The sequence below is a fragment of the Phaethon aethereus genome (genome assembly GCF_964289735.1).
Source record: "Phaethon aethereus genome assembly, chromosome: Z".
Taxonomy (NCBI): domain Eukaryota; kingdom Metazoa; phylum Chordata; class Aves; order Phaethontiformes; family Phaethontidae; genus Phaethon; species Phaethon aethereus.
Genome location: NC_138577.1, coordinates 25,834,042 through 25,891,641, shown reverse-complemented (window position 1 = coordinate 25,891,641; position 57,600 = coordinate 25,834,042). Strand labels below are relative to the sequence as shown.

Here is a 57,600-nt window from a genome sequence, read left to right as displayed (position 1 = left end):
TCAGTACAACAGCTATGGGGCTCTGGATGTTGAAGGACAGTCCATGGGTGATGTGGATGATGGCCCAGCTACACCAGAGGTGTTGGCAAGGTCAGAAAGGGCTACCCCCCGCAACACAGCCACCCCCACGAGGAAGAAAAGATGGGTTATAGTTGTAGATGACTCCTTTCTGAGGGGAACTGAAGGTCCAATAAGCCGGGCAGATCCTTCTCTTAGGGCAGTCTGCTGCCTCCCTGGGGCCCAGGTTAAGGACATCACTAGGAACCTCCCTAGCCTGGTGCAGCCCTTGGACTGTTACCCACTACTGGTCTTCCACGCGGCTGGTGATGAAGCCACAATTCATAGTCCAAGCGGGATCAAAAGAGACTTCAGGGCCTTCAGATGGTTGGTAAGGGAATCTGGAGCAGAGGGTATTTTTCCTTCCTCCTTCCAGCTGCAGGCAGCAACACAGGAAGAAATGGTCAGGCCCAGTTTATTAATACATGGTTCCATGATTGGTATCACCACCACAAATTTGGGTTTTTGCTAATGGAATGGCCTACTCAGCACTTGGCTTACTAATGTTGGATTGGATTCACCTTTCTCAAAGTGGGGAGAAAGTCATTGCTCACAAGCTAGTGGGGCTTATTGACAGGGTTTTTAACTAGACTAGAAGGAGGTGGTTTACAGTATCAGGCTTGCCTGTGACAAGTTGTGGGATGACACGTCAAGGTTAGAAGGATGAGGTGCTAGCAAAGGCCCTCAGCCTATAACTCTGGCCTATAACTCTGGCTGCACTGCAGCACGCTTGAAGTCTTACAGAGATGAGCCAGGAGCTCCTGAAGTAATAGCAGCCAACGGGGAAACATGAGTGAAATACCTCAAAGGAATAAAGGGCTGTTCCTCTAAGAGGGTGACCTGGTCAACAGCCCAGCTGAAGTGCCTCTACAGCAATGTACGCAGCATGAGCAACAAACAAGAGGATTTGGAAGCCACCATGCTGCTAGAGAGCTATGACCTGGACGCCATTACTGAAACTTGGTGGGATTAATCCTACAACTGGACTACAGCTATTGATGGCTACAGGCTGTTCAGAAGGGACAGGTGAGGAAGGAGGGGCAGAGGCATTGCCCTCTATGTCAAGAAATGGATAGAGTGTGAAGAGCTGTCTCTGAAGAATATCCACAAGCAGGTTGAAAGCTTCTGGGTAAGAATCAGAAACTGAGGCAACAAAGGGAACCTTGTGGTTGGCGTCTACTACAGGCCACCCGATTAAGGAAGCCTTGATGAAGCCTTCTCATTCCAGCTACATGAGGCATCGTGCTCACAGGGTCTCGTTGTGCTGGGAGACTTCAACCACCTCGATGTCTGCTGGAAAAGTAGCAGGGCAAGATGCAGGCAATCCGTGAGACTCCTGGAGTGCATGCAGGATAACTTCCTGTGACAGGTATTAGACAGTGCTACCAGAGGGGATGCCACACTGGACCTGTTGGTCACCAACGCATGTGAGCTAATTGGTGGCGTCAAGATTGGAAGCAGCCTGGGCTGCACTGATCATGCACTGGTGGAGTTCGCAGTCCTGAGGGACATGGGGCAGGCAAAGAGTAAAGTCAGGACTCTGAAGTTTAGGAAAACAAACTCCAGATCTTCAGGGAACTGGTCAATAGGTCCCTGTGGGAAACTGCCCTCAGGGACAAGGGAGCAGAACAGAGCTGGCAGATCTTTAAGGACGCTTTCCAGAGAGCACAACAGCTCTTGATCCCCAGGTATAAGAAATCATGAAAGGAAGGCAAGAGGCCAGCATGGCTGAGTGGAGACCTGCTGGTCAAACTAAAGAGCAAGAAGGAAATGCACAGGCAGTGGAAGCAGGGACAGGCATCCTGGGAAGAGTACAGGGTTGTTGCCCAGTTGTGTGGGGATGGGGTCAGGAAGGCCAAGATTTGGCTGGAGTTGAACTTGGCGAGGGATGCAAAGAATACTAAGAAGGGCTTCTACATGTATATCATCCAGAAACGGAGCATCAAAGAAAGCATACCTCCCTTGATGAGCGAAACTGGCAGATGGTAATAACAGATCAGGAGAAGGCTGAGGTATTCAATGACTTCTTTGCCTCAGTCTTCACACACTTCTCAAATATATGGACAGCAAGAAGGTGACTGGAGTCCCTCCCACTGGAAGAGAAGATCAGGTTTGAATCCACCTGAGGAACCTGAACATGCACAAGTCTATGGGACCTGATGAGATGCATCCCAGAGTCCTGAGGAAATTGGCTGATGTAGTTGCCAAGCCACTCTCCAGGGTATTGGAAAAGTCCTGGCAGTCAGGTGAAGTTGCTGGTGACTGGAAAAAGGGAAACAGTGCACCCTTTTTTAAAAAGGGTAGCAAGGAGGACCCTGTGAACTATGAACCTGTCAGCCTCACCTCTGTGCCTGGGAAGAACTTGGGGGTACTGCTGGATGAAAAGCTGGACAGGCGCCGGCAATGTGCGCCTGCAGCCCAGAAGGCTAACTGTGTCCTGGGCTGCATCCAAAGAAATGTGGCCAGCAGTTCAAGGGAGGGGATTCTGCCCTTCTTCTCCACTCTCATGAGAGCCCACCTGGAGTCTTGCATCTAGCTCTGCAGCCCTCAGCACAGAATAGACATGGACCTGTTGAACTGGGTCCAGAGGAGGACCACCAGAATGATCCAAGGGATGGAACACTTCTCCTGTGAGGATAGGCTGGGAGAGCTGGGGTTGTTCAGCCTGGTGAGAGAAGGCTCTGGGGAGACCTTATTCAGCACTTGCCAAGAGGGCACCAATTTAATAAGAGGAAGGATTTCCTCCTTCTCCTAGCATTTGACAATATCAGCCACCAAATTGTTTCTAGCTCTGTGGGAAATGCAGTCCTGAAGACTTTTAATCATTTTAAATGACAAAATTGGATTGTGACAATTTGTTCTTCTGTCCATGACCCTCTGCCTTAAGAATATGAAGCTCTTATACCGAATGTAGCTATGAAAACTCACTCTTCCTCTTCTCCTCTTGCTTTCTGAAATTCAGCTATTTCACTCTCCGTGCTCCTCTGCATTGAATTGCAAAATGCAGCTGTGATTTAGGAGGGTCCTTAGCTATTCCGAAGGGTTTTTCTGAAATTGCAATCCTATGGTATTCTGTATTTCCAGATTACACAAACTCTCTGGGGACTGCAATATTTTCAAGGCTGTCACGGTATTTTATACATTAAATATGATAAAATATATTCACCATACAGTCACTTATCAATCTTGCTATCTCTTAGTCACCTCCAGCTCTTGTTGCAGACCATCCATGATATTAATACCATAGAAGACAGATTTAGTAGAACACATACAAAGTCCTTCTCAGACAACTTGTGTCAGCATTAGGAACAGGTTGCCCAGAGAGGTGGTAGAAGCCTTATCCCGAGAAACATTCCAGGTCAAGTTGGACAGGGCTCTGAGGAACCTGATCTAGTTGAAGATGTCCCTGCTAATTGCAGGGAGGGTTGGACTAGATGACCTCTAAAGGTCTCTTCCAACCCAAACTATTCTATGATTCTATGATTAGCAGTTCCTGCTGTGCCAATTACACATATGCTTAAACACCTTTGTTCACCTTATGCCTCTCTGCTGCAGTTTCCTCTCCATCTGACAGTCTTTCCCTAATGCTCTCAAGACTATACTTTCATCTTTCTTTAATGCAAAACAGGTCATTACCTTGGAAAACCTTGCAGGTTGCTTGAACACATTGCACAACTGACTGCATATGGGTAAAGAATGCTGGCAAATTACAGGGGTAAAAAATAGTTGTGAGACTATGCTACACAGCCACGAGCAAAAAGTTCAGCAGCATAGCACTATTCACAAATGGAAGAGAGATTTTTACCTGGAGGTAATGTCCCTTCTGCTACCCCTGAGATAGTTCACATTAGTTAGCCATCATTTGTTTTGTTTGGGGCGTTTATATTCCACACTCCTGGGATCATGAGTATTTGGATACTTGAACACTGCTCTGCACAAAACACTATTCACAGAAGTTCTGATGCACAAATTCTGATGCTCACAGTTCGTGAGCACTTTACACAGTTATTTATCCTGTATTGGGATTCAGACAGAAAACTGGTTTTTGGATAGGAAGGCTTGAGCTGTTGGCTATTTTTCTCTTAGCAGAGGAGGGTCAGATAGCCAACTGCCAGGTGAACAATCTCTTTTAAAGTGCATTTGTGTGTATCAGACATGGAGAACACTATTGCAAGTGTCGTGTTATCCTTGTCTGGTCACGGAAAACACAGCTGTAGTGAGTCTTGGCAAGAACACAGAACTCCACTGCTTGGAAAGGAAATGTAAAACTGCATTTGGTGGGTTTGAATAAGCAACACAGACCTACAAAGCTCCCACAATTGCTGCTTCAGTTTCACGTTGGAAATGACTAGTATGGCAGAAGCACAGAGGAGCCCAAGTGAAGCACTAGACCCTACTACCTGGAAGGCTGTGGAAGTAGCAACTAAGAACAGAAGCAGTCACTACCTTATTACCACCTTTGTGAAAAGTAAAGATCACAGTGAAAACAAGGGGATGTTGATTCAAACATGTGCACAGCAATAACATTTGCAATGAATGGCCTTTTTTTAAACAGATCTAAGAGAGGCATGGATTCCTTTGTTAAAAACAACCAAACTAAAACTATGTTTTTACAAAACCTATCCTTGAAAATATATGTACAATGGGTTTGTCTTTTTCCACAGTGAGTCATATACAAGCTATTCTACCTCATTGGTATGTGATTTCCTACTTTAACCCTTTTTCAAAATTAACTAACATAACAAGCTCCAAGATAAGTGCTGGAACACGAGGTTTTATTTTTCCAGCTGAAGACTAATACGTAATAATATGTACAGAATCTGCACCAGCTCACACGGCATGGCCCTGGAAAATAGAATCTTCCAAACAGAAATGCTAGCATAGTGCAGCTCTCAATATGTTATAACTTGCATTGTGATTCTAAGTGGGAAATCCCTATGGCTCACTGGAAGAATGTATGTAATGAATTCAACACATTATTTATGTAAAAATCTACCCTGTTGAATATTCTGCTCTTAGAAGACATGGCTTTCAAAATTAGATTTACCAATAAAACTCCTTTCCTTCATTGGTAATCAGCAGAGTATCCCAGTTATTCCCTTCAATTTATTCATGACAATGGTGGAGAAGGAGGGGTCATCTATGGAGTAATCTTTGCTCCACAGGATCAGTTAGGGAAATCCATTCAAGGGAAAGAAAGAAGAAGGGATTATGCCATGTACACATAAATCAGAGATAAGACAAATACTACTTACATTTGAGAATTTGCTAAACAGAATAATCATTGTTTGAAAGTTAAAGAAAGGCTGGTAGCAATGAACAGGCAGCCTTGGGCATCTTTGAGCATCACTACCAGTAGTGTTAAAGCATGGTTTTCAGGTAATCTTCCTCACCTAGAATCCCTTCTGATGAGATCAAACTGGATACCATCACACTGGCAGATGCTCATGCAGTGACCTCTCTTCCTTCTCCAGAAGGGCAGATATTAGCCTGGTTACATAGAGTAAATATTACGAAGTCCACCAGTATTTTTATCTTTTGAGATGTAAGCTAGGGGACATGCCACTAGAAGAATCTTCTAGTTTCATTTAGAAGAATGTTGTGGGTTGACCTTGGCTGGACACCAGGCACCACCAAGCCACCTTATCACTCTCCTCAGCAGAACAGGGGGGCAGAAATTAAGGTAGAAAAAACCACCAAACACGTCTTTTAGCTTTCATTGCTGAGCTGATATCATATGATACGGAATATACCTTTGGCCAGTTTGGGTCAGCTGTCCTGGCTATGTCCTCTCCCAAGATCTTGCCCACCCCAAGGCTACTGGTGGGGGGGGCGGGGGAATGTTGGAGAGACATGCTGTGCAAGCGCTGCTTAGCAGCAGCCAAAACACTGGTGCGTTATCAACACCTTTCCAGCTACCGATACAAAGCACAGCACTGTAAGGACTGCTGTGGGGAAAATTAACTCCATCTCAGCCAGACGCAATACACAGTAGCCAGGAATTATTTAATACAGTTGTACCTATCGTTGCAGAGCTTTCCTATCTTGTTATTGGTCTTGAGACCGGTACTGTTTAATATCTTCATCAACGACATAGACAGTGGGATCAAGTGCATCCTCAGCAAGTTTGCAGATGACACCAAGCTGAGTGGTGCGGTTGACATGCCTGAGGGATGGGATGCCATCCAGAGAGGCTTAGACAAGCTCAAGGAATGGGCCCATGTGAACCTCATGAGGTTCAACGTGGCCAAGTGCAGGGTCTTGCACCTGGGTCAGGGCAACCCCCAGTATCAATACAGGCTCAGGGATCAAGGGATTGAGAGCAGCCCTGCTGAGAAGGGCTTGGAGGTACTGGTGGATGAAAAGCCGGACATGACCCGGCAATGTGCGCTTGCAGCCCAGAAGGCCAGCTGTATCCTGGGCTGCATCTAAAGAAGTGTGGCCAGCAGGTCAAGGGAGGTGATTCTTCTCTTCTACCCTGCTCTAGTGAGACCCCACCTGGAGTCTTGCGTCCAGCTCTGGAGCTGTCAGCACAGGAAAGGATCTGTTGGAGTGGGTCTAGAGGAGGTCCACAACAATGATCAGAGGGATGGAACACCTCTCCTGTGAGGACAGGCTGAGAGAGTTGGGGTTGTTCAGCCTGGAGAAGAGCAGGTTCAGGAGAGACCTTCTTGCAGCCTTCCAGTCCTTAAAGAGGGCTTATAAGAAAGATGAAGATAGACTTTTTAGCAGGGCCTGTTGCTACAGTATATTGGGTTTGCATGGCAAGGTTTTGGTAGCTCGGGGGATTGCAGGGGTGGCTTCTGTGAGAAACTGCTAAAAGCTTCTCCTGTGTCCTACAGAGCCAGTGGTAGCCGGCTCCAAGATGGACCTGCCGCTAGCCAAGTCTGAGCCCGTCAGCACCCCTATGGATAACATATTTAAGAAGGGGAAAAAAAGCCAGCACGCAGTATTTGCAGCTGGAGAAGAGAGGAGTGAGAATGTGAGAGAGAAAACAGCTCTGCAGACACCAAGGCCAGTGCAGAAGGAGAGGCAGGAGGGGCTCCAGGAGCTGAAGCAAAGATTCCCCTGCAGCCTGGGGTGAAGACCACGGTGAGGCCGGCTGTGCCGCTGCAGCCCATGGAGCTCCACAGTGGAGCAGATCTTCACCTGCAGCCTGGGAACTTTGGGTGGATGCCCAAAGGAGGCTGTGACCCTGTGGGAAGCCCACACTGGAAGAGACTCCTGGCAGGACCTGTGGCCCCATGGAGAGAGGAGCCCAGGCTGGAGCAGGTGTGCTTGCAGGACTTGTGACACCGTTGGGGACACACTGGAGCAGTCTGTCCCTGAAGGACCGCACCTTGTGGAAGGGACCCATGCTGGAGCAGTTTGTGAAGAACTGCAGCCTGTGGGAAGGACTCACGTTGGAGAAGTTCATGGAGAACTGTCTCCTATGGGAGGGACCCCACCCTGGAGCAGGGCAGAGTGTGAGGAGTCCTTCCCTTGAGGAGGAAGGAGCAGCAGAAAACAACATGTGATGATCTGACCACAACCCCCATTCCCCATCCCCCTGCACTGCTCAGTGGGAGGAGGAGGTGGAGAAATTGAGACTGAGTTGAGCCCGGGAAGAAGGTAGGGGTGGGGGAAAGGTGTTTTAAGATTTGGTCTTATTTCTCATTATCCTATTCTGATTTTGATTGGCAATAAATTAAACTAATTTCCCCAAGTTGAGTCTGTTTTGCCCATGATGATAACTGATGACTGATGTCTCCCTGTCCTTATCTTGACCCACAAGCTTCTCATTATATTTTCCTCTCCCCTGTCCAGATGAGGTGGGGGAGTGATAGAGTGGCTTTGGTGGGCACCTGGCATCTAGCCAAGGTCAACCCACCACAGATAGGACAAGAGATAATAGTTTAAAACCAAAAGAGGGTAGATTCAGACTAGATATAAGCACAAAATCTTTTACGATCAGGGTGGTGAACCACTGGAACAGGTTGTCCAGGGAGGTGGTAGATGCCCCATCCCTGGAAACATTCCAGCCCATGGAATGGGGCTCTGAGCAACCTGATCTAGTTGCAGATGTCCCTGCACATTGCAGGGGAGTTGGACTAGATGACCTTTAAAGGTCCCTTCCAATCCAAACCATTCTATGAATCTATGATTCTATGGTTATGAATCTGTTTCTCTTCAGTCAAAGGTGTGATGGCAGCTGCTGCAGGTACCAAAATCAACTGACCTGCAGTTGCACAGAGCTCAGCTTTGGTGCCATGTGGATCATTAGCAGAATCATTCCTATGCAAGTTTTGCTGTCAAGGCTACCTCAGCTTCCACTTACAGTAAATAGCCTGCTTACAAGAGGCTCCTTTTAATAATTTGGTAATTAACTTTAAGTGCAGAACTAATTCCCTACCTCTTCTACAGAGCACTTTAACCACACATCGTGACTCTACTGACTTCAGAAGGACCCTGAGCCCATGCTTATGTGGTCTCCTGAGCTGTGGCCAGCCCTCTTGGTTCTGATGACATCAAGTCCAACATCTCAGAGCTGCTAGCAGTGTGAAATCTCCAAAGGCAGAATGTAGCAGAGGAAGGACAGCAAGCCCAGCTGGTGACACTTGCTTACCTGAGGAAATCTCGCCCGTGAGATACTGCCACAAGATTAAAGCTGCAGGACTGTGTCTCCCTGGAAGGGTGGCTCAGCAGAGCTAAACCTTTTCTAAGATGGCAAGTGCAGTGTGTTTCAGCATTTAAAATTATCAGCATTGCTGGTGCACTCATTTGCTCATGCAATTTATTTAATTAAAACTCGTATGTTAGACTGCAGGTTTACTGAAACTTTACAAAAATCTGATTTTTTTCCCCAGGCAGCACTTAAGAATTCCTGAATGAAGCCTACCTGTTATGTTCTTTATGAAGTGTTTCTAATATGTGTCTCTACTAATATTGCAGTGATTCCTTATTACAAATTGCTTTGCTCTGTTGCCAAATATTACCCTGTGAAAGGTACATGAATCATCAATAGCTATCAAAAATATAGTTTAAAATTTCCAAAGCAGGTGTAGCAGTTTACCAGGATAATCTATAGTATAGTGGTATTTTACAAAGACATGGGGGTTTTCAAAGACATGGGGGGTTTTAAAAGCAAATGCAGCCAGAGAGGTCTAACATAATTTATTTATTTTTGCAAGTTTTGTCAAATTACAACTGAAGTTACATAAGACAAAGTGACCCTCCAGGACTGTCTGCACTACAAAAAATACTCATGGTCTTTACAGAATATAAAGCAGTTAGACAGTAAGTTGTTAATCTGATTAATCTGATTCAAAGTATAGATCTGACTGTTAACGATATTCCTCTGAATGGCTGAAAGTCAGGCAAAAAAAACCTATGACCCCAAAGGATTAAGATGAAGACATTTGTTTGTCTTCCACAAAAGAAAGCAAAATGTTCTGTACCATGAGATATGCATTAGCCTAAGCATCACTCAGGTAACCAGCACTGGGTGCACACAAGGGACTTACTCATTCCCTGTCTCAGCTATTATTTCTGAGCAAGATGTTGATTTAATACTACATGACGAAGGCAAGACTAATATTCGGTAACTGTGATGCAAATTAGCTGCATCTTTCTGAAAGTCTAATGATTGCAGAATCTCTTTTGTTTTATTCAAGCAATTCTCAATATCCTGGCTGCATTACAAAGTTGAGTTTTCAGTCTATTTGCTTGTGTCAGCTGGATCAGCTTGCAGGAGCAAGCAGAGCTGATCCGTTCAAATCAGTGTGTCAGGGTACTCCTTTGACAGTGTTTTTCAGAATGCGGATTTTGCACAATAACTTTGTACACAGAGAAAAACTGTCAATAACAGTAATACATGAAGGCTCCTTTACTTATGTGCAACACCTTCTTTTCCTCTGTATTTGCTAAGGTCCAGGTGCTTGCTGACATGCAAATATGCAAAGGTACAAAAGACACTGGTCACATCCACAGCAACAGTCCACAGGCTGCAACAAGATAATGAAAACTGAGACCATCATGACTACAAATTCAAAATATTCCAGCTATTCATACAAGTGAAAGAGTCACGGAGCACAGAATGCACACAGACTTAGCAGTTTCTCAACATCACATCACTCTGAGCTGTGTCATTCTCTGCACTGCTCAGCCCACAGCCCGCGAACTGCTCCTGCTCCTGCAGCGGGTCAGGGTATGCACAGCTGCACACTTTGGGTAGATAAAAAGTGCAAAACGTACACATTCCCAAGAAGTTATCTGCTTTTCAACAGTCTGCTGGTAAACATAGTGAAGAACCGATTCCTGAATTCTGCCACTGCCTCATCAAGATGTTTGCAATTAAAATAGTGAAATCACTATGGTTTTGTAACTAGTGTCCTTTCATTTACCTTTCTTTACAGTTAGGTATCTACTACCTCTTTCTCATCTACCAAATGCAACACAAGATAGTCTTTGAGGGCTAGGGGATTTCCCCAGAAAATGTTTCTTTTTTGCAGAGCAAGGCAAGGGCAGACATTCATCTCTTTCACTGGTGCACAGAAATCACTCTGCCAGCCCTGCATTTTGTTTGCAATAGGCCATTTTGTTCAGGAAGGTAGGATGTGTATAGGATGGATGCAGGGGAAAGAGCACAAGCAACATCTGAGGCACAAAGAGGTAGAAAGACTTGCAGCAGGGGACACACATGAATTTCCTTTTTTAGAATAAATCAGGATCTCACCCATATTGTACGTAGCCTTGGAATTTGCACAGTTCAGGCATACAGCAGTCTAATGGGTCAGGTTTGTCAGGCAGATGTGTCACCTGTCAGGAATGGAGCGCTACAGCAGAGATGTCTTTGTTACAGTGTGGGAAGGTACCACGTGAGCCACAAAAGGCATCAATGCTGATATGGAATATCCCTCTGGATAAACGGGGAATAAATCGCAGGCAGAAGCAGAAACATGTCAGTCTGAGACAGCTCATCTGGTTGCTGGGATCTGCTTTCTGCTCTAACATCAATGGGAGAAGCTTGTCAGATGTTCTGTTCATGAATCGGGAGGTGGCAGTTTGCTCTGAGGGCAACTTCAAAAGGAGCAAAAATGTTGGTCGTCTTTTTTTCTCTGAGTAAAAGAAACTGGTTAGAACAGAAAACAGGCTGAGTTTTTGACTGGAGAAAGAACACTGACAACCAAGCGATGCTTAGAAAAACAAAGAATTCTATTGGAAAACTATGTTTCTCTGGGTTTGGCAAGATGTGACTGTGCCTGGCTCTGAGAGCAGGAGCGCGTGCACAAGCTGGTCTGTTCAAACAGAGTGGGGCAGGGAGTGGTAGAGAGAGCAGGGGAATTCCTTCTGAAATAAACTCCACAGCCTGCCTGCAGCTCAGCAGTAGCTCTTTCTGGGTCTCATTTTAGTTCAATGCATGATAACATTCATCGAATGTCACCTAACAGACATGTGCATCATTTAAGACAAACAAATAAACTAAAAAATATTTTTCAATATCCCACTGTTCTGACCCCTGGTGATACCTAAGAAGTATTAGTCAAGCTGTGTTCCATGGATCAGCACAGACATACAAAGTATCACAAGATTCAGCATTTTTTTAGTGAAAAGTGAAAAACTAACACTATATACACATTCCCATGCAGCAGGCATGCGACTCTGCTTACTGGAAGCTATGGCAAATGCCCAGCTCTTTCCCAGAATTTGAGGAATCCACTGGGGTTCACTCACCACTGAATATTCAAAAGTTGCCTCCAATTTTCCATCAAAAACTAAAAATGATGGGCAAAGGTATTTTCAAAGTTAATCATCTATCAAGCAAAAAAAAAAAAATTGAAGACAACTAAAGGCACATTTACATTGTGTGCAAGAAAGGTGAAATTATAGAGACCTATGCAAAAGATAACAATCTTGTTGGCTCGCCACTTTTGATTGCAAAGCAGCATGGTACCAACATTGTAGCAAAGGAATATCCCAGGTTAGTTCCATGCATTTTAGTTCCATACAGGTCCTTGTGTTCTGATCATAGTGTCTGAGAAGCCTCAGACATGTTGCATTAGGCAATAATGCCTCTCGCATTAGTTCTCTCACTCTCCTTCCAGAGCCACTTAGCCGTGGTTGCAGACCATGAAAGAATAGCTAGCATCTTATCCAAAATAAATACAAATAAGTACTCAAATCTTTCTATAACCAAATAACAAAGATGGCAAACCAACCATTTTGCTTCGTTAAAATACATGCTTCTTGTAGTTTTTACTCACAAGGATAAGTCTGAAATTGTCATAAGTAACATCATTAATAAAAAAATTCCCTTTGGTGCCTTTATCTCAGATTCTGGGGAAAACATAAAATTGTAATTCTGTTTATTTTAGTGTATTATGGTTTGGGTAAAGATAAAATCTGTAATATAATCATAGTTGCCAGTGTCATGAGAGTAAGTAAAGAATTGTTTCATATTAAAGATTTACCTTTCATCTGACAGTCACAGTTTCAGTGGTGCTGATCTCTTTATTCTCTTTTCTCTTTTTTGGTGAAATTCCATTTCTTAAAATAACAGCCGCCTTCTTGATATGACTGTGTTATCATTACCTTGGTAATCTCACTTTGAAATTTCACACTATTCATTTGAACACCAATTCCAATCTGCTTTCTGATATTCTTCTTTTCCTCTGTTCAAACAGGCTTCTGATTGCCCTGGCTCATCACTGAGGGGGCTAACGCTGAAGACAAAACCAGCTGACACCCCACAATGTCATTCAGCAAACCATACGCTCCTCTCTAGCAACAGCTACTGTCAAGGAGGTTAGGAAGCAGTCACAACATCTCACAGTTAAAATCTTCCAGCTGTTATCCGCATACTATTTTTAATGTGTACTTTGCATCAAAATCAAAATGTAGTAGTTTTGACACAGAAAAGGAAGCTGTAAATCTTTTCAGATCTCAGGCCCCTGTGCATGAGTATTGTTTGGAAACAGAAGAGAATGCAGAATGCCTTTCTGCTTCACTATTTGTAGCTGCTGGTTGGTGCCTTTATAGTGCAAAATGTTCTCCTCCAAGCATGATTTACTTTTTCTATTTTAACAGATGATTATACGTTTCATAGCTGTGCCTTTGATTTCATGGTTTCTTTGTGATTTGGCTTAATAAGAGGTACTGCAGTTTCAAAATCAACCTTCAATGAACCTGTATGATGAATATGAACCTATATAATGAATATGAACCTATATAATGAATATGGACCCACATAATGAATATGAACCCACATAATGAATGCTACTCAAAAATGTATTTTCTATTTTTGTTCTTGTCTATTGTAAAAAACTTTGTTGATAACAACATATGCTCAGGAGCTCCTTTGTAGTTTTTAAGGGAATTCTGTTTGCATTATGAAAGTGCTGCATACTGGGAACGTGATATGCTTGCTCTCCACTCCTTAAGCCATACAGGAAAGAAGCAGAAAGTAATCTAGCGCATATTTAAGAAATATCATCTTCCTTGTGCTATGCTTTGTCCCAGTTAGGATTCAGTCTCAGCAGAGGCTTATATACAAAGAGATAATGCAGTTTACGCATAAAGCTTCCATGCTAGTATTGCCATGTAGGGGTGAACAGCTCTCTTCACCCTTTTCTGTCTTGCTGTACCTCCCTCTGCCCTTAAAACTCCTTCCAGAGACTTTAAACAGCGCATGAAAGGTCACTCACAATAAAAACAAGCACTAAATCTACCTCCATTGCCAGATTTCTCGATCCCTTTACTATGCCGAAGTAACACAGCAGGGTGGTGAGAACACATTTGAGGCTGCAGTATGCAGAGGCTCTTGCCGTGTACCCGGGAGCAGCGAACCGTCCTGATGGCCGAGCAGGCTGACACGGGCACGGCTGCTCACTGCGGTAGCAAGTTCTCAGGCTCGGTGCTTGAAGACGCCATGGAAATGCAGTAGCAATCAGCAGCCGAACAGGCATGCTTCTAGAGGTCTTTTCATCTTTCAGGTACTTTATAAACACTCATTTATGACACCTTAGCATATTGTTCTGGGGTATCCTTGTCTAAGTCAACGGGCATGAAAAAGAAGAACTGTTAGGCATCAGAACAAAGGGAAGAACCTATTACAGAGCACTTTGTTAATAAACATGGTTGCGATGTAGGCTGTTTATGGGTTTAGAATTTGCTTGCCTATTTTACCTTAGCTATGAAAGATGGTTGAAACGCTTTTCTTCCCCTTTTGTGATGCTGCACTTTCATTGTTTCTGTAGTGTATTAGGACGTTACTTCATGTCCATAATAAAGGGCTGAAGTTTGCAAGCCTTCCCTGCCATTGGAGTCCATTCCAAGTGCAGAGGGTCTCACTTTCTTCTGTGATTATGTGCAGCACTGGCCTACAGATCTAACTCGCACAGCATGTGGCACAAGCTGGGCAAGGGCAGTCAATCAGGAGCCAACAAGTTATTTTGCTGTTAGCATCTCTGCTGAGATAGTTACAAATCACTCCTTACACAAATCTTTGATTTGTAGCGTACCTCAACCCTAACCAGCAAAGGATTTTAAAGAAAAAACAGCCACATCAACAAAAACAACAGAAAGAAAAATAAAACAGGATATACACAGAAAAATAGAGGATGCCTATATCCCTTACAGGTGGAACCCAGAGAAATGGTTTTTCACCCCTTCCTTTCAACACAGCAACCAGTTTAGAACCCATTTTTGTAAATTTATCGTTCACAGTTGCTATGGAAAATCCTCAATGCTCCTCCAGGATAGGTAGCAGATGAAAGTGAGAGTGTCACAACTCAAGTCATTTGATTGGAAGCTCACTGGGGCAGTCCTTTTCCACCCTGCCTACCTGAAGAGTATTGGTAATGCTTATGGGCACTGTGCAAATATTAACAAATCATCTGAGGATTTCTGAGCAGTCTGGAAAATTAAGAACAATGCAAATAAGCAGCAGGGGAGGTGGAAAATGCATGCAAATCAACCTATACTTTCTGGTCCATGGGTCCCAAGCCTCATTACCTTTGAAACTTTTGCTTGCAGTTAAGCAGCACTCCAGCTTCTTTCTCAAACATGGAAGCAAGGTCTGCCATCCACAATTTAATGAGCCTCAAGGAGATCAAAAGAACCAAGTGAGAGAGATTCCAATTGTCATCTTAAAATAAATTACTTCTGTATTTGTTTATTTATAATTCTTTATCTTCTTTATCTTATAATTATTTTTCTTTCTGTTTTACAGCTATATTTTTGATGGATTTCTGGGAAAGGATAGCAGTGCTGCTTATTTGAGAGATGAGGGAAAGCACTAATGTGCCTGTTATGATCAAAGTAGTATAAAATAACATCATACATTGCTTTTCATCTTCAATATGCTCTGCAAACATGCATGTATTAAACCATAAAACATTCTCATGAGGTACATAAGATAAGGTCATCTTCAATTTCAATGTGGAAAAAACTGTGTCAGAAAGAATTTTACTGCTCTGTGCATGAGAAGACCACATTGAAGATCAAAATCAGCAACAATTTGGCTGAGTGGGGAAGAGAAGTACAGGCAAATTAAATGATCAGAGCAATGAGATGCTTATTCTTATTATTCTCTGCTAGTGAAAATTGTAATTATAAAATCTGGGGTGCTAGAGGGGTGATTTATTTTCATCTGAGAAGAAGAGGTTGTACTGAATACATATTGAAAAACTATTAAAAGGAGTGTACACTTGGCAAAGGGAAAATTCAGAGAATATTCCTATCATGTGACAAAGAACAAAACTTGAGCAGGTAGTCACAGCGCAGTTTCTTTGCATGCATTATGAAGTAGGCATTACCAGCAGGCACAAACACTACTTTTTATTCTGTAGAGCTTCTGTTCCTCCAGCAGGAGGAATGGTTATTCAGTATTCACTTTGTTATTTCCTTTTCCAGCATGCACTTCCATCCTGCCTTTGGTGCCAACTATTTAACTGAAGAAATACAAACCTCATGAGGGGTTTTCCCAGGAAGTCCTCAGCACTGACAGCTTAAAGAAGCTGTGTCTTACAGAGCCACACCTGGGGCCATGGGTCAGAGTCCAGCATCAGTAGCTCCAGCAGAGACCCCTGTTCTTGAGACACTTTGCAGGTGCTGGAGGCAGAGGTAGCGAGACACTCCGCAGCTGTATCCATGCTGCAGTGCAGAACAACCCTTAGTCCTGCTCTCTGGTTGTGCATGATTACATCTTCACCCTTCATTCTTTCTTTCTGAAGAAAGATCAGACACTGGGGCAGGGAAGGGAGCAGAGTTTGCTTTGAGAGGTTGCTGGAAGATCTCTGATCCACCTCTCAAAATCAGCTCAGCCACTGTACTCAAAAACTTCTGCATCTCTGTGCCCTTTCAACGCCCCCAAAGGAAAAGACGACTCAGTCTGAGACAGAAACCACACTTAGTAAAAACATGGTCCACAGGATGCTTGCTCTACAAATTAAAGGAGGGTTGGACAAAGCTGAAGTTGAAGCTACATTGCCAGCCTCAGTTCTAACAGTATAGGGGCTGAATGTGCACGTACAAAAACATTCTAACAGCAAATACAGCGGGACAGCTTTTACTTTGTCTACATAAGATGATGAGGAGAGTTCCACGGAGTGCAACCTCACTGAACACACATGGCAGGAAAACCACGTGTGAAATACCACCATTATTTTAATCCTGAGACCAAAGTAGATCTTCTCAAATGCAAATATGTATAATTTAACAGCTTCTACAAACCAAGATCATTTCACCCACTTTGTACATGAAATACTCTCTTTGCATTAAAATTAGAAAGCTGAGTATATATGTGTACTACGTGGAAGCCAGAGGTATTTCCCAAAACAAATGCAAATCTTGCCTAAAAACTAAAATGACCTCGCACTTTGTTCATTGCAAAAAGCCATAGGTGTTACCGCTTTCATGTACGTTCTGAGCGCAGTACTGATCATCCCTGGCATTTACTGACACCTAGTGGTATTTTCGTGAGAAGGACAAGCCCATTCAGTCTTTATTTAACGTGTCAGGCACCTACGTTAGAGGAATACCTCCTCTGAATGCCCTGTGGCAGATTTCCTCCGACCTTTCTTCCGCTTTCTGAATCCCACGGAAAGCCGAGAGAGTCCACAAGGACTGCCAGTAAGAACTTTATAAATGAAAGAATAGTTTCATAAAATATGGGAATGGGAGAAAAATGGTTGTTCCATCCATAGATGAACTGGGAGAGGACTCCAGCATCCTTGGACATCACTGTGCAGAGAAACGCAATGCATTTCTCCAAGGGCTAGTCTGGGACCCTCATGATGCTGGACTTTGGATGTAAAACTAGGGTCAATCATTACGAGTTTTTAGCAATATGCAACAATCTGGTTGACGAGCTTGCGGTGGTTATCAGAGAGTTTTTTAATACTCTTCTGATATCTTTTACTTGCACCAGCCTTTTCTATGATCCTTACCACATATAAAGTCCTGTTTCTCGCACTCAATTAATGTTTCGTTCACACTAAAAATACATCTTCCCTGCCTAAATGAAGGTCCTTTTCCAGCAGGTGTCACTGTGAGGTAATAAACACGAAATCCAAGACCCTCACTGGGGTGTGGGCAGCTGGGTGGGGTGCAGGCGTGGCCAGGCAAACGGGCCTGTGGCTCGGCACCCTCATTGTGAGGAACCAGCCAGGGTTCGTCACCCTGACACACACACAGGCTGCCAAAAAAGTGTCTGGGAAGAGGCAGCCATGGGCCTTGTCCAGCACCTGGTGGAGGCAGCTTGCAGGGTTTGCCTCATCCAGGCCATGCCCTCACCCTCCAGCAGCTCCATGAGCTGGACAGTGTGGGTGGAGGGGGCCACGCCACCAGCAGTGGAGCAACCTACTTTTGAGTGCAAAATACCTGAAGTCCCATGCAGGATGAATTCTTGCAGGCTTCAGTAGCAGAGCCTACATTTTCAAGCTTGGGCTCCTGCTGTGTCATGAAGTCCTTAATTTGACAACTGTAGGACTGATTTTCCAAAGCAATAAGTCATTCAAGGCTGTTACTGTATAGCTGTCTACCTAAGAATTGGGTGCCTGGGGTCAGGAAGCCACATTTGAAAATGTCAGCATAACGTCATGTTTTGTTGCAGACAAATTGAAAAAATTTGGTTGGCTACAGCACTCCAGCTCAGGTTTGATAGCTTTATTAATCTCTGTAGTGGTTTTATGTTTTTGCTGTTATTACAATTCAATATCTACGTGTCTGGGAAATTCAGTGATAACAGCCTTTACAAGTGATTAAATCATGTGAATTATTACATTATTGTTATACAATATAAACCACAGGTAGACTTAAATATAGAAATGGATGAGGCATTTTTGGCAGCACTTTTTCTCTGAAAAATGTTACCACATAGGAACATTTTGTGGATCTATACCAGCTTTGCCTAACCTTCATTTAGAAGGGAATGGAGGAGGACAGGAGCACAGAAACTCAGAGCGTCCGAAAGCTGATGAGGAGGGCACTCTGCTGGGCTCTGTGTGACCTGCTCTCTACTCCAAACCACACTTGACTCTGGCTCTTGGCCGTCGCTTTTCAGAGTGCCAGGACCATAAAGCTCCTCTGGGCTGGAGCATTCTCTTATTTTAAGTCTTTCGTAAGAACCTTCAAACACTCTTTGTTTTGTACCAGTTATAAAAAAAAGGGAACATTTCTATGAATATAAATAATTTCCCGTTCATCTCTACTTAAAGAGCAAATATATTTTTATTTAAGGAAGTAGTGTTAGAAAAGTCTAGGGGTTTATATTTTTCTAGGTCAGGAAATTATTTTGTAGTAGATACTATGGAAAGAGAAGCTCGATGTAATTTTTTCTATCAAAAAAGAACTACTGTCAAGCAGCTCTTCAACCTACACAGTCTGTCCAGACTGACAGTATTATATGTGGACATAAGGGTTACAGAAAGAAGACTTTTGAAGATAAAACAATTTCAGATCGGCACAAGGTGTTTATAACTTGACAGTTCAAAACACTTCTGGTTCCTATAACTGCTGCTGTGAATTACGGCCTGTTAGATGAAATGGGAGTTAAGTGCCTTTACTTACTAGCAGCAGTTGAAATCACCCAACTTCATTGCGTAACACTCTCTGAAAAGGCATTCTCAAACAACAAATTTCTGGGGTTTGTCAGCAACTTAGAAACAGCTCAGTAGATGTTGCCCTTTCGTTGTGGGTTATTAACAAATAGGAAAACTTTCTTGGTATAATTTGCACATTTGAAGCTACAGTGAATTTCAACTCGTGCACCCTTGTACCTCTACTTTCACAAACACGATGCTGGCTCCATCAAACTCTCTAGAGCCCCTAAAGAGATATTTCAACACGAGCATCAGAATCTACTTGAACTTTAACTTTTGCTCTTTAAAGCATGGAAGGTGACGTGAGAGAACATATTTCTGAGTCTGACTTTTGTCTTCTGATCTTTGAAGATAAAATTCCTTGAGGTGAGCAGATTAACTAGTACAGGATGCACATTAATTGCTTCTGGCCTGCACTATAATTTTCACTTTTTAAATTAGTTTTAATGAAAAAACCCTCTCCTTTAAATAAGTTGTAAGAAAGTAATGTAAAGAAATATGACCTTTCTTGGATTTTTCCCTCTATTAACTGCTTCTTTTCTTGTGCTAAGCTTATCCAGTACCATGATTGAGAACCTGATGTACAAAGATGTACAAAGCCTACACAGCACTACTCAGAAACTTATCAAAGTTTCATATCTGTGATGTCTGTGTTATTTTTTTTTTACTCTTCATGATTCAGAAACTCAGTTAAGAAAAAGTCATTACTGGATTTGTGTCACCGTGAGGCAGTGCTAAGTTTAAGCAGTCTTCACAGAACTCATAGCCAGGTTTTGCATGGAAAAAATCGGTGAAGGGGAAGGTAAAAGGAAAAGGTCTTCTTCCTTCCACCCAAGGGGGGATCACTGCAGAATGGCTGACAGCCACATGATTATTCGGCCTCTGGCCTGTCAGCAACAGCCCCAGCTCCACAACTAGCCCGTGTGCAGTGTTGGAGCATGGCTTTTTAGACCAAGCTGACAAAAGTCCACCCCATTCACTCTGGTTTACGCAGGACCATGGGCATTTCTTCAGTCATGTTTATTTTTAATGCTAATGATGTCCTAGTAATTGCAAATGTCTAGGTGCCTCAATAACCCCATATTGGGAGGGACTGAGGAAAACACTGAACAAAGAGCCATCAAGAGCTGGTAGGAAATATTTGGCATAAGTCCAATTTTACATTTCATTACCTATCCATGCTTACTGACTAAGTTATCATTAAAGACCATTACACTGAGTAAAAATCATTGAATTGTGAATGCCTCTTGTTCTATGTATCTGTGATGCTACTTGTAATGTAGTATAATAAAATCAAGGAAATCCAGACCTTCTTTATTGATCTGTGCAACGGAATGATTGCATCAAAGGATGCTTCCAGTTTCTTTTAACATATAGGGAGTCTGTTGTGTTTGGAGAGAATATTGCCAACCTCCAAGTTGCCATTAAACATGGAACTAGAGGGCCATTACCACAACGATGCCAAAGACAGGGGATTAAACATAGCAGTGTCTTGCAAGTTTGTATTCCCCTCTCATGAATACTAGAAAGGAAGAGCATAAAGTGATTTGCAGTATTTCTTTACAGTTCTGCCCCCAAATTATTCCAAAAGGGGAAACAAACTAGGAACTCAGATGCTTTCTCCCAAATAACTCTCAGACGTGCATGGTTCTGAAATAACTTTCCATAAGGAGTGGGAATTCCAATGGGAATCAGAAACAACCAACTTTATGTTGGAGACTGACCAATTTACAAACAAGTTGAATGTAAATGCCTTCAACAGAACTGGAACTGGTAACTCAGAAGCTTCCTTCTTTCATTTAAGAGACTGAGGCAGAGGGGATAAATGAAATAAAAATTGTTCTCCATTTGTTTCAGTGTTGTTCCTTCCTGTAAGAGAGCGCTTTTTCACTTTGTTTCACTTCTAGAAAGCTGAATTTATGGCTAAGCATGGAATTAGTTCTCCAGCTTCTTTCACTACTGAAGTGATGCTCATAGCAAGTTGGGTCAAACAAGCCAGGCTGCAGCTTCTCTCTTTTAGAAGCAAAGCAAGGTAGCTTTCATAAGCCACCTCTAGCTTTCCGCCATTCGGAATCAATGTGTCTCCTTCCCTTGGCAGCGTAAGCTCCTGTCTTAGGTGGGGCAGGGCACCACAAGGCTGTTTACATGACCCGACACTAACTGATGGTCAGCGATTGCCTTTCCCAGCTATCAGGCACACTCCCCTGTTCATCCAGGCCCTGCTTTTCTGAAAAACAGCGTGGTATGTAGAGATATCAGATTGCATTCACATCCTCTTATAACCACACACCCAAAGCAAACCTCTTAAACAAATCATCTCGAGTATAATTGTCCCTGGCCCTGAACCACTGCAAAGTGGTGGGATTAATAATAATAATAATAATAATAATAATAATAATAATAATAATAATAATAATAATAATAATAATAATAATAATAATAATAATAATAATAATAATATCCCAGAGTGGCAGCACTTGCTTTGCCTGTGTTTATAGCCATACATGACAGAGAATTGGATCCTTCAATACTCACGTTGTTTTACAGGGAAAATACATGTCTTTTCTGTGTGCTTAGACTTCGTGGTTTATATCCATCTACATCTAAGCATTCAGAAAGACTGGAAAGATCAAGAGACCCGCAGGCAGTCTAGCTGACTGCTCAATCTAGCTCTTACTTTGCTGTAGTCCAGGTTTGGGAGTTGCAAACTATGATTAAGCATTTTCTCTTCAGTGCAGTGCAGTCCACCTCGTCTTGCAGCAACTCCTTCTGTAACCTGGAAGGCCTGTCCTTCACGCATTTCTTAGAACCTTCTCAGCTGAGCAATGGAGTCTACATATTGACCAGACGCTGTTCTGTTGCCAAGAACCAGCACCTGAGGAGGAAACCAAGCACTAAACCATTGATGTCAATTCATTATGTAAATGAGAAAAAGACACAAAGGTTAGATCCAAAATCCCCCAATTTCAGAGTTGCTCATACCTTCTTCAGTTCAGTTTTACTCTTTGGCATGTCATTTCACTCTTAATATGATTCCTATTTTCCTGTGATGCTCCCTCTATGGTCTTCCCCTCCCTTTATGAAACAAGGAGCTTGCAGTCATGGTAATTATGCAGACTTTCACTGTCTCATGCAGCCACTTTCACCTCACATCCCCTATCATGTTCTTTTAAGGTTCTTGCTGAGAACTTATTAAGTAAACCCACCACCATTTGACAGACCTAAATTCATTTTTTTTTGCAGAAGAAAAATCCTGTGAAAATTTTAAAAGTGAACTTTTTAACTTGAGAGAGTTAAGTAGGTTTTTTCTTCAAAACAGCAGAGAGAAATTTGCAGAGAGCAGTTTGACATTACTGTATCATCGGTAGCTTTGCTTGAAATGTTTCTTTTTTATCAAAGATATCCCTTAAGATTTTTATCATTATATTTCTTATTTTTTAATCACAATGCATTTTATATACGTTGGTTGAACAGCAGAGCCATGCCTGTGCTGCTTTATTAGGGTTCCTTCTGCAACTGTGCCACAGCAGTGCATCGTGCTGCTCCACACTCTTGGCTTGCAAGTGGAGGATGCTCTGGCTGCAAAATGCCCCATGCCCATGCAAGCCCTCTGTCCTCCCGCGGTCCTTGCCACACACTTGCAGACAAGCCCTTATTATGACTTCTTGGTGCTGTTCCATTTCCAGCATACAAATCAGCCTCTTTGTGATGGGATGGCATAGAATTTTTAAAATTAAAAGATTTAATTTTAAATTTAAAAATTAATTAATTAATTTAAATAAAATTAGTTAATTTAAATAAAAAATTTAATTTTAAATTAAACGGACAGCCTGCCCGTTCGGACCCAGGCTGTCACACTGCTTGGCTGACCACTGAACCACACTTCACCAACTCAGAAATGAAAGCACAACCCTCCGTGGTCAGCAGGAAGAGTCTTCACCCTGAGAGCACCCCTAGCCCAAGGAAGATAAAATAGGGTACTTCTAGGTTTTGTTTGGTACTATTTCATTAGAAGCAAAATCTCAGAGAATCAGACTGCACAGAGACAGGCTAATGAGATAACTGGGAAAATTGAATATTTTTCATGTAATAATAGACTAAAAAAGAATGGCTTATTTAAACCTAGGAAAACACAGGTTAATAACCTGTATGGCAATGAAAGAAAATATTAAAGTAAGCAGAAGTATAATCCAGTCAGGAATAAACACAAAGCTGGAAGCCAGACGGAAGTTTCGCCAGGGATTCCTAAATTCAAGGCCTCCAGTATGAGGGATGAGGACAAAAAAACCCTCTACTCCTTAAGATGTAACTAGTTCAGTTCACAACAGAGACTGCGAGAGTTTGTTACCCTTCACAGCAGGGAGGCAACTTCAGGCAGCCACGACACCCCGGTACTTCTCTTTTCCTAGCAGCAAACCTAAGCTAGAGGCTGAGTGTGAGTGTGTTATTCAAAAAAAAAAAAAAAAAAAAATCCACAAGTTCACAGAGTTTATGGACAGACAGGCTTTTTCTCCAAAGGGTCCATAATCAGGGCTGTGTGAGTAATCTATTGGCAGTCAAATCAAAAACAGAAGTTGCAAAAATGTTTGGTTCAGATCTGCATTCTTATCCAGACACACAAGAAACCTGGACTTCTCAGCTGTCAGAGGAACACCCTAACCACGAGGATGAGTGGGGCACTCTTTGGTCACTCTTGCTGCAGTGTGATGCTCTAGGTTAAAATGCTTAAATGGGATGTGACTCACTAGATACTAACGCTTGCCCAAGTGATTTTTGTGGATTATTACTGATACAAAGCAGAATAAACTTGAAGGGGAGATTCAAACCAGGCCATGCCAGGATGTCTTAAAGCACAGTGGTTAGTCCCATACACAAAGCCCTCATGCAGTCAAAGTAAGTTTAACTGATCCCACCTTCTAAGCGATCGTTCCAATCACTGAGCTCTAGAAGATACATGGGATAATGAAAATCATGACGCTGTTACTCCAGTTTGGCAAATCTAGCCCATTCCTGGCTTTCTATTCTACACAGGAATGGCAAAGAGCTATTCATGAATTATTTTAAGACGACTGAAGTAACTTTTGATAAAGCTAATTAAATGATCTGTCAAAAAAATATTTCCCCCAGGTTATCTATTGGGTAATAATAGGTGAAGGGAAAAGAAAATGGCCAAGAGTAATAAAGCCACAAGTGAGCATGTATACAAACCCTTATGACTCAGTTAACCATAATTACTATTTTTAATTCACTTTGTTCCACGACAGGAAAGACGCTTGAAACGATTTGAATTAAGAAAAGGTAATGACTTGGCAGCCCAGTTATGCTGGATAAAATTCTGAGAGAAAAATTACCATGGAGAAAACCTGACTGTGAAAGAGTTATATGATCAGCACAAATAACATGCACAGCTACTGAAGTGGAAAGGGCCGGATATTATACCATGAACACAGAACAATATGTTAAAAAAGTTCATTTTCTGTCTTCTACTCAGTGAGCTTATTTATAGTGCTTTCTTGGGCTTTCTCCAAACGTGCTTTCTACAATAGTTGTATTTCACTAGAAAGCATTTCTTTGTCCAGGACCAATCCCAGTGGGGGGAAAAAAAAGAGGGGAGAAAAAAAAGGTGACTCAGATATTTATATCTCCTCCCACTTGCCGCAGGGCTAAAAAAAGCAGGCATTAAGAAAAACAATTTTAAAAGCCAACCTTTCCTGTAGACTTCAAAAAGGTAAAGCTTACTCCCACAAGTGTGTACAGGGAGAGCATAGACAAGTTTTTGTCAAATTCTCTTTGTTTCCACACCACATCCCAAAATAACTCCCTGTAGCAGATGCAGGCCTACCGGGTAAGCCAAACAGTGGCAAGGAAGAAGGCTTATTTTCTTGCTAAGCTCCTTGTGTGTTAAAAGCACTAAGTTCCCTTTCATAAAGTCTTAAATGTGATGAAGAAGGAATCAAGGATTGTCCTTGATTCTTCTCTTGGCTGCACAGGAAGACATAATGAACACATAGCTAAGCAGATATTACATTTACATTTTCAGAGCAGTCAGAGACTACAACTTAGTAAAACTGGTAAGTAAGATGTGCTCAAAGGTGATCTAGCAGAGGCTAAGGTCTTGTTTCTAATTCAAATCACGATACTTAAGATTCTGGTTCTGCACACAGCTCAGCCAGTGGGTCTCTGTTGAACTCTCTGAACTGGTCTGAGCTACCCCAGGGAGGATTTCCTCCCATTATCCCACAAACAAGCCTGTAGCACTAACTGTCGTGCTGCAGTAGAGAGAAGTTGCCTGTCTCATTTAATCATACTGCCTCAACTCTTTTAAATATTCTAGCTGACACACTATGCAAAACTCTGCATCTACACTTAAGGAGATCTAGCACCACTTCACTGTCAGTGGTGAGACCCCAGTTCTACTCTAGTATAAGCAGAATTTGGTCTTAATGAAATCAATTTCGTTTCCTCCATTTTTTTTTCTTCAAAGGAATCTTCACCCAAATATATAAATCTCTGGTTCTTCTGCATTCTGCTTGGCTGTCTAGTTTATTCAGTGACATTTATGCTTCTTTTGTACTTAGATTTTTTTAAAACCTACAGGGAAGATCTCTCATATAATTTTTTTTATGGTCTCTGCTCAGCTGACGTGTTAGGGTGAAGGTTGTGATCGTCCTTAAGATAGCATAGAACTGTTTGAATGATAAGCTGCTTCACGATGTAACTTGAACTCAGAAAGGATGAAAGAGTGTGTGGTGGAGACTCTCCCTATCGCAGCAAGTTTCCCCCAGAGAGTGTGGCTGAGGGCTGAGTGGGATTTTTTTTCCCCCCCAAAGTCCATATGAGAATTGCTCTTTGAGTTCAGATAGTCATGTATTTCTCTAGCAAAAAACCACTTTGTAGGAATCTGCCAGATCTTCTACAGACCTGGAGGTCTGCTTATCGGAAGCAGAATTATATGAGAAATAGCTTGTAACAAACAGTGTAGCTCTTCTTTAGAGGAAAGATACAGGACTTCATCACTTACTACTAATAGGCCAAAATTGAATTTGAATTTGCTACAATATTGAACTTGTTACAGTATGCCTGAAACAGATCAGCTGTAGTCAGTTGGAACTGAACTTTTCACCAGAGAAATAGCGAGCTACCAAAACCACACACAGATTCAACCAGGAGAAAATGAAGACCTCAACTACTTGCGCTTCAGACAAGGTAAGACTCCAAACAGAAATGCAATATTATTTTCCTGATGCCTTATCTCTGCAGTCTACATTCTGCTTCAGCTGCCCACGGGGTTCTGATTGCACTTTAATGAGTCTGCTGGTGCTACATAACCAAACCATTCTGGGACTCTGAGCAAACAAAATTTCAGACCCCTTTTGGTTCATTAGCATTCATGGGCACAGTGGTCACCTGCAAGAAAATGTACCCACAAGCTCACGGTCTGACCAGTCCTCCTGTGGTGTGCAAGGCTACAAGAGATGGAGCTCCACAGGCATGGAGCAGGATGAGGGGGCCAAGCAGCATGTTCCTCACTGTGCCCACTTGACTTCAGAGACTATTTTTCCTTCGAAGTGTAACAGTTAACAGATAAAATTGGGACAGGGAACAGAGAAAGATGCTGTGGGTTTTCTATTAATTTACATTATATAATCCAGTCCAAACAGACGAGTTCATTTATTTCAAGACTGCATTCTGGGGAGACCAAGAGCCTGCCGTGTCTTTTACTGCAGAACTTAAAGAAGCAAGTGACACGGAAAAGCATTCGGAGAAAACCGCATGTATAATAATGCATAAACCTAGGTCTGAGAAATCATTTAGGTTACAAATGAGGCAAAGTTGGTGGTATCCTCCAGTTGTTCTGCACTTTTGAGCATATCGCAGCAGATGACATAATTTGTTCTCATCTGAATAACAGGAAAACTTAAGGCATTTACAGTTTGATAAAAGTCCATAGTGGTGAAAGAGCTAAAATATTAAACATTTGAAAAAGTGGGTCTATGCAAAACTTACCTCAAAAATAATAATTCAACTTTCGTTATACATTAAAAGGTTACTTTGGCAACTTGATAGCTGAACTATAATTAAAAATGGATTGTTCAGCATTGTCAAGGCTGATTTTTGGGTCACTCAGATATGAGGGGTTTTGAACCTGCGTGCACATGCTGTGTCCACCACCCTTCGGCATTTCAGAGCTTACTCCCAAGCCCAAATGATTTCATGACTAGGAAACCCCCTTGTAACACTCAGTAGAATTCCTTATTCACTTGTATTTCATGACTATGCCCTTCAGAAAATCTGATAAGATACAGTTGGTGCATTAGTCATCCACTCCTACTGTAGACCAGGCTCAGAAGCATGCCCGTAACTCTCGGTCTTTAAGAAAGTGATTCATTTTAATCAGAATTTTTTTTTGCTACTCAATACTCAACCTGAAATATGCCTTGGTTGCCAAAGTAAGTTAATAATTTGCCTATCACCAGGTAGGTCTGAATCCAGTCTCTGACTGCAGCTACCTAAGCCCAGAAGGGAAATTTCCCACAGTAGTGAAATTTTCTGAAAATTTCCCTTTACTGCTTTAGCAGCAACAGCTGTAATGGCTCTAGTGGCTCCTGTACCCAGAGTTAATGGACATGGAGTTTATAGTCACACCTGATTTACACTTCATTAGAGCTCCCAGTGTTAGTACTAGCAATGTAGATACAGCGTCTTTGCAGTGGTAAAATTACTTTGAATGGGGGAAGAAGTCAGAAAGTGAAGCAGGTAGAGTCTTCTGCTGCTATTATTTCTACAGTATCCAAGCATTCATATTAGAGTAAGTCAAACACCTAGACTTATGTTTTGTTGATATCAATATCTGTAATTCACATTGACGCTTAGGCTAGGATTTTTAAAGGAGTTTGAAGTACCTATATAAGCTTAATTCTGTTTGCACTGCCAATATCTCAGACACTGTGAAGAACCTCACTGTGACTTCCTACAAACACCGGGGGAAAGTTCCCGTTTTTCAAAAAGGTTGTTAGAATTTCATAACTATAATTAATAACTTAGATCTCAAGTATCCCTCACATTTTCATGAATATACCTATTTCTTGTGTTCAGCCAGTAACAGTATAGGTAGTGGAATGAATAGGAAGTTTGAAGAGGAAGTGTGAAAAATAGACTGAAGACAGTATAATGTTGATGGTAATCTTTATGCTTCTTTACAGAGAAGATGAAGAACTCTCTGCTCGCAGCTATCTTTTTACTTGCAATTGGTGAGTTTTCATTTGCTGTGTACCTTACTGCTACTTATAAATAGTAAAAATTCTTAACATTACTCAAAGACAAGGCTGTACGACCAAAATCGTGACCAAATTGAGTTCTGTGAGTCAGAGAAACAACAGCCAGTAACATTTTTTCCTGTTTCTTTTACAGTTGTCTTGTTAAACGATTCCTTTTTATTCCCCAGATACCTTCAGCTGCCTGAACTGGGATGTTCCATTTTGCCAGCAGCTCCCAGGTGGGTAAATATTAATCGCAAAGCCGAACATCAGCTGTAGAAGGAAACCCGCCAGCCCGAGCGACTTCGCCGACCGCCCTCCGGCTCCGCCCCCTGCCCTGGCGCCGCCTGGCGGCCGCCGAGCTCACCACCACCGCCGGCCCCGCCCCCTGCCCTGGCGCCGCCTGGCGGCCGCCGAGCTCACACCACCGCCGGCTCCGGCCCCTGCCCCGGCGCCGCCTGGCGGCCGCCGAGGACGCAAGCTGCAAGCAACAGGCAAGTGAAATTTTATGTGAAAAGACACGCCTGCAGATTTCCGAAGGGGAAAACCGGCCAAGGCAGCATAGACAGGTGTGTCTGTCTGACGGTAGAGCGGTCATGGCCACACAGAGGTAGTCAACAAGCTGCGAATAAATGCTATCCCGTGTGTACAGTCTCTGGACAAATTACTGCGATTTCAAAAAACAGAGTCTGTAATGTTTATGTGCAGCAATTATTCATGCTTTACATTTAACAATTAGTGCTAGTGGCAAAAAGGACCAGTCCAATGCATTTCAGTAGAGGTTCTTATGCAGCAGCTGGCGGTCATCTGATGTACTTCACGCTGAATTTATTGTAGGCAGAAATATCCTACTTGCTAAGAGCCACAGCAGAGAAAACAGGTTTTTGAGTACATGGTAGCACCGGATAAGACATCATCAGGAAGACTACACTTTTCTGAAATTAGCCACAGATAATGTTCTACTCCTTGCTGTTAGCCAATCAGACTCAATTCTACTAAAACGTTACTGAGAACACCAGATACACAAGAAAAGCAAAAAGTTCTAGAGTGAAAAAAATCAATATTTTTTTTTCTTAAGGATAAACTGGATTCTGATGTCTTTAGAATGGGGAAAATCTTTTTTGTTTCTTTGCATAGCTCTTGGAGCACAGACATGGTACAGGACTAGTACTATTCTAAGGCTGGGAAGAACTTATAATTTGCATGTTCCTTCAGGGGAAGCAGTACATTAAAACAAAAAAAGCACTAGGATAAGATTGAATGCCCATGTGGCCACTAATACCCACAAATAGGACAAGTGAAAAAACACACAGTCTGTAATATTCATTATTTATGTTCACCTGGAGAAAGTAACATCAGACTTCAGTATACTGGAATTGGGCAGGTGGGGTGTTAGTTGAGCTAAGATACTACTTCCACACATAAAATCTAGCATTTTTTCTTTGTCTGTTCTAATGCCATCATCTCATAGAGAAGGTCAGGGGCGTTTTGTAAGACTGAGAGCACAACGAACAATACAACCCCTTGTTCTTCTGTAAGTAGAGACAGGTCTGCAACACTGCGGTCGTCACTTGGATCTCAGTTAACAGAAATTATTTGGGGAAGAAGTTAGTAGAAATTTAGTGGGAGAGTGAAAATATTTCCTTCTCATCACTCTCTCCAGAACTGTTATTTCAAATATCTTCAGGAACAGTATGTTACAAACATATTGACATGAAGTATTACAGCAGTTCCAAAAAATGTTTTGTTTTCAGATGTTTCTTTAAAAAAGAAACACTAACTAAATGAAAAGCTTAATTCAGAGTAAAGGAGGAGAAGAATGAGAGCAGTTCCTGCTTTCCTCAGTTGTTAGGGCACTACGTCCATGGGTGAGGTGGTCAAGATTTGGTTTGGTGGTCAGACTTCAACATTCACATTGTTGTAGAAACATGGAAGACCTGATCTCTACCTTATGAAAATAAGCTGCACAGACCTCAACTGATGCAGCATAACTTTATTAGAAAAGCATATTTCTTTTAGTAGGAGAAAGGAAGTGTCACAGGGTGAGGGTATTAAAGTCTGAGCTATACTTGTCTGACACACTTTTTGGTCCAAATTAACTTTTAACTGACATATACAGCTGCCATCTGAATGACAAAAAGAGTAACAAGGACACTCTGTAACTCGGGTTGCAGGAAGAAATAGCTCTGAGTGAGGAAAAGAGGAGGACTGGTATTTTATCTCACAGCCTAGGTTATGAGATACCATAACCATGCTGTAACACCAACTCCAGAGACACACATATTTAGTTATCAAGTAGCAAAACATTTCTTATTCAAGACTGATAGGCCTATTGCCAACTCATTACATGCAATAGATATAAAGAATATGTGACTCTACTAATGAAGAAAAATAAATTTTTGTCAGGTTAAGTATCCTCTACCTGTTGAGATGCTTATCTACTTTTCTGAAGAGAAGAAAAAATATTTCTGTGTCTTTTTTTAAAAGTGTGGGTGGTACTTTGAGACATCATGGCTGATTCTTCTGAACTAATATTTCAGACAGTAAGACACAAAGCAAAAGGAGAACAATCATATTTTATCACTACCATTTCTGATAAGCGATTTTTGAAATACTGAAATCAGCTTAACTGCTAAAGACTAAAAATGAGTTCTTTAAGAATGTCATCAGTGTTTAATTTCCCTTCAGCTGAAAAGATGTATATGTTCAGTTACAAAAAAACCCCCATATTTTTCTTTCAAAAAATTAATGACAAGTCATTCTGTACATAAATTTATGCTCCTCCTGCTTTATAATGTGATCTTTATGAAGCTGATAGTATAAGCGGCATATTGTTTTTCTCCAGCAATAGTGCATCATTCTGAACTCCAGATAGAGATGACTGATGGTTTTGGAGTAATTCTGGAGTCTAGTCAATTGATTCTACTATTGATAATTAGCCCTACGCCGCAGTGCATAATGCTTTGCAAGAAGCTCCCAAAGTAATTCTTGCCAGTTGGAAACACCAATACATTGGCTCTTGGTGTTACTCACTCAAATGCCGGCACTCTCTCCTTTTTTTCCCCAACTTAATTGCATGGCATTAATTTCTAAGATGTTTCACAAGGGTGCATGTGATCAGTTCTGGCCCATACTTTCAAAAATATCTATAAATTTACATTTAACAGTCAATCAGCTGCTCCAGGCAGAGCTGCTGTCAACTGTGGTTTATAATCCTGTGGGTGAACCGTGCCTTCCTGCAAGGTGGGAACCCAGGAGAACCAGGAGCATCTAAGCCACAGCGACTCCCCCGGGAAGGGGCTTGCTCCCCAGCTCCAGAGTAACCCACCAGAAGCCAATGCTTTGTACAGATTTCAGCAAACAATTGAGCGCTTCCAGAAGCACAGTGGCAAGACAGCCACTGTCTGTCAGGTGGGAATGGTGTGAAACCAGAGCAGAGCTGGGAGGTAAAAATCTAAGGTCTCTTAAGGCAGGGTTTGACAGTAATTTTGTCATCTGGTTTAAGGAGATTACCTTGCTATAGCTTTTCTTGAAGCAGAAGGCCAAAAGCTAGAAATGCTTCCTTGAATATATGTGATTTGTTTCTGCAATTTTTGTGCCAAAGAATGCAGTAGTGTTTCCATTAATATGAAAGATATTTCATTCAAAATTGGGAAAAAAAAAATCCTTAAGGAAGTGCAGATGAAGCAGCAAGCAAGTTACCACTACTAGAGAAGAGAAACACGGTTCAAAGGTGTAATGATACCAAACCTGTAGGAAACACCATAGCAAGGATTTCAGCACTATGTTGTTGTTGGTATTACAGCTGGTAAGAATTATCCTTTTCTACCTTCATGTAGGAAAACAAGGTTTTACCTGGAAACATTAGGACTGAGAAGGTTTAATCCTTCTAAATGCCTCCGTCCCTTGTTCTAAACATCAGTGAACTACTTACCTTGAGAGTATTTTATTGCACAAAAGGGTATAGCCTGTTTTGTATTTGGTTTTGCTTCTCATAGTCGCCTTGCACCTGTTAACAGTAAAGAGTTGCCGGTGATGTGTCTTTTCCAGTCCACATGTTTTCATCTTGCAGACTGGGACAATGAATTGGTATGCTACAAAGAATTAAGTGAGGATCTAACCTGTACCTGGCTGCCAGTACCCAGTGCTCCAAATACGATTAATTATACTGTATTCTTAAAATGGTAAGTCTGAAAGTCATTTCAGAAAACGAAAAGCTCTCATTGCAGTTTGTCATGATTCCTACCTGCCAGAGTTTTGCTCCAATGTATTTCATCACACTGTAGGTTGTTACAACACTGGTCAAAATCTTTCTTCACATCTCATCAATTCCTATTGATTTGGTAGGAGCTTGGAAAGAGTCATTATACATCTTTCCACACTTACAACACACTGTTTGAAACACTATTGCCAAACATCACCTTAATCAATTACTTTTATTTGCATCTATTGACTTGCATTAAATATTCAACATCTAATGTGTTCAAAGTAAAAAAAAAAAAAACCAAAAAACCCAAACAAAAACCCCAAACAGACACTAAGCTGCTTTGTATTATACATTCTATATTATGTTATACTATGTATCCAAGGAAATGTCAGATGTGTCACATAAGAAAAATAGATTTAAAAGTATTTTCTTGCAATTCTGAATTATCAAGTATTGGTTTAATAGGTGGAATGAACTTGTAGGGTGAATCTTAAACTTATTACCTTCAAACATGGGTTGCAAATATCAGTTGTGCCTTTTTTGAGAAAGCTAAAATAAAGAAACCAGATAAACTGTAGACAAGCAGATTAAATCAACACCTGCCCATTGGTTTGTTAAAAAAAAAAATTAAGCAGATTTCTGACTCAGTACCTGCATTACAAAATGGATTTTCCTCATTTTATATCTATGTATTTGGGATCTCCCATGAGATTAAGTTTAGAAAGAGAGAAGAGAGATCAGAAGACATGATCTTTGCCATGAGACCATATCATGGGGTACGTAGGGTACAACACTGAATGCCGTTGGCAAAATCTGATATTCATTGCTGATTACTTTGCCACGTAACCCACCACTCTGCATTAAAAAAGAGATGTGGTTAGGACCATCTCCTAAAGCTAAGAAAACATCACTACACTGGGAAATTCCCCAGGGTGATCTTCTGTGTGTTGCAGAGGAGCAAGCACCCACCTCAGGGCTGAGGTGAACAGCCCTCATCACCCTCAATATCTTCCCTCGGGAGGTAGCAGCAGATGCCAACTTGCAATAAGCACCAAACCCCACTGCATTTGCCTCTTGGGTCTTCCAGGAGCCCCGATTTCTTGGATAGGGACGATCACTTGTGAAATGGCTCTGCTTCTGTAGAGATGCTACCAGCTGAAGTATTTGCTCAGAGTATTTGCTTAGAGTCCTCAGCCAAAATCAGACTGTGCTGTTCCTAGGCTGCAGGGTTGATATTAAGAACAGAGAAGGTAGAAAAAGGAATGAAAGAGGAGGTCAGTGGGGGACGAGGGAGGCAACTGTCCCACAGAAATGTTGATTTTCCCAAGCCAGAGCCAGGACCTGAACCTCAGTCTCCCAGACTTTAACGCAGTCTCCTGTCTCCTTTTTCTATTGGGTTAAAAAGAAAACAAAACAAAAAAGTTTTTGAAAGAGCTTTTTGCTTGCCTGGAAGAGGACATCACCCCTTTCTGCAAGTAACAGAAGTTTGACATTGAAATTGTTCTTTTTCTTTATTCCTTATGATTTAGTTGTCAGGAAGAAAAGGATTAAAGAAAAACACTCCCACAGAGAAGTTCCAACCAAGTGTTCAAAATCATGCTTTGAAATACTAATGACTGATTCACAACTAGTCTGAAGCAGAATACAGGGGAACCTTCAAGTGGTTTTCTTCAGTTATTAAATATTGTATCAGCAGCAGCACATTTAATACTTGAAGTATGTAGGTAGGCAATTAGTATGGCTGCCCATTTTGTTAAGAACATTGAACTGGCACAGCTTTAAGCTTGAAAAAAAATTCTGTCCTATGTGTGGCAGAGAGTAAATGAGAGAGAGATTCGGAAAAAAAACCTAGGGAGAACAGCAACAGCCTCCTATGAAAGGTCTTAAACCTCCTGGGCTTTCTGTGCTGTGTGCATTAGGTACACCAGGAGAAGTCTACAGGGCTGAGGATGGAGGTGGCATTTAAACATCTCTGTCAAACTCTGATGCTTTGCAGAAACAAAAGTCAGAGGACAGGCATGTAACTCGTAAGAGGTTTTTCATACCTTCATGCTAATTTAGATTCAAGTAACTTTTGCTGCTCAAAAGGAATGGTAGGTGGCAAGTAGACTTTATGAAGTAATTTCTAACCTGATTTTATAGATTCTAGATGCTATTTATATCCCGCTGTAAGTACAAAAGAAGGTTATTCAGATTTTGTCTCTGTATCATGCTGTGCCTTACAAGTTTAAGGAATTTAACAGTCCTCCGTCACACAACAAGGATTTGTGTGTTTAAATTTGCTAGAGTTACCAGGGTAATGGAATTACACTTGCTGTTTCAAGCTGCTCAGTCTTTACCTTCAAGATTTCAAGATGCTGAATTTTGTATACAGGTACCTGGAAAACTAAGAATTGCTGTAATGATGTTTTCTGGGGCAGGGGGAGGAAAGAGTAACTATAATCCAATAAAAATGTTTGGTTTTCATTCTGCTTCCTTTTCTCCAAAGGAACAGAATACCAAAACTTTTTCAGCGAAACACATCATCACCTTCCATCATGATAGAACGAAAAGATCTCTACATGAAGCGATCTGCATCTGTTTGGATAGCAGTGAATTACGCCCATGACAGCTGCGTGAAAGGAAAGAACATTTCAGTTACACCAAGCGAAGCAGGTACAGCATCTTCACGCGTTGTGTTACTGCAGTGCCCAGCTGAAGCAGTGGTGGCAGTTTCTTAAAGATTATTTCCAAAATTGTAACTCACAATATACACTTGTTATTTATACTGATTCAGAGAGCGAAGCTGCAGTTTGGCTTCCTTGCGCTAAATCTTTTCTGAAGTCGATAGCAGAAGTCTATCAGCTTTCATGGGAGAAGGATTTTACTTTAAATCATTTGCTAGACTATAAAACAGTCATATCCAGAAAAATACATAGTGACATTTGTGTACGGTACTTAACCAGCTTCTTGTACTCTCTCTGATGGTTTTCTGAACTTCTTTATTGGTTTACCAAGAGCAGGTTGACTCAGTTCCATGCACTTAAGGAATCCTTGTTACAGAGCATTAGCATTTTGAGAAACCTTTTCAAAGTTCAACTCTTTTGAAGGCCCATTACACAGTGCTGCAGGGGAGATACAAAAAAGAAATCCTATTAACTATGTCCTTTAGATGTTTATTTAAAGATTCCCTACAGTATCTTGTCACTGAGATAACTTCAAGAGCTTCCCAAAACTTAACCTTCTCAGAGTAATCATGGTCCAAGAAAAAAACAGTGTTTCTCACTGCTGGGGGGCACTACCAGGACAACCCAAATTATCACTATGACCTCCCCTGGAGGCTTTTGGCCACCTTGTGTTTATTGGAGCGATGACAAAAATGTATTTGTGCTTACAATTATAAAGCTAAACACAGTTGTTGAAATTGGAAGATGTTCTGGAAATTTTTATACAATTCATGATTATAGGTACTCTTGACATTTTGATTTTGCCTTTCAGATTCATTCAGAATAGCACCTGCTTAGAGAAAGGGTCCTCCTGAAATCAGTAGAAGCATTGACAAAAGAAAGGCAAGAGGAACAACCCTATTTTGTTGATACCATAAAGATTTAGTAATTATTTATTTCCAGTCTTTTTGAAGTCTCTCAGTGTTCAGTATGCTGTGCCAAGTCTTTTATTTTTTATAAACCACACCTAACAGACATAATTACCAAAGCTTTCCTGCTTCTCTTGCATTTATAACAGCTGCATGTTCCCCATTTCAGGGAAGTGCTTGACACCATCTAATATAAATGCTCATCAGATCACAAACCAATTGATAATAAAGTGGGACCTGCCTGCAACTCCTACAGCCTATGAGCTGAGATACAGAGAGGCACTCACAGGACCCACTCGGTGGACAGTGGTAAGTACTTCCAGAGGACAATCACTTGAGAACATTCCTTTACCATCAGCTCAGCAGTACATAGTACGTATGGCAGGATGCCAACAGGGTGCCACTGAAGAGCGCACAGAACATGGATAGCAAGGAGGCACAGCATGCAGACAATTTGTAGGCAAACCTCACAAAGGTTTCTTAGTTTTGTTCTAACAGATCCTAAGTTGTTTGGGAAAGAAAGATTAGTGGGTTTATACAGAACGGCATGGCAGCTGGTTCATTAATCTGTCCATGAGACACTACAACATCAACGATGCAAAAGCTGAAGAGGATATCAGAAACATCATACAAACTCAAATCCTGATTACACTTTAAGTGATGGGCCATGTTGCTTTTATGTTGCTACCACTAAATTTTCAAACTGATTAGATATCAGGTTGCTGTGATTTTTAAGGTAACAATTCATACCTTAAACACTTTTGTTTTGCAGTTTTCCTTCTTTGACAAGAAGGACAATAATTTCTCTGTGATACAAGATCGGTTCTAGATGCATTTTAGAATGTGCAACAGTGACAATATGGTGCAGCAACAGGACAGTATCTAAAACAAAAGGGACTAAGAAAGTCGTGGAAAAATAGACATAATTTCAGTAAGATCTGCTTCCAGAAGCAATGGCTGCTTATCCCGCCCCTTGCCATCCAGCATATCATGCAAAGGCTTTGCCAGGAAGCATGCACGTATACCTGATTTGTATCACCAGGTCCCTGAAATTGTCTGTTTTTCAAGTTCTGTTATCTGCAGTTGCATGACGAATATATGTTTATCAGGTAGCACAGAACCTCAAGAACAAAACAGTCTGAAAAGCAACTGTTCCCAATTCCTGGGCACTTTTTCTCTCTTAAGAGTCTCTTTGCTTCTTTTATACCACCAGAATCTCCCATGTTCTTCCCCTTATATCAGACATATGATATTTTTTCAATTTCTCTCATAGCTGGCTGCCACTTTGCTTAGTCACTTCAGAAGGAGTACTGTGAGGGACCCGTGTAAGAAGGAGTTCATCTCGGTACAAAGAACGTGCAAGTCTTGGAAGGGTCCCCTTGTTCATTGACATACAAGTCCTAGGCCATTCTAGGACAGCCAGATACTTGGAGATTCAAGTTAGTAATGTCAAGGGCTGGTAGAGACAGCCACACTGTGTGATGAGAATGACAAAGTACTGAAAGACTGCAGGTCATGAATACTCATTATCCCCTGTGTCTCAGCTGATCCTGTGAATTTAGGCTGTAAACTCTTCATAATCACATAAACATAGGCTGCATTTACCCATGGAACTGGAAGGAAAGGGTGAGTGTGGGCATACAAGCACAGAGAGTATATAAAACTAGCTGAGAAATAGTGTTTATCAAGAGTAGGATTAATATACATGTAATGTAATGTAACATTTGTGTCTTAAATCCATTTCACTTCCCTCTTGTTCTGTCGGAGATTTGGAGTCTTTCTGAAATATTGTGTGTTGTGTGGGGGTGGTTGTGTCCAAGCTAGTTTTATTAGCAAAAGTATATGAATTTAATTAATCAACTTTAATAAAATAAGTAAGCATTGCACAAAAGGAAAGAGAAGAGCTGGTTACCTAATAGTGGGGGATTTGGGTGGGTTTTTGTTGGTTTTGGTGGATTTTTAGGAATATATATAATTACGTAAACAAAATTTCACAGCCAAAAAATACTGAAACAAGTATTTCAATCTGCAACAGCACTTCTACCAAAAACATCGCAACACCTAGAACTGATTGGATCAAAGGTCCATATAATGCAGGACACTGTTCTCGGATAGTGGCCACCAGTAGGCGTTTGGGGAAGGGTGTAAAATAGTTCAAACATATGGCAACATTTTTCTACCATATTTTCTCCTGCAGTTTTCAGCTCAGGGATTTCCTTAGACAAAGGTGATGCCTTTGTTTCAAGATGATCTACATTCCCTGTACAGTCACTGGAGCTCCAGTGCCATCATCAGCTGCAGATGCACATTAGTTCTGTGATGCTAAGGCATAGGCAGCCATATGTTCAGTCCAGCCACACTCCCTACCACATCAGTCACGTGGATCTCTTTAGACATACTGTAACATTTAAGAATCATGGGGTTGTTTTTTTTTTTTTAATATTTCATTTGACCTTGCCATCTTGTTATTCAGCATGCCAACAGGGCTCAGAGTTAAGTAGTTATTTTTTCAGTATATATAAAGCCTAATTATTTTAAAAGCAATATTTAGACCTAAACTATTGCTTACATGTCCTTTCTGAGTAGAATGAGTTCATGAAAAAGAGGGTACTGCCTTGAAAGAACGAAAAGATATTGGCTGAAGCATGTAGTAATACCTTTTTGATGATAGGAACCCCTACTTTCAGCTGCAGTCAGAAGACTGATCCTTCACCAAGAAAACAACTAATACACAATTATGTTTTATTGCTGACACATAAATAAAACATCATTTGTTTTTAGGTGCCTGTGGAAAGCAATGTCAATGTCACCATTTCGAATTTAAATGCTATGTCTTCATACATCGTTCAGCTCAGATGCATAGCCAAGGATGGTCTCCACTGTGTTTGCGTTTGGAGTAAAGAGATTTTGGTCCCTCACAGTAAGTGAAATATACTTTTGTCCTACTGGGAATAAGCATGAATGTAAAAGCCTTTTCAAATCCTGTGTCATATGAAATAGCATTGTTAGAATCTGTTGAAAATATGAAGATCAAACTGATTCATATGAGCACATGTCTCCATCTTTTTCCACGATTACCAGAACTCATGAACAAGCCAAGAATATCATATAATGCAACTACAGAAATCTCTCCAGGCAGAAGAAGTGTTCTTTTGAAGTGGGAGGTAATGTTCACTTTTGAGACTGGGTACCTTCTGTTAGGTCTGTGCTATTAATTTTTTACTTTATAGGAGAAAAATAGACCTTTTCATTGTATTGAGACTACACTGTATATGCAAAAGGCATTGAATATTGTACTCTTGCTTCAGGGTTCACTGCATTTGTATGGTGGTGTTTTAAGTGCTAGAAACTGGCAAGAAAAAACTAGAGCAATTTATGAACTTGAAAAATTATTAAAACAGCCATCTGTAGGTTCAAAATCATGGACTACAATAAAGATCCTTTCCAGCTTGCATTCAAAATTGGCGTGCCTCAAGTTTGTCTCTTCGAATTAAGCTTTTGTCCCTAAGTCTTTAGCGCATACAAGTGACATACCTTGTGTTTCATATGTTCCTAAGGAGCATTCATATTCCTGAGAGACCAAAACCCCGTAGAAAAGCTTGATAAACCTACTAATTTACTAATTCAGAAGTGCCAACACATTATAATCATGATGGAAAAAGAGTCTCTGGCTTACAAGAACAGCGTCTAGCTGCACGCTTCACATAATAACATGTAAAGTTCAAACCTACGTGTCAGAGGCGTGCCCTCTTCTGCAGCAGCAGTTGTTGTCAACTGACTGGTTACAGCAGATCAGTCAGTTTTACCAGCTGAAGTTCTCTAGGTAAGAAATGGACAACTGGCAGCCTTGAATATGTAGTCGAGAGGCCCACAGGCAATTTCAATGAGCAAGGTGTTACTAGAGGTGTTTGTGTGGAAACTAATTAATTCTATCTAGATTCTGAAAGAAAGAGCGTCTACAAACTCCAGGAAGTTTGCCATAGGGAATGTCCCTGGCAGAAAGGACACATACTGGCAGAGTTTTGAAATATCAGAAGATGTGGAAAGTTTTGTAGTTACCCTTTGCATTTCTGTTAAGGGAAAGAAAAGACAGCAGAGGAAATAGACACCTCATCTCCTGATACAGATGGGAGATCCCCTTTTTCCCTTATCTCCTGAGAGTAGGCAAAGCTGCATAGTAAATGATTCATTTTATGATAAAGCAATAGACCATATATGCCAATTTAAATGTTGAGCTAAGTGAAGAAATTATTCTCCATCTAAATGCTTTAGTTAAAAAAAGTAATATTAAATATAGTATTAGGGCTAGGACCTTCATTCAGGGTAACACTTGCACTAGTCTGTTATATGAAATAAGGTTCAAGTCCAGATGGCTTTAACTAACATTGAAGGGGCAGAAGGAAGGAGAGCACTCAATAATTAACATGTTAAGTGTAGAGGGAAAAAAAATGTTCACCTCTGCTCCCGTACTTATTTAAACCAATCTGAAACGGAGAAAACAGCTTAAAGGTGTTAGAGGCTAGCCATAGCTCCTCTGCTTTTGCCAACGTTCAGCGAGTGACCTCTACACAGTTCGGCTCAACAGGCACAAGAGAGCTGGTTTCAGCTCTAGACACCCAACCAAGCAACGCGTTGCTTTCCTGCAAACCACACAGGACCTACTGCAGGACTGCACAAGACAGAGCAGTGCTAGCCTTTTCCAGTCTCATTTTGCTAAGCTAAGAAAGCTAAATTCTACTAGTTTCTTCTTGTGTGATAGACCTCATAGTTCACATATCCTAGGAATTACTTCTCCTACACAGAAACCTTTTCCAGTTTCAAAGCTTGGTGAGAGAACCGTAACGCTATTCCCTCAGCAGCTTTACCAGAGCTTCAAATAATGGCACTAGTTCTTCCCTCCCTATCCTGGGAAAAACATCTGTTTCCATTTTAAGAGCTTCCAGCTTTACCAGAAATTCCTCTCAATACTTGTGTCTCTGCCTTTTAAATTACTGAATGTCATCCTGTCCATGCTACTCCAAAAGTACCCGATTATTTCATTAACATAACCCAATCTCCTAACTTTGTGGTTATCTTCACACTATTAATTTTGTGCCAAGAAATAACAGACAGACTTGATATCAGAACTAATCCTTGCAGAATTCACAGGCCTTCATGTATGGAGTTCAGTTTCTACCTAGATCACAGTAATTTCCATTTCTCTGCAGTCATTTCCCAATCTCTCATGAAGATTAGTACAGTAAAATAATGAGTGAACCATCACCACCTAAAAATTTGTATCAATGGATATATAACATGTTCCAAAGTTGTAGTATAATTACTAGCATTTATCCTCAAGGAGACCAGATGCCTAACAGAGCCTAGTAGATGAAGATCCCCAGAGGCATAAATTGCAATTAAACATCTCTCATTAACTTTCAAGTTCCTAATTATGAGGGGTATGTTCCAGTGAAATGTAGAGAACGTTACAGCTGCTTCACTACTGTTATTACTAATAGGATACACATAACTAAGATCCCAATTAAGCAAAACACTTAATCCTGTGCTTAAATCCTCTCAGCTGAAGCATGCTCTTAATTTTAAAGAAATGCTTTGCTTCATTGATTCCTAATAACCTAATTAAAACAGTATGATTTTATCCCCATCATTAAAGGTGACATTTTGTTTATACAGTTTAATTCCTCTTGATTTTCTGCACAGGACATAATAACATTTATAGAATAATAATCTTTTTCTTATTACTAGGTAACACAAAGTGAGAACATCCTTGGATATTACGTTAATGTGGAAAGAATACCCGACAGTTGCAGGGATTCACCAAATCGCTTCTTTCTAAAGGACAGAAACGTTCTTCTAAATCTCTCCATGGCTTACTACAGAGTTAATATTTCTGCCTATAACAAAGCCGGAGAATCTCCACAAGCCATCTACATTGTCCCAGACTTTTCTGCAACAGGTACTTTCCTTATCATTCATTCATTCATTCGAGCAGTGGAGAAGTTTTATGAGTGATCTCTAGGCTACCTTTTGACAGTGATTGGGATAGGGTTAAGCATTCTCTTCAGTATTTATTAGGCTGATATTTTTGCATAGTTAGCATCGGTGCTGTTTGTTAAGAAAGGATTTCAATAGATGTTAACTAGCAGACTAAGTAATTTAATGTTCCATTTAGCACTTCTTGTTTTCTCAAGCTAGAGAAATAACTGTGCTAGATCTACCTATCAAAAGAGCTTACGGAATGTACGGAAAGTTGATGCCAGCAGTTTAAATGAAGTTCACAGAATTATGTGCAAATCTAAGGTTTTTGAGCTGAGTAACTATTAAAAGACCTGCTACTCTTCTTTATTTCAGTAATGCCCGTACTGACACATGGGAGGAGGAATAGATAGGATGTATATATGGTATTCCAATGAAGATGTAAGCTTTTGTGATACCTAAATACACATTTTTTTCATTTAAACAATAAAACTGTTTAACAATGTTTTTCTTATCATATAAGCTAGTTCATTTTTTATAATCTTGAGGTATAGTTATTGCAATATAAGAAAAACCTCTCTCTTCCAAAGTAAACTTTTTAAAAAATTAATCTATAGCATACATAGTTAAACAAGCGTGCAAGTACCCTTGTTGATCTCCAGGCAGCTGCAACTAATTGGTTTTCCAGGATTTTCTGACACACTCCCCTCATTCTATTTTCCTTTGCCCTGCAAAAACTTAATTTGGTTATGCCCTTACATTTGACTGCTTTAGCTCTGTTCTGATGAAATAATATACTACCACCTCAAGCCATCTTTTGACTGACAGCTACTTGTTTACTGAACCTCTCAGCCTGTTCTTCGTGGATCTCTCCAGACACCTATTTCAGATTTGGTTGTACTTCTATGCAGGTTCTCCGTATCTGTCATGAATTACTGGGAAGATACTTGCATTAGGTGCGTTCCCAAGATAAATTCCTTCTCAGCATGCACAACTTTTCCTCAGCTATTACAAACATTTTCTTTAATTTTATTTTATTATATTGGTTTTCAGACAGGAGATGAAATGGAGAATGTTGTCTGTCTGCCACAAGATCCACTCCTTACCTCAAAATGACAGGTTGCTCTCTCCCCCATTAGTTTCAGTCAGAAGGTCCTTCCTAGTTTGATAATCTTTTAAAATGTCAAAATGTTTGAGATCCTTGCAGAAAATGCAAAGTATATGAAATTACATAGCTATAATCCATAATTAGACCCTTCTCCTCCTCCCCCAGGTAAGTACTATCTCACAGTTGCTCTATGTATAGAGCATATATATATAACTATAGTTATTAGTGACTCACAGGAAGTTATTTAGCAACACCAGGGTTCCTCTTCCTGAGGCTTGGAACAGCCACTTCCCCTTCTCTGATTGTGGGAAATTAAAAGTCATGATGAGCAATTAACACTGAAGCTCCCAGAGACCATTGCAAAATATGAGATCTTAAGTTTCCTTCATTGACGTACAAGTATTAACCTTAATATATACTGGTCACTTGCAATGATAACTACGTCATGAATAATCTTGGAAAAAGAGCAAACGAGAAAAAGTGAGCAAGAGAGAAGACAACTGCTCTCCTGTTTATTGATTTCTAATGGTATATTTCTTCACAGACTTGCCTGGCCAAATCCATGTCAAACACCAAGGAACTAATGCCGTTGTCACCTGGACTCCAGAATACAAACCAAAATGTTTTGTGGTTGACTGGGGCACTGGTAAAGAGGATATGCACATGAAAATAGTAGCTACTGCTACTGGAAATTTCATGCTAGGTAACAGCAGCCGCTGCATCGACTTATCGATGTGCCATTTCATTTATTGTTTATTTTTGGTTGGGGAGGGTAGGATTCTCATCCTGTTTGTAAGAGCAAACTGAAGATACAGATAAGTGCAACTGCTATCTTTGTCCAGCACTGAGACATCATCTAATTTTTAGCAATACCAAGGCAGGTAAAAAGCAGCGTTTTCAGTAGGATTCTTCTGGTCACAGTTGGGCAGAAAATGCAGCTAAGCTGCTGTTGCTGGTATGATACCTCTCCTTCCCCACATTCCAGGCAGACCTATACGCTACTGGCTTTAAAAAAAAAAAGAAAAAAATTCCTTTGTTTCTAGCTAAACGTAGCTTTATATATAGTCTGCTCTGTTACAGTCTGCCAATGGCTGTCCTTGTCAAAGCCCAAATTACCTCCAGTATTCTGCTTACCAAGGCAGGCGTGATCACGTTAGGGAACAGTAATCAAAAATCTTGATTAAAATCATGTAGGTGACTCTTGCAAAGGCCATTCAGGACTGGCTTTTATGTACAGTACAGAACATTTATCTTCAGAGTTCTATAAATGAACACACTGTTTTCCTTGGTCCTCCTGCAACATCTGCACTGCCACTTTACATCTAGTTGTTTTGCTTGTTTTTGAATATGCTAGCTGAGGGGGAAATACCTGTCCTTGAACTAAGATATCTATAGCCATTTTAGTTCCTTATTTCTTCAGCAGCTCAAGCCTTCCAGAGGGAGACTATAAGCAGACCTGTGATCTTTTAAAAGCAAACTTGTGTTACGTTTTGTTCTGCTTTTGAAAGAGTTTGTATTAAGTGTCTAAAGACAACGAAGAAGGATGCACTTACTTGGTACTCAGTGCAAAGCTGAGTTAGTACATTAGTACAAATACTATGCTTTGAGTCTCAGAAAGTAAAAGCTATGCAGAAAAGCTATAAAGTTTTTGTCTCTCCTCTTCTTTATAATTTATAACTTTTCATCTGTACCTTTATTTGTTTTCCAGATAATTTTCAGCCATATAAGTTGTACAAAATAATGGTACATGCGTCTGATGTGTGTCAGTGTGAAAGTTTCACAGGACATGAAAGGACTTTTGGAGTGACCCACTTTTACTCAGTTGAAGGAGGTATTCCTCCCCTTTATATAGCCTTGTCCTCTATAGGTTTCTTCTCATTTCCCATCTGCAGCAATAAAATAAATCCTACACAAAGCTTCTTTTCCAGGTGACTTAACAGCATTCCCCAGTTAGCATTACCTTTGGTCCTAGCAGTTATGCACTGGCAGTGAATGACCTGAATGCTGCTCCTTATTGACACGTCCACAGAAATATTATTATTTCACATGACATCATTACCAAAATAACAGTAAGAGGGTCTTGGAGTTACTACTCCATTTACAGATTTAACTGTGGCCAAAGTCAGATTTTTCCAACCCCCGCTTGTTAGTGTTTTATATTGCAAGTTGACATGAGCACAGCTGTGGTATTGGAGTAAAAGTGGTTGTAATTCATCAGTCACAATTTCTACCTACTTCGATACTGCTTAAGATGAATGTTTTTTACTCTATGGGATTTCTCCTTTCTCTTCTATCCTTCATGTTTTATTTATGACAATTAGAATCAGATAAGGAGCTCTCTGGGAAGCAGCTAGGTTTCATTCTTGTATGTCTGTTGCACAACTATTGATGCAGAACTTAAATTATTATGTAATTTTTAAGTTCCTAGGACAGGTCCCACTAATGTGACAATTCTGAATATCGCAAAGCATTCTGCCCTTGTGAAGTGGACCAAGATAGCTGCTGAAGACTGTTCGGGCTTTCTCCAGGGATACAGGATCACCTACACAGATTCACTGAGGAAAAAGTCTCTGGGTAAGTCACCATCACTCAGAACAAAGCAGCAGCTCAGAGCCATGACAGAAAAGGCTCATACAGACCATTCAGTGCTTTTGCAGCACAGTACCGAGTTACTTAGATTTCTGTGGGAATTGAGCGCTCCCAAAGGTCAGCTCCTGGTTAGAGTTTTAATGTTTTAGGTGGTCCTACGAATACCTAGAATTTTCTAGATATCATCTCAAATTAAACATTCATAAGAATATATTTCCTTAAAGCTTACAATGCTGAGACAACTGCAGAATTCTCTAGTAACACTGAAAGGATGATGTACACTCTCAGTATTTCTGAGGTATTAAGATTTCAGTGACAATACTTTTATGTTTCATTGCAACTCAGCCAAGCTTGACTCTGAGCCTTTCTATAGGACTTCAGAAATTGCATATTTCTCTTGTTAACTCAATTAGCAGGGAATGCAGCTTTTATTTTTTACCTGTTTTCAAAGACATTATTATTAATTTCATTTTTAGAAACATTTTCATAAATTAATAGCTTTTGTGTTTAACTACAAGGGATGAAACTTCTATACATTGAAATAAATGAATAGCTGTGAGCTCAAACCACTTGAGTTTTCAAAGAAAATCCCCATACTTCTTTCGATAAACATTTTTCTTCTGGTTTGCAGTGGAAAGTCTTCTTGTTATAAATACTAATACATTAACTTCGTACATGCTGACTTTCTAATAAAATTAAAAGGCATGTTATGGAAAGCAAATAGAACCTAAGATCTGACAAAGGAGAATGGCAACGGTTCCAGAATTCATGTTGGCCTACATGGACCATAAAAAGTAACAGAAGCTTAAAGTATGCAGTGTTAGTAGGAGGTTTGACGCCGTCTTCAGGGGGCTCTATCCCAGCCCAAATACCTATCAGAAAGCACAAGAGAAGACAGAAGGGGAGTATCCAGGACTGAATTTAATTTTTTTTATTTTCCTCTGCCCTCATTGGTCAATACAACAGCGACACGACACCCAGTTGCCACGTTGTCCAGGCAGGAAGAATAATTTTATTGGAGAATTTAGGGGAAGGAAGCCTGTAGGCTACAGCACCATATCCACTTCTATGAAGATCCTAAATTCTTAGTGGCAGACTTGAAAAGTAGTTTCTGCCCTGTTAAAGGCGTAGTACAACATCACTGGTTGCATTATTCTGGCACGTGGCAGGGTCTAGTCCTCATGCCAACTGCTACAGCCAACACGAAAACCAGCACATTAGGTGTATTTTGCTGTCATGCAGTATACACAGCCTTCTGCGCTCACCACCTAAACACCTTTGGTGAGTTAAAAGCTCACATTTTTTACCTCTGGATTAATATATACATAATTATTTTGGAGAAATCTTGTACTCTGCCAAAGAACATCTGCAGTGTGGCTTCCTCCAGGTATGGACTGAGGCACAGAAATTTTGCCTTTTCCCCAGACAGCTACACCAACACAGACTCAGCCATCAAGGTTGGTCTAACCGTCTCCTGCCCCAACCCCTTTTGTGTTTCAGCTGTTACTCTCAATTCTTCCACAACAAGTTACCATCTTACCGGACTGAAGGAAAAAACCGTCTACCTTGTGCAGATTTCAGGATTCACTAATGCTGGCGAAGGACCTCCGACTCTTTCACAACCTTTCAGCACTCCAAAATACGGTACTGTGGAAGTTTTTGTGCACCTGTGTTACCCAGCATCAATCCTTGCTTTATGCACTATATGTGGCATTATTCCCTACTGTTTCCTGCTATTCCAGGAGTAAGAAAAATGTTTATGCACAAGATTTATTATTCAATCCTTAGTTACTGATACCAAACACAACTGTTCCTTTGTAAGAGGTAAACTATGCATCACAGAACAACTCTGCCTGTATTTCGTTACCTAACACGCAGGGAAGACTTAGCTAGGGTTCCTCATCTCTGAGGCTTCTTCTGACATTTTTATGCTAGCTATATGCACGTATCTTCATTTATTGTCAATTCCTGTAATAGATTTCAGCAGTTTAAGTATTCTGCCTGTGACTAGTTAGGTTCAGTAGTCTTTGTTCTTGGTAAAATCCTGAGCAATCATGTAAAACTGGTTTCCAGTTAGAACCCCAAGCCATTAACTGTTTAAAAAAAAAAAAAGTGCATTTTACATAACAGGTCCTATAGCTCATTGGCAAAAGTTTGCTTGTTTTAGAGGTGTCTGGACAGGCTAAGAAAATCAGTAGTTACATTTATAAAGTCTCATATATTGTAATCATATAGGGTTGGCTAAACATGGTCTCAAACATTTTTAACATTTTATCAGTTACACTTCAGTGTAACACTGCAGTAGACCCTTTTTTTGGTTTGACCACAGCTTCACTCAGTTGAGGCTTTCTAAATAAAAAAAGAACAGACTAAGATGGTATCAGCCACAGGAAATGTACCCTGTGACATTCAGAGACAGAAGTATGCAAATAGCTTCTCCCCACTACAGCTTTTTTGTATTAAGGAGGTACAAACACAAACAACTGAATAGTCAAAAGTGTGAAGCAGAAAGAAAAAGGAAAGAAATTAAAAATTTTCCTTGACATCAACAGGGATTTGACCCTCACCACCCCCCAACAAAGTCCTGTCTTCTGACAACACAAGAAGTTAAAGTGTCTCCCCTGGAACTTTTCTGCAGGACTTTATTCCATGCACCCTGCTGAACACATATTTGGATAGGATTCAATTTTTCAGGAAAATAACAAAAATGCAGAGCTAATTTAATACAACATTTTAAAGATTCCAGTAATTACACTGAATTTAAAGATTACATTTATTGTTTCCTCCCTCCCCAACATTTCATGGGTTACTTAATCCATTAGAAAACTTCAGGTTTCTTTGTCATAAAAGCCTTTTCCAGCAAAATAGCAATTAGCAGCTTTTCAAATACCTTTTTAAGCAAAATTAAGTAGCTGTTTGATTTTTTGAAAAGGAATTTTTCTTGGCAGGTGGGCAGGAAAAGAAAAAGCAAGCAGCCTTTTTGCAAATACGGTTTGTCAGTATCAGCAACACAATCATGTACTGACCACATTTTCCTTTGAAACTTTTCATTTAGCTGTCTGTAAAGAACACCTCAACCCTGACCCACGCTTCACATCACAGACTGCTCTCACTGCCTGAGCACTTTGTCAGCCTTCATCAACCTCTCAAGCACTTTACCTCCTTCAGGAGTGGGGCGGTGGTGGGAAGGGTCTTAACATAGGCAACAGGAGATGCCTGTTTGCAGCAAAGGTTGACAAATGGCTGACTGCAGATAACATTGTCCTGATGTTCCCAACAGGTGAAGCACCTCGCCTACCAAATACACAAACCATATTACTGTTACCAAGACCAGGTGGGATCCCACTGAAGAAAAAAAAAAAAAGGAACGCAAAGCCAACTAGTAAAATCTGAAACCAATTGAAAGTCACTTTCAATCAAATATTTTCTTATTAAATCAGACCTACATCAGGGTCCTGACCCATTAAACAAGCTAGAACCCACATAATAGCATGGGGAGTAGGAATACTTCTTTTATTATCAAATAAATGGATGGTGGATTTAAGAATTCAGCACATGTATCTAGATATCTTAAAAACACAAACCTGAAAGCCTCAGACCTCCCTCTCCCCCAAAATCTCAGGTCTTGTTTTAATTAGATTTCACTTACAGGAATCCCAGAACATGTGTAAAGTTTGACTTCTGTTTGAAATATTTCTCTTGCTGAGGCAATATAGCCTTTCTATACTTGATACCATAAGTCTGATTCACTCTCTCTGTTTCCCATCAGATAAAGGAGAATTTGAAGGTTTTGTGACTGGCCTTTGCTTCAGTATGTTGTTCATTCTGGTTTTTGCACCTCTCACTTGTTCTCTGGTGCTTAAAAGGTAAGAAGGAAATATTGGCTGAAGTTGTTAGCAGCACTTCTGTTTTGCTTAATCCCAAGTTTCATAGCATTGGACCTTTTTTGTCATTAGAAGCAAGGCAACTTTCTTCTTTCATTCCCGACTGGTAAATCATGTCTCTTCTATTGGAATACAAAAATAATATCCAGCAGCATACACAAATTGATGTTGCTATCTAAGCAGTTTCCTGCAAGCACATTTGGATGTTAACTGTATAAATTATGCACATAAGCACATAATGAGAAGGAGTAATAGATGGAGGAGTAGGAAGAGGAGAGATTAACAAGGGTGCCTGTAATATATGGATGAGGCCCTCTCATTTTAGGAGAAATTGTTCTCTGCAGTAATAAAGTACACCCCCCCCCCCCCAAATTAACCTGAGGTACAATATTAGGGGCATACACTACCACTAAAAAAAAAATGACTTGCATAGTAATGGGTTCTAATACTCATTTTCTAATAAACCTAGTTGCATATAATCATTCATACTACTATTTTGATGTCCTAGAACACTGCCCTCCCTTTTCCTCATTTTTATAAAACACCAGCTTCAAAACCTGAAAGCACAGCTGCTAAAGGACAGAAGAGACAGATGGTACAACCCATGGCTTGAAAGCCATACAGCACAATGTAGCTCCCTTTAACTTATGCCTCAGGATAAACTCCTACCCTTGCCATTGGGAAACAGATCCTACTCCACATTAAGTTTCCCGTGCTCTTTCCTTTCCAGATTTTACTTAAAGTTGTTCTATACTTGATCCAGCCTTTTTGACAAGAACTTCTGGGATCTACACAGAAGTTTTGACCCAAAGCAAACTTCATTGTATTAAACTTAAGATCATATTTCATTGCCTAACCCCATTAGGAAAGAATTTTTTGAAAACTAAAAAAACCAACACACAGAATCCCAGTGTAGCAGTACAAAATAGCAATTAAATATGAAGTAGTATTGAACATCTGGAACTGAGGTGACGGGTCCCAAGAATCCCCTCATCTCAATTACCTGCTTGATTTGTAAAAAAGAACTCACCAGCCAGCTAAACACACATCTTCACAGGATCAGCAAGGAGATCCAGAAACTCTACAGCCTCAAGCTTCACCTCAAACCACAGCCTCAACAGAGGCAAAGTACCTTACAGGTAATGAAGTCTAGATTTGATTTGAAAACCAGACAATACTGAAGGCAACACTAAGGCAGCGTGAAAGGCTACAAAACCTCACACAAATCTCTCATAGCTGTGTTGAGGTTTTTTTCCTATGGAGGTGAGTCATTGCCCAAAGCTCACAGAGGAGTTGCTCAGAGAGCAGCGGCAGACGGGGAGGTGATCAGCTCAAAAATGCCAAGATGGTCTCTCTCTGCTCCCACAGGAGCCAGTGGTGAGCAGCAGGTGTGACTGATGCCAATGGGATCACTCAGTTCAGCAGAAACTCCTCTTAAAATTTCCATCCCACCCCACTGCTGGCCCTCCAGAAGGAAATCACAGCTGGCCCCTGCCTCTCTTACAGTGGCCTCTCAGGAAGGGCCAGGAAGGACAATGTCTGACGTGGTGCTCATGGTAGGGGTGGCCCAGAGAGGCTGGGTAGTATAGCAGCTTGTTGCCAGTTTTGTTGTTTCTGAGCCCCCACGTGCAAGGAAGGAGCTTGAAAGAAAGGGCTCTGATGAGCAATCTGTGGACAAGCAGCCAGCTGAAATCCATTTGAACAGCTTGATTGGCAAACTCAGCTCTAACTTACAAACCCCTTCCTCTACAGCAGAAGCAGGTGGTGTGAGGTTTTAGTAAAGGGGTGTTTAGATTCATGTCAAGTGAAACAGTGAGATACTGTATATAACAGCTCCCAGAAAAAGCCAAACTTAAAAAAAAAAAATCAGGGAAGAGCAGGAGTTGTGTTGTCCCATGTTCTGCTCTGCAGGCCCCAAGGCAGAGCCTCTTCCAACCTACAGGTGTCATTGCACAGAAGCTAAAAACAGCAGTAACTTGCTCTTTGTTTGAAAGTAAACTTCTAAGTAGAACCCCAAGAGCAAATACTAAAACAAACTTCCTCCTACATGTCCAGGAGCCCTAAAAGAAGATGGAGATTTTGTGGAAATGAAAGTGAATTAGGAATATACCATGATTAAATGTATAGAAAGAGGCAGCATTACCAGCTCCTGTCACAGCTGCTTTGTCCTTAAACAAAGATGCTAATCATCACTAACTCAGCATTACAGTGTAGACTACCAAGCTTGGTCTTAGGCTGAGGGAACTGGGGTTGTTCAGTCTGGAGAAGAGAAGGCTGAGGGGAGACCTTATCGCTCTCTACAACTACCTGAAAGGGGATTGTGGTGAGGTGGGTGTTGGTCTCTTCTCCCAAGTAACTAGCAATAGGACAAGAGGAAATGGCCTTGAGTTGCACCAGGGGAGGTTTAGATTGGTTATTAGCAAAAATTTCTTTACTGAGAGAGTGGTCGAACATTGGAACAGGCTGCCCAGGGAAGTGGTGGACTCACCATCACTGGACATGTTCAAAAAACGTGGCACCTTCAGGACATGGTTTAGTGGGCATGGTGGTGCTGCGTTGATGGTTGGACTTGATGATCTTAGAGGTCTTTCCCAACATTAATGATTCTGTGATTCAGCTTTTAATTGGCATTATGATTAATGGTCAGTGTAGAACAACTTGGTTTGACGGTCATGAAAATACCAATAAAATGTTAGGTATAAATGGTAGTTAATTTAAATGCATAGGAAATGTCAGTCATTTAACCTGTCAACAAATTTAGAATATTTCTTTACAGGCTGAAAATATCATGCTGGCCCAGTGTACCAAGTCCAAGAAACAGCAGTACACTCCAAGATATGGCAAGTACTCTTCTGATGGTGTAAAAAAATACACAAGGGAGATCTTTCCTACTGCCAATAGGAAATCAGTAATCAGTAATGCTACTTATTAGTCTTTTAACACTTCACCTTAAGAGATGTCTAATATCAACAGTTGGGAAACTAAGGTAATATTAGAAATATAGGATGGGGGAAGGCTGTTTAGGCAGAGACTGTATACACTTTTTAATTTAATAAAGGTTGTCAGACTTGTTTGAGAACATTATAGAGAGTATTTACAGGTACGGTTGTTAAAAGAACAAAGCAAAGTTGAACGAGGTGAGAGGAAGTCTAAAGAAAGAAATTCAGTTTTTATATCCAGTCAGTTTTCACCAACTGGAACTGATTATTAAGTATGAGTTACTCAAAATACAAAGTAACGCATTGTGGCCTAATTCCACAGAAGTCTCACAAAAGAGGCCATGTATACGGTGTTTTCTGAAGTCCGCTCCTCACCCCTCAGTCTCTGCCCACCTCCAGAGCAACCCAGGGGCTCTGGCTGATCAGCTGGTAGCTGGCTGAGGAGCACATACTAATGAAGAGGCACCAAGGTTTAGCAGCACAGTCAAATCTTGGCCACAGCTATACCATATGCTTTAGTAAGGATACCTGAATCTCAGGACTGAAGAAGCCCCTGGAAATCAGCTGTTAGAAGGAGGCTGCTGGAGACCATGTTGTTCATTTTTGCCTATTAGTGGACTTACTTGCATCTTCGTCTCCTTACCTTCCCTTTTTTAAACAAGTTTCTGCTCCAGTTTTGCTAACACCTGATACTAAAAGTCCTTCCTCTAGGACATCTCAGTTTATCTTCCAACTCTCAGATCACCAAACATTACATTTTTGGAGCAGGAACTTGCACTGCTTTCCTTTTTAAAACTGTTTGATTTTTCTGGCAGACCTGAACTTAACTTGGCACTCGTACATCTAGTTTCTCAAGCCAACTTGTGAGCTTTAACAAAGCAGACTTCTGTTTAGTCAAAGGTCAGGCAGAAGATGGAAGTTATCTACACGCCAGACACTGTCCAAATCTAGGACACAGAATGAAATCATCAGCAACAAAATTTCAGAAGACCCTGACAGGCTGCCAATAATCAAAGGTTGTGCTGAACCTCAGGATTGCTTCCTTCAACAGACCAAGTCTGAACTTTCATATTCCAGATCAGGACTTCCTTGCTTGTTTTCTTCCTTTCTTCCACCTGAATGTAGATAAAGAAGTGGTGGGCTCAAAGGTAGTGTCAGGTGGTCATTTTGCCAACGCCGGATAATGCTGAACAAAGGAGGATCGGATGTACAAATATACAGCTGTACAAAGTCAGAGTTTCAAAAGTGATGCTGTTAGAAGGTTGCAGTTCCACTGTTTTGTTCAGTTAAAGAAATAGATCTGCTTATGAGTATCAGGCAACTTCCAGTTCTCAGTGACGGGATTCAGATGTCCCTCACTAACCACTACAGTAAAAATAACTCCACCTAATCCTCTTGCTTCTCCTCCACCATGCATTTAGAAAGTGGGAGATCTGCCGATTCAATACATGTTTGAAGTGAGACTTCTCAAAGGCAAAAAAGGAATCTAGTACATTCAGCATTTGGGGAATTCCTCCCGTAAAGAAAGTCAAGACCTGATGTTTTGATGTAATAATAAGCTTATATGGAGTTGAATTGCAGGATAGAATGTCAGCAAGACAGGAGTAAGGACTACCAACCAAAATAACCTAGTAGGTTCAAAGAATGATTTGCCGTTGTAAAGAAGTGCAGGTGAAATACATTAAGGCTGCATGTTATAGAAAGGACAAATAGGTTTTATGAACCAGAGTGACACCCTGACATAAATACTTTAAAAGCAAAATATGCCTATTTTAAATGTATTTAATTGTTCCTGCAGAGGCAAAGCAACCATAAATGAAATTAAGTCTGTATTAGCCAAGTCTGGTAGAGAAATTGTGTAATGCTGATAACATGGCAGAAAGAGAAATAACAGATATCAGATAAGAGTTTTGGGGAAAGCAGAAAAAGCTCTATGTGAGGAGACAGTACAATAAAGCAGTTGCAGATATATTGCCTAGCAGTAATCTGATATTATGGACAGTTCATGAAATGTGGAGGAAGGTATTCCCCAAATGAGCACTGTAAAATGGAGGCAAGGAGTAAATCTTAGTATATTCCATATATTTATTCTATTTGTAGGTTGTTTCAAGGCTGAACGCCATCGGGTTAGTTGAGCAATGTAACAGCTCTTGGCAGAAAGACATATATAGTCATATATAGACATATATAGAAAGACATAGATAGGTGGCAAGAGAATTTGTACTTTAAATGCAGACAGAGCATTCTTTTTTGCAATCTAAGGCAATGATACATTCCCTGGTACAGAGCAGCAGGAGGACCTGGAGACACACTCAATTCAGTCAGCACACAGAGCCAGGAAAATGAACTATGGAGACTAACATGGCCAGCAAGCCACCCCATCAGTGTCCTGCTCTCCAAGTTTAGACAAGATTCCTCAAAGATGTTTCTTCTTTTTCACCTATTACTGCCTCATTCAGACAGATGCTTACACAGAGCTTTATTTAGATTTGGCAGGTGTAGAGTTCAGGCTGTTGTTCATAATAAATGTGATAATGGAGGTACATATCATGCAGGTCTTTATTCAAAATAATGCAAAACCTGACCATGCAGAGGTGTCCACTCATCCCATTAGAGGAAGAAAATGGAGATATTTTATCTGATGTTGCTGAGATTTCAAAGAGCATACTCATTTCCAAGTGAGAACACAAATTGTAAGAAGAAAATAAAAATCACTACATGTTTATTTCTTGCAAAAGAACCATAAATTTAGAGCAACTGGGGCGGGGGGGGCGGTGGGGCAGGGGAAGGGAGGAAGCTAATAGTTATACCAGAGAACATACCAGCCTGGCCATAATTTAAAAAATATTATGGCAAAATTGGGAAAAACCCAGGGGAACAATCTAAGTGGAAAAGAAAGATGTGTGGTGTTACAAACTGTTCTCCATTTAATCATCCAGAATTTGCAAGAATTTGTAACCCAGGGTATACTTAGATCACAACATGACATTAAGTTGAATAACAAACTGCTTGCAGCAGCTGACAGCTAAAGCTTGTTTGGCTGCTGTTCAGTTCAAGCTGCTGCCTTTTTATAGTAACACATTTGTTAAACTTTTTGAAAGCTGTGGGTCTCAGAACAGCACATCGTGAAGCCTACATTTTATCATCACTACATTTTGTCCCAAGCACACATATAAGCAAGAAAAACTTTGCTTAAATACTATGGGAGAGGAGAAGATGGTACTCTGAATTAGGGAAACAAGTATTTTCATTCATGTTTCTAAACCCAGTGAAGATGAGATAAAATGGATTAGTCAGCATATTATATAGGCAGGAGCAGGCTGCCTGTCTTGAGACTTATTCTTTTCATATTTATTTCAGTAAATTTCCAATTACACTTTGCAAAAGCATGATACTAAAATTATTCTTTCTCCTTGTTTTGTCTTGCAGACTAATTGGAAACCTGTTCCAAGGTCACTGCTTCAGGCCGTGTCAGACAATGATACAAACAGCCTTTATGTCATAGAGCATGAGTCAAAGGCTCCTTTGAAGCTAGACCTCTTTACAGATGGTGGAGAAGACAGCAAGTACGACACTTACCAGTCAGAAGAACCTAGCAATAACATAGACATAAGCCTAAGGCATGAAGAAAACCCTGAAGAAGCAGTTACAAGTGAAGAAGAAGGAATCATCTCCATTACGGTACCACTCTTGAGTGACTACACCAGCATGGAGGTCAGCCAGAAAGCCCTGATGAGTCTGACAGTGAAGCTGCCTACAAGAGCTGCTTGTCCTCATCTGGAAAAGGAGCCAAGCAGTAAGCCAGCACAAACTGAGCATCAGGTTTTGTTTGCTCCCCAAGACTACCTCAAACAAAGCCAGGTAGTATTCTTGCCATCTGGACCAACTTTGATGGGACAAGTCAATTCGAACTGAAGCATCTTCAAAATTTCCCATACCATAAAATCAAGTTCCAAAACCTCTGACGCTTCACTGGAGCCGTTAGGACCATATAGGACAGTGAGTTTGTGACAATAGTTAGTCTCTACTTCAATAAGTTTCCTTGGAGAAATAGCTTTATTATATAATCAGATTAGCTATTTCACCACAGTCATTCTGTGGAAAGTCCTACCATCTTCACACAGGCAAAACTTTCAGGGAACTGTATGAAAAACCCTCCAGTAAGGTACCTCTTGCTAGGTCCTTAGTCCCAGGGCACTCAGGAAGCTGTTCGGCTCTAAGCACAATCAGTTGTTCTAGCCATCAGGTGAGTTCTCTAATCACTGTTTCAGACCTGATATTCAGATCTGATAAGTTCTTCAGTAAAAATCCCAGCAAAAGTGTCTACCACTCCAAAGAAGTGCTCCAGTTGGTCAAAGCTGGTCAAACTAAAGAGTGAAAAGCCTTGAACTTGGGAATAGAAAATTATGCTTATTCATGTAGGTAAATCTCTATTATGTGCTTTACATCTTAGATCTTTACACCTTTATTCATCTTAAATGAATAGTGCTTTGTAAAACAAGATGATAATAACTATCATTATTAGTATTGGAGTTTTTACTTGCATTAAATTAAGGCTATTTCTTCCTACATTTATCTACACAGACATAGAAATCCATTCATGTTCTGTTACGAGATGTAGTTATGAATCTCTATTATGGTGAGACCCTGGAGTCCTGCGTCCAGCTCTGGAGCCCTCAGTACAGGAAAGACATGGACCTGTTGGAGCAGTGCTCTGAGCAACCTGATCAAGTTGAAGATGTCCCTGCTAATTGCAGGGGGGTTGGACTAAATGACCTTTAAAGGTCCCTTCTAACCCAAAGATTCTATGATTCTATGTAGCTGCAGATACGATCTCACACTGCATGCAATGACGGTATCTGTCGAACAGACCTCAAGAGCCAAATAGATAGTTCAGTTAGTCGTCCATCCAAAGCTTGCATAGAGGAGT

At 40.9% G+C, this 57,600-nt stretch overlaps 1 protein-coding gene across 1 annotated transcript; it reads left to right on the top strand.

Annotated features, from left to right (window-relative positions):
- Positions 1-28,344: 28,344 nt before the first annotated feature.
- LOC309415536 (interleukin-6 receptor subunit beta-like) lies at positions 28,345-56,585 on the top strand (the record flags this gene model as incomplete). Its single annotated transcript, XM_082013080.1, has 15 exons — positions 28,345-28,387; positions 28,582-28,632; positions 32,466-32,577; positions 35,089-35,255; positions 36,344-36,483; positions 38,956-39,094; positions 39,256-39,338; positions 41,920-42,130; positions 43,803-43,961; positions 44,967-45,089; positions 45,680-45,832; positions 47,348-47,491; positions 49,617-49,713; positions 52,508-52,571; positions 56,100-56,585. 15 exons carry the CDS (start codon positions 28,345-28,347, stop codon positions 56,583-56,585), a joined length of 2,172 nt encoding a protein of 723 aa, XP_081869206.1.
- Between the last annotated feature and the right edge of the window lie 1,015 nt (positions 56,586-57,600).